Source organism: Engystomops pustulosus, chromosome 2 (assembly GCF_040894005.1).
Source record: "Engystomops pustulosus chromosome 2, aEngPut4.maternal, whole genome shotgun sequence".
NCBI lineage: Eukaryota > Metazoa > Chordata > Amphibia > Anura > Leptodactylidae > Engystomops > Engystomops pustulosus.
This window is the reverse complement of record NC_092412.1, coordinates 4837858-4909946: the sequence shown is the minus strand read 5'-3', so window position 1 is coordinate 4909946 and position 72089 is coordinate 4837858. Positions and strand designations below refer to the sequence as shown.

The window sequence follows — 72089 nt, the reverse complement described above, 5'->3', positions numbered from 1 at the left end:
GTGTCCCTGTCCTGTCCCCCCAAGTGTCAGCGTGTCCCTGTCCTGTCCCCCCAAGTGTCAGCGTGTCCCTGTCCTGTCCCCCCAAGTGTCAGCGTGTCCCTGTCCTGTACCCCCAAGTGTCAGCGTGTCCCTGTCCTGTCCCCCCAAGTGTCAGCGTGTCCTGTACTGTCCCCCAAGTGTCAGCGTGTCCCTGTCCTGTACCCCCAAGTGTCAGCGTGTCCCCGTCCCGTCCCCCCAAGTGTCTGCGTGTCCCTGTCCTATCCCCCAAGTGTCAGCGTGTCCCTGTCCTGTCCCCCCAAGTGTCAGCGTGTCCCTGTCCCGTCCCCCAAGTGTCAGTGTGTCCCTGTCCTGTCCCCCCCAAGTGTCAGCGTGTCCCTGTCCTGTACCCCAAGTGTCAGCGTGTCCCCGTCCTGTCCCCCCAAGTGTCAGCGTGTCCCTGTCCTGTCCACCCAAGTGTCAGCGTGTCCCTGTCCTGTACCCCAAGTGTCAGCGTGTCCCCGTCCTGTCCCCCCAAGTGTCAGCGTGTCCCTGTCCTGTTCCCCCAAGTGTCAGCGTGTCCCTGTCCTGTCCCCCCAAGTGTCAGCGTGTCCCTGTCCTGTCCCCCCAAGTGTCAGCGTGTCCCTGTCCTGTCCCCCCAAGTGTCAGCGTGTCCCTGTCCTGTCCCCCCAAGTGTCAGTGTGTCCCTGTCCTGTCCCCCCAAGTGTCAGCGTGTCCCTGTCCTGTCCCCCCAAGTGTCAGCGTGTCCCTGTCCTGTCCTGTCCCCCAAGTGTCAGCGTGTCCCTGTCCTGTCCCCCAAGTGTCAGCGTGTCCCTGTCCTGTCCTGTCCCCCAAGTGTCAGCGTGTCCCTGTCCTGTCCCCCGAGTGTCAGCGTGTCCCTGTCCTGTCCCCCAAGTGTCAGCGTGTCCCTGTCCTGTCCTACCAATTGTCAGCATGTCCCTGTCCTGTCCCCCAGGTATCAGCGTGTCCCTGTCCTGTCCTGTCCCCCAAGTGTCAGCGTGTCCCTGTCCTGTCCCCCCAAGTGTCAGCGTGTCCCTGTCCTGTCCCCCAAGTGTCAGCGTGTGTCTGTCCTGTCCCCCAAGTGTCAGCGTGTCCCTGTCCTGTCCCCCAAGTGTTAGCGTGCCCCTGTCCTGTCCCCCCCAAGTGTCAGCGTGTCCCTGTCCTGTCCCCCAAGTGTCAGCGTGTGTCTGTCCTGTCCCCCAAGTGTCAGCGTGTCCCTGTCCTGTCCCCCAAGTGTCAGCGTGTCCCTGTCCTGTCCCTCCAAGTGTCAGCGTGTCCCTGTCCTGTCCCCCAAGTGTCACCGTGTCCCTGTCCTGCCCCCCAAGTGTCAGCGTGTCCCTGTCTTGTCCCCCAAGTGTCAGCGTGTCCCTGTCCTGTCCCCCAAGTGTCAGCACGTCCCCGTCCCGTCCCCACAAGTGTCAGCGTGTCCCCGTCCTGTCCCCCAAGTGTCAGCGTGTCCCTGTCCTGTCCCCCCAAGTGTCAGCGTGTCCCTGTCCTGTCCCCCCAAGTGTCAGCGTGTCCCTGTCCTGTCCCCCCAAGTGTCAGCGTGTCCCTGTCCTGTCCCCCCAAGTGTCAGCGTGTCCCTGTCCTGTACCCCCAAGTGTCAGCGTGTCCCTGTCCTGTCCTTCCCAAGTGTCAGTGTGTCCCCGTCCCGTCCCCCCAAGTGTCTGCGTGTCCCTGTCCTATCCCCCAAGTGTCAGCGTGTCCCTGTCCTGTCCCCCCAAGTGTCAGCGTGTCCCTGTCCCGTCCCCCAAGTGTCAGTGTGTCCCTGTCCTGTCCCCCCCAAGTGTCAGCGTGTCCCTGTCCTGTCCACCCAAGTGTCAGCGTGTCCCTGTCCTGTACCCCAAGTGTCAGCGTGTCCCCGTCCTGTCCCCCCAAGTGTCAGCGTGTCCCTGTCCTGTCCCCCCAAGTGTCAGCGTGTCCCTGTCCTGTCCCCCCAAGTGTCAGTGTGTCCCTGTCCTGTCCCCCCAAGTGTCAGCGTGTCCCTGTCCTGTCCCCCCAAGTGTCAGCGTGTCCCTGTCCTGTACCCAAGTGTCAGCGTGTAGGGTGCCCCCGACTGCATAAGGAGGGCGCCCTCTGACTGGGGGTGTCCTAGTGTTGCAATTTATTACATGGGACGTTTGCACTTTAAATAGGGGTGGTATTTGCTTCCTTTCTCCTCCCTGCTGCTGCTGCTGCTCTGCCCCTCCCAGAGCTGAGCCTTTATAGGGCAGGCACTGGGCCTGCACTTCCTCTTGCCCGCGCCATCTTCAAGCTGTCCCTCCCTCCCTCCCTACTGTTACTTGGTTTTTGTTTTTGATGTTTTCGGTTTTCAGTGATCATGTCAAGTCACAGCTGACGGAAAATGAGAATTGATGTGGATTTTGCCCGGAAGTCGAAGTGCTAATTCGGGAGTCCGGTTGAGCAAACCGCTTCGGGCAGCGATGGTTTACAAAGAAACGGACGGAGATTGTGGTTAATTTTGAGCATTAAAGTAATAATGGTTTTCGGTGATCATCTCAAGTCACAGCTGGCGGAAAAGAGAATTGATGTGGATTTTTTCGGAAGTCGAAGTGGTGGTTCGGGAGTCCGGATGAACAAACCACTTCGGCAGCTATGGTTTCCAAAGAAACGAACTGAGATTGCGGTTGATTTTGAGAATATTAAAATAATAATAATTGTGTTTATCAGCAATAAATAGCTGTGACCTTTTCTGCCCAACAGGAGCCTCGTGTCATCATTTCTTAGTTATGTTTAGTTATAAATGGTTTATGGGGTTAATGTTACGGGTAGGATTATGTATCTTTACTAAAGTGCCTTCATGTGGAGTTAAATGGGTAATGTTTACTACCTCCCAGTCTGTCCCTGTCCTGTACCCCAAGTGTCAGCGTGTCCCTGTCCTGTCCCCCCAAGTGTCAGCGTGTCCCTGTCCTGTCCCCCCAAGTGTCAGCGTGTCCCTGTCCCCCCAATTGTCAGCGTGTCCCTGTCCCCAAGTGTCAGCGTGTCCCTGTCCTGTCCCCCCAAGTGTCAGCGTGTCCCTGTCCTGTCCCCCAAGTGTCAGCGTGTCTCTGTCCTGTCCCCCCAAGTGTCAGCGTGTCCCTGTCCTGTCCCCCAAGTGTCAGCGTGTCCCTCTCCTGTCCCCCAAGTGTCAGCGTGTCCCTGTCCTGTCCTGTCCCCCAAGTGTCACCGTGTCCCTGTCCTGTCCCCCAAGTGTCAGCGTGTATCTGTCCTGTCCCCCAAGTGTCAGCGTGTCCCTGTCCTGTCCCCCCAAGTGTCAGCGTGTCCCTGTCCTGTCCTACCAAGTGTCAGCGTGTCCCTGTCCTGTCCCCAAGTGTCAGCGTGTCCCTGTCCTGTCCCCCCAAGTGTCAGCGTGTCCCTGTCCTGTCCCCCCAAGTGTCAGCGTGTCCCTGTCCTGTCCCCCAAGTGTCAGCGTGTCCCTGTCCTGTCCCCCAAGTGTCAGCGTGTCCCTCTCCTGTCCCCCAAGTGTCAGCGTGTCCCTGTCCTGTCCTGTCCCCCAAGTGTCAGCGTGTCCCTGTCCTGTCCCCCAAGTGTCAGCGTGTCCCTGTCCTGTCCTGTCCCCCAAGTGTCAGCGTGTCCCTGTCCTGTCCCCCGAGTGTCAGCATGTCCCTGTCCTGTCCCCCCAAGTGTCAGCGTGTCCCTGTCCTGTCCTACCAATTGTCAGCATGTCCCTGTCCTGTCCCCCAGGTATCAGCGTTTCCCTGTCCTGTCCCCCAAGTGTCAGCGTGTCCCTGTCCTGTCCCCCCAAGTGCCAGCGTGTCCCTGTCCTGTCCCCCAAGTGCCAGCGTGCCCCTGTCCTGTCCCCCCCAAGTGTCAGTGTGTCCCTGTCCTGCCCCCCAAGTGTCAGCGTGTCCCTGTCTTGTCCCCCAAGTGTCAGCGTGTCCATGTCCTGTCCCCCAAGCGTCAGCGTGTCCCTCTCCCCCAAGTGTCAGTGTGTCCCTGTCCTGTCCCCCCAAGTGTCAGCGTGTCCTGTCCCCCAAGTGTCAGCGTGTCCTCTCCCCCAAGTGTCAGCGTGTCCCTGTTCCGTCCCCCCAAGTGTCAGCGTGTCCCTGTCCCCCAAGTGTCAACGTGTCCCTGTCCCATGCCCCGAAGTTTTGCCACGTCCCTGTCCTGTCCCCCCCAAGTGTCAGCGTGTCCCTGTCTCGGCCCCCAAGTGTCAGCGTGTCCCTGTCCCGGGCCCCCAAGTGTCAGCGTGTCCCTGTCCTGTCTCCCCAAGTGTCAGCATGTCCCTGCCCTGTCCCCCAAGTGTCAGTGTGTCCCCGTCCCGGTCCCCCAAGTGTCAGCGTCTCCCTGTCCCGGCCCCCAAGTGTCAGAGTGTCCTTGTTCCGGCCCTCCAAGTGTCAGTGTGTCCCTGTCCCGGCCCCCCAAGTGTCAGCGTGTCCCGGCCCCCCAATGCCCCTGGCTTTCCAGTGCAGTTGGTCTTGGCTCTCCTCTCTGTGGCTTTGCTGCTCCTTTACCTGATAGATTGCAGGACAAGCTGTGGCCATGACATCGAGTTTAGAGGATCCGAAGAGGCAGAAGATGTCATACTGTAGGGAAGACTGGAAGAACACTATAGAGTTATTACCACTGGGGGGCGTGGCCTGATGCCGGACTGAGCGGACGTGCGCCGCGGAGCTCCCGGGACCCGACACCCTATCTCCCTTCCCAGGCAGCCATCCCTCACCTGTGCCACCTCTCTCCTGCTCCGCTGTGCCCCGCGCACCTGCCCCTGTCCACCGGCACCGATCTTGAGGCGGCTGTGGACTCCGCACCGCTCCCCGGCATTCCCCTGCAGCCGGCCACGTGACCAGCGCGGCGGCCCGATCCTAGCCGCCCGGTACCGCGGCAGGTACACAGCGCTGCTGATCACCGGGGAAATCATCCTCCTCCCCTGCAGCCCGGAACACCGCTCCCACCACCGGAGGCACCGTGACAGCTCCAGCCAGCACTGCATCCTGCTGGAGGCGCCATCTTGTGGGACTCCCCTGCGCTGCCTGAGGCCTAGGCGCGCAGGGTTAACCCTGACACTGCCAGACTGAGCCGGGACCAGGTAGGGAAGTAATTCCCCTGTTGCTGCCCACCTCTGCCCTGGGGACCCCTAGTTGTGCAGCCCAGCACTGAGTCCTCCATACTCCCAGTGATCCCCTGCTCCTGGGTTCTGCTTTATATTAACCCTCGCAGTGCCGCTGCAATACTCCACGTGGGTTTGTACTGTATCTCTGCTAATTACAGGACGCTGGGCTCCTCGATTGTTTATCACTGGCCCCCCCCTGCCCAGACGCCATGGGTAACCGGAGGAGAACGGCTAAAATGCTCAAAGCAGCGTCTGCGCCTCCATCGGATGATGAATCCGTCCATGAAGATCCTCCATTCCAGTCCCTGGAACCCCTGGACGCGCAGGATTGCTCCACATCCCAAGCAGTTCTTGCGCAGATACAGTCGAATGCTGCTAAAAAGTTGGGGAGATTCTCCCGCACACAGCCCTGCTCTCCTCAGGGGTCCCCAAACTCCTCTCCCTCCCTCTTTGAAGGCTCCCAGAGCCCGCCGCAGCTTGTAAGTTATGAAGAGGGCGATGATCCGCCTGACGCGGCCACGGAGTTGGATCGAAAATTTGCAGAGGTGCTGGCGGCCATTAACGGATGCCAATCCAAACTGGTTACCAAGGTGGATGAGCTGCGACAGGATTTTGTTCTTTTAAGACATGATGTCCACAAAGCCAAAGAGCGAATCACCGAAACTGAACGCAGAATATCTGAGGTGGAGGATGTCCAGAGGCCTATGCCGACACAGATCAGAGAGCTTCAGCGCCAAATGTCTGCATCCATCGACAGAGCTGACGACCTCGAAAACCGCCTGCGACGGAACAACGTCAGAGTGGTTGGCCTCCCCGAAAAAGTGGAGGGGTCTGACCCGGTATCCTTTTTTGAAAATTGGCTCAAAAATATGCTGCCTGCAGATACCTTTTCCCCGTTCTTCACAGTGGAGAGGGCCCATCGTGTGCCATCCCGCCCTGGCCCTCCAGGGGGCAATCCAAGACCCTTCCTGGCCCGGCTGCTGCACTTTAGGGACAGGGACTCTATCCTCAGGGCTGTCCGTACCAAGGGAGAAATCCTCTATGCCAACAGCAGAGTGTCCTTCTACCCTGATTTCTCTGCATCCGTCAGGAAACAGCGAGCACAATTTACTGAGGTCCGTGCCCGTCTCCGTGACAAGGGGTATAAATACTCCATGATGTATCCTTCCAAGCTCCGAATTGTGGACGGACAGAAGACTCGTTTCTTCACCTGCCCAACCGAAGCACTTCACTGGGCTGATGCAGCTCCACGGGCCCCAGCTGGAAGGCCCGCACCTCCTGAGTGACTGGACTCATATATCCTTTTATCTGATATGCAATGACAATGCTGGACTTAGTCCTGATTAGATATTTAGGGGTCCCAGATCACTATTATAGGTTTTTACTATCTGTTTACATACTACGTGCCTCACAAAATGTACCCTGTGACTGATTGCGTTCTATTTTTTGGTCATATCGACCAGTGCGCCACACATGGCACTTTTCCCTCTCCCTCCTCCTCTCCCTCCGCCCTCCTCCCTCTCCCTCCTCCCCCCCTTTCCTGTTACCACTACCTCCCTACGTCTCCCTCCTTTCTCTCCCCCCTCCCCTATCTCCTCTTTGGTTCTCGCAAAATATGGCTGCCTAATAACCTCCTGATCACATATTCATTAAGGGTTGAAGGTCCCGGGACAAATGGTGTAGGTTTGTCTTAAGTTAGGGACCACTGTTCTGCTATTTGACTGTTAGTGGGTCTAGGTCTACTCTACTGCTGTTAGGGTGTTAGACAGGGGGTTTATATTCTTGGGATTGTTAGTTCAGTTCTGTTATATTTGTTATGCTCACTGTTGTCTGTCTGTCTATGTCTTTGTGGTATGAAAGGATGAATGCTTGGTTGCTCACGTCTCCTTCCCCACACCCCTTTCCCTTCCGCTAAGATGTCTTCACTTAAGGTAATGAGCTGGAATGTGAGGGGACTTAACTCCAAATTCAAGAGGGCTCTGATGTTAGATGTCATTAAGCGTCAGGCCCCCCATATTGTATGTATCCAAGAGACACACCTTACGGGTCAGAAGGTCCTCTCCCTGAAGCGGGCATGGGTGGCTAGAGGTTATCATTCCTCCTACTCTGTCTACGCCAGGGGAGTATCCATACTCATATCCAAAGCGCTTCCCATAGAGGTCATACAGGTAGCACCGGATCACTTTGGCCGTTTTGTGATCGTACATTGTGCCTTGTGGGGCTTTACCTTTACTATAGCGTCTATTTATGTCCCACCTCCCTTTGATCCAGCTGTATTGCACCTAATATCCAGTAAACTTGCTGTTATGCCTCCAAGTCCGATACTCTGCATTGGTGACTTCAATGCTGTCCCTAATCCCTCCTTAGATCGTACAAGTGGTCTGGACACAGGCTCGGTCCGTCTGAATGAGTGGCTCACTTCTCTAGACCTCGCCGATGTTTGGCGTAGTAAACACCCTCAAGAGAGAGAATATTCATTTTATTCCTCTGTTCATAAGAGCTTCTCTCGGATTGATCTGGCCTTTGTTTCCCCAGATATGTTGCCGCACGTTGATCAGGTATCCTATTGCCCGCGCAGTGCATCAGACCACTCCGCCTTGTTCATCAGTCTCCTTATAGGCCCCCCCAGCGACTCCCGCTTATGGCGCCTGCACCCGGCTTGGCTCCTATCCCCAGCGGTCCAGAGTACTGTTAGGGCAGCGCACAGCGAGTTCTGGGACGTACACTCAACTCATCCTGATCCTCTTCTAGTCTGGGACTCGTACAAGTCCTCGGTGCGGGGAGCATTCATGTCGGGGGTAGCTGGCCATAGGAAGTCCTTAAATGCGCAGGAGGAGAGGTTGACCGCTGCACTGGTGACCGCAGAAAAGGAATATCTAGATAAACCTACTCCAGGGAATAAAAAGACTTGGGCTCAGGCGCAGAGGAACCATTTAGCTGTAGTGAAGGAGCGCACCAGCAAGCGCCTCCAAGCCAGGGAAGCGTCCATCTTTGAATTCGGAGATAAAAACGGGAAGCTGCTTGCGTATCTCTCGCGGGCTGAACGTCCTTGTGCTTCCGTTCCCTCTATTATTGATGGTAACGGAGCCTTGATTACAGAACCCCGGGCCATTAACATGGTATTTTATGAATTCTATTCCTCTCTTTACAGCTCCAGATTGTCCGCCTCTTCCGTCGAGATTTCCAGATTCCTTGACAGTCTTCCACTATGGAGGCTCACACCGGCACAGTCTTCGGAGCTTGATGCCCCGCTCTCGGCGGAGGAGGTGGAACTGGCCATCCAATCGTTGCCCCCTGGTAAGACTCCTGGACTTGATGGGCTGGGAGGTGAGTGGTATAGGGATAACTGTGAGACTCTGGTCCCCCTTCTCCTTAGCCTGTACTCCGATGCGTTTGACAGCGGTTCCCTCCCCGACTCCATGCGAGAGGCCCTTATTGTAGTTCTTCCCAAGCCTGGCAAGGACCCGCTGCTTCCCGACTCATACCGTCCAATTTCCCTCCTAAACTCAGATGTTAAGATACTAGCAAAAATTCTGGCGACAAGGCTTAACAAAGTAATATTATCATTGGTTCACCCGGACCAGACAGGCTTTATGCCTGGGAGGGGAACTGACATAAATATACAAAGACTACACCTGAACATTGCAGAAGCAGAGCGGTCTCCAGACCCTGGGTTTATATTATCCTTAGACAATTGTAAGGCGTTTGACTCAGTAGAGTGGACATATTTATGGACCCTCCTGCCTAGAATGGGTTTTGGCCCTCGATTTACAGCATTAGTTAAACTACTGTATAATGATCCCAAGGCTAGGGTACGGACTAATCTTAACATCTCACCTACTCTCCCTATGGCTAGGGGCACTAGACAGGGTTGCCCACTATCTCCCCTCCTCTTCGCACTCGCCATTGAACCCCTTGCTGTGGCGATCCGCCACTCTGAGGGCATTAAGGGCATAACTAGAGGTACTATTATTGAGAAGGTATCTCTCTATGCTGATGATACACTTGTATATCTTGGTGATGTGGGCCCCTCTCTGGAATCCCTTCTGTCCTTGATAGAACGCTATGGGGGGTTCTCAGGCCTTCGGGTTAACTGGGACAAATCAGCCCTCTTTCCCTTATCTGATGTAGGGGTACACTCCCTCCCCGTCCCAGTCCAGGTGGTGTCCACCTTTAAATATCTGGGAGTCCAGGTGTCACGCAAGGTCCAGGCATTTACAGAGTTAAACATTACACCCCTGATAACTGCAACTGAATCGCGTCTAAAAGCCTGGTCCACTCTCCCCTTGTCTCTGTACGGGCGTATTAACATATTTAAAATGATTTTTCTTCCAAAATTCTTATACCTTTTTCACGCTTGTCCTATACTGCTTCCAAAGAGCCTGTTTAAACGCATAGACGGCATTCTCAGGTCCTTTTACTGGCAGTGTAGTGCCCCACGATTCAGTTTAGCGCTGCTTCAGGCTCCCAAGGCTAGGGGTGGACTGGCTGCCCCGGATCTGTATCTTTATTACCTGGCTTCCCAGCTAGTATATGCTCAGTGGTGGATAGATATAGACATGGGTAATGCAGCTACTGCACTGGCTGGTGCCCTGGTAGGTTCCTACGAGGCCCTTACAAACTTGCTGTACAGATACAAGTCCCCATCTGATACCCCACTTCCCCTACGTACGGTAGCGGTGTGCTGGCGTAGGGCGCAATCCCTGGTAGAACCGAGCAGCTCTCCCCCTCTCTCGCCCAGGACTCCATTGTGGCTCAATCCGTGGCTTTCTCACTTCCTCTCCCTCCCGGGCTGGACAATGTGGGGGGCGGCGGGGGTGAAATTTGTAGGCCAGCTATTATCTCCGGAAGCAGAATTACTCAGCTTTAACGAAATAAGGGAGAGACATACTGTACCCACTACGGCCAACTTCCATTACACGCAACTGCGACATGCATTCAAAGCCCAATTCGGCTCCCTCAGCCTGACAGTGAAATTCTCCAAACTAGAGACTCTGATGAGTACCCCGGACCTCCCTAAGCCACTCACTCAGTGCTATGCTCTCCTGCAAGAGCAAAAGTCCAGACCATTTGATAGAGCCCGTGAACGCTGGAGACAGGATATCCCTGACCTGTCAGATGATGACTGGAGGGAGGTCGAACTGTCCTACTTCACATCTGTAGTGAGTGCGAGGGACTTCCTGATCCAATCTAAACTCCTCCATAGAGTATACTTCACCCCTGCTAGATTATTCCGCATGGGAGCAATGCCCAATGATCTTTGCTTTCGCTGTCAGGCTGAAGTCGGATCCTTCCTGCATTGTGTCTGGTCCTGCCCTAGGGTTCATGTCTTCTGGTCCGAAGTGCTGGAGTTCCTAAATGTACACTTTGATTTCCCACGATTACTGTCTCCCTCTGTGTGTCTCCTCGGTATCATAAATGAAGTTATCAATGGCCACTATGATAAAATTTTCTTTAGGTTTGTATTATACTACGCCCGAAAAGTGGTGGTGATGACCTGGAAGGACCAGGAGCCCCCTCCGTTAAAAAGATGGATACTACTTATTAACAGTGTCATTCCCCACTACCGGTCCCTGTATACCAACAGGAAGTGTCCCCAGAAGTTTGATCGCATCTGGTCCAGATGGTGCGCGACTCCCCATACTGCCTTATAATCACGTGTGATATATACTCCTCTCCATGATGAAGGAGACTGAGCGTGCTGGTGTGTGTGTGTGTGTGTGTGTGACTGATTGTCTATGTGTCAATAGTTATTTGTGTTGTATCAGGATGTCTGGCTGTAGTATCCTGCTGTCATTTACTGTAATATCCCTCGGTTAGTTTTGAAACGCAGTAAGAACCTGATTGTTACCATGGTTGTTGCTTAATAATCCTGTAATGGGGGGAAAGAAATATGTGACAGACAATCTTGTTCTTCGATTTTGTTTATTTTAATTGTATAAAATTTCAAAATTGCAAAAATAAATTCTTTTAAAAAAAGAGTTATTACCACTAATTGGTGCTGCAGGCCGCCTGACCTGATAAGTATCCTGCCTCTCCCTCTGACCCCTGCCGAATCTTGGTGCCTCATTGCCTTGGAGGAAGGGTTCATGTTGCTATTCCTGTGTATTATCTGTCCTGACCTTCTGCTATGTCCCCGACCTCCATCCTGTGCCGCCTTTCCTGACCTTCTGCCTCTTGGCAAAACTCCTATTTTTGCCTGCTGATTCTGTACCTTGCCTTGGCCACCACCATGAGCAAAGTCGCGCCTGTGGAGTAACCTGGTGGTATCTCGCAGCAGCAAGTCCAACCCACTTTGCGTCGGGCTCGGGTGAATACCGGGTGCCACTTAGACTCTGCTCCCACCTGTGACCCTGACAGTAAGATCAGGACATGGATCCGCCAAGATACCTCTGCCTGAACTAGCTGACCTCATCACCATTGTGGTTTAGCAGTCTCAACAGATTTCTGTGCCGGGCCAGCAGATTAGCCAGCTAACCGTCATCTTGCAGCAGTTATTGACCACCCTGCAGTAGGGACCTGTTCCTGCAGCATCTCCACTACATCGACTCATGCAGAAACCAGACTGCGCAGTCTACCACAGGTGGCATTTGTGGTCAGCTTACTCTCCAGGAAAGCTCTGGCATGGGCTAACCCCCCTCTGGAACAAAAACAACCCAGTGACTGCCAACATCACCGCGTTCCAGTCCGTCTTCGAGGTCCGTCTTCGAGGAACCAGCCTGGGCATCTTCTGCTGAGACTGCCCTGTTGAATTTGTGTCAAGGGGACTTGTCTGTTGGCGACTACACATTTCAGTTCCGAACTCTGGCTTCTGAGCTTTCTTGGAATGAAGTGGGCTTGGCCGCCATCTTTAAGAAAGGACTGTCAAAGATGCGCTGTCTGGGAGCAGCACTTAGAACAAACACAGATCAAGACCCTTCATCTGTCGTGCTTGGCTCCAGTTTTCCAAAGAACACCACAACTACCCTCCTTGTCTGCTGCAGAGGAGGCCATGCAGGTGGATAAACCTCATCTGACACGCCAAGAGCATTCCAGATGCGTCAGGAGAATTTGTTTCTCTACTGAAGCACTTTCTTGACCGGGAAATGCACACACCTAGGGTTTCTGGGAGGGGTGTCCCTAGGTGAGAACCTTTTATGTGATACCCTGGTCTACGTCTTACGTCCTTCTGGGTCTTCCATGGTTGCAGCACCACGCACCATGCTCAACTGGCAAACAGGGGAAGTTCTTTGTTTGGGACCGGAATGCCAGTAACGCTATCTTCATCCTATGGCACTTCATCCTATGTCCACCATTTCTTCTCCAGTTTCCTCCAAGCCTCTTCCCACTCCTTATATGGACTTTGCTGATGTCTTCTGGAGAAGCAAGTGGAGACTCTGCCACCGCACCGATTGCCCTTTAGAGCTGCTTCCGGGGGCACCTTCTCCATGGGGTCGGGTGTACCCACTGTCTGTGCCTAAGACCACGACTATGACAGCCTATGTGAAGGAGAATTTGCAGAAGGGGTTCATACGCAAGCCCTCTTCTCCTGCTGATGCTGGTTTCTTCTTCATGGCCAAGAAGGATTGTTCACTCCGTCCTTGCATAGACTATTGCAGACTAAACAAACTTACCATGAAGAACCGCTACCCACTGCCTCTGATCACCGACCTCCTCGACCGCCTATGTGGAGCGAAGATCTTTACTAAATTAGACCTACGTGGGACGTATCACCTCATCCACTTCCGTTAAGATGATGTGACGATATCCTAGTGTTCTCTGCGGACCTCATGTCCCAATAGGCTCAGGTATGACTAGTACTCAGGCACGTAAGGGCCAATCGCCTGTATACCAAGCTCAAGAGGTGTCTATTCCCTCAAAAGAGTCTTCCATTCCTCGGATATCTCATCTCTGACAAAGGACTACAGATGGATCTCACAAAATTATCTGCAGTTCTTCAGTGGGAATTTGGTCCATCTAAAGATTCCTGGGCTTTGCTAATTACTAAAGACAGTTCATAACAGTTTTCCTTCATTGTATCTCCATTTGTGGTGCTGACCAAGAAAAATCCATCTCTGCTGACGCAGAGTTACCTCCCCAAAGGACTTTGGTTTACTATTCTTTTTTCGGCAGCAAGGACTGTACCCAGAGAATGGACTCTACCCAGAAGAGCTCTCTGAGAGACTACTGGTTGGTTACCCTTAAGGGAACAGTTACTATTCATTGCACTTAATGCAAAGTGGACATTCTGTTTGCATTTCGTACCTTTTTTTCCACAGGAAAATGGACATTGCTATCTTGCTACCAAGAGTAGCCATGCTGCTTCTAGTAGCCTTATGTAACGTTTTAAGCTGAGTATTCATTGGGCTGTTAAAGCCAATGTGATCAATGTTTTTACACCACTATAGTATTAATACTATATGGAAGTTTGCATTGAACTTCTTTTTTTAGGCTTTGCAGGTATGTCGCCAAGACTGTGTCAACCGTCTTTTGTCTTTGTCAAAATCCTGACCGCAGGCTTACTCCTCAAATCGGAGCTCCATAACTGTGTGGCCTCTGTAAACGACGTGTCTTTAGGGGACCGGGGGTGTTTAAATAGTGACACCTAGACGTCATACACCAGGGTAAGACCATCAGAGGGTCAGGCCTTGGTGCAAGGACTGGATTACAGGACATGACACCACACCTTTCCCTTAGCAGACAGTTGGTTTAAGGGTGTTAGCTACAAACTGTACAGTGCTCATTTTTATGTGCCCAGTCCGACACCAACCCTGTGCCTGTAGCCAGGGCTGTGGGCGGTTTGTCTCCCCTACACTGCACAGAGCCAGCACTTACCCTAAAGTGCCTTTTACCACCTGCACCCCTACATGCTGTAGTGAGCATGGACCATCTGGAGGCCATATGCTACTGGCCAGCTTTGGTTGTCCTTTCCATCCAGTCCATAGCCAACCTGTGGGTGGCTCTTTCAATTACCAAGGGGGTATGCAACGCCCCTGCCAATACATAGGCAGGCTGGTAGTTGCGAATAGCGCCCTCTCTAGGTCAGGAGCTGTTAGGGGGAGTCGTGAACCCTCTATAAAGGTTCTAGAAACTGGTCATTATGTAATGGCAGCTGTAGATTCTGCCTGAACAGGCAATAGTTAAGTGGGTGTAAGATATTGACCAATCAGTTGGCTGTATTGTAAACTGGAGTGTGATTGGAGAGTTGCTGTTGCCTGACCAGGGAGAGTACAAAACCTCTGTGCAGTGGGAGCACATGGTCCAGACCTCATGGTCTTTCCACAAAGCAGCAGTCCGACTGCAGAGACAGAGTGAACAGAAAGAGACATTGTTCAGTAAACCTTCAGAGCTGACACAGAGACCAATCCGAAGACCTGAGTCCGAAGACTCTAACCTGAGCTGCAGCTTCCACTGTTTGGACACAGCTCTATCCAAATTCCCCCAACCTCTAGCTACTACCCGGCTGGAGCACTATTCCTGAGGACCACTCTCCACGAGCACTCCAGTACCAGAATCTGCTGTTGACCTGTTGTTCAATAAAGAACCATGAGTTGATTTGCACAACGTTGCCTCCGTCTGATCCCTGGATATGGCTTTCTACCACCACGGGCTCCCCATCCATTATCCATGGGCTTATTTTACAGACACTCAGTGGTTGCCCCAGGGAGTACCAGTACATTAGCCTCTCCCTCTGGTTAGAGAGACCTCCCATGGTGCAGCTCTGGTCAGGGAGACCTCCCATGGTACAGCTCTGGTCAGAGAGACCTCCCATGGTGCAGCTCTGGTCAGAGGGACCTCCCATTGTGCAGCTCTGGTCAGAGGGACCTCCCATGGTGCAGCTCTGGTCAGAGAGCTCTCCCATGGTGTAGCTCTGGTCAGAGAGGCCTCCCATAGTGCAGCTCTGGTCAGAGGGACCTCCCATGGTGCAGCTCTGGTCAGAGGGACCACCCATGGTGCAGCTCTGGTCATAGAGACCTCCCATGGTACAGCTCTGGTCAGAGAGACCTCCCATGGTGCAGCTCTGGTCAGAGGGACCTCCCATGGTGCAGCTCTGGTCAGAGAGCTCTCCCATGGTGCAGCTCTGGTCAGAGAGGCCTCCCATAGTGCAGCTCTGGTCAGAGGGACCTCCCATGGTGCAGCTCTGGTCAGAGGGACCACCCATGGTGCAGCTCTGGTCATAGAGACCTCCCATGGTACAGCTCTGGTCAGAGAGACCTCCCATGGTGCAGCTCTGGTCAGAGGGACCTCCCATTGTGCAGCTCTGGTCAGAGGGACCTCCCATGGTGCAGCTCTGGTCAGAGAGCCCTCCCATGGTGCAGCTCTGGTCAGAGGGACCTCCCATGGTGCAGCTCTGGTCAGAGAGACCTCCCATGGTGCAGCTCTGGTCAGAGGGACCTCCCATTGTGCAGCTCTGGTCAGAGGGACCTCCCATGGTGCAGCTCTGGTCAGAGAGCCCTCCCATGGTGCAGCTCTGGTCAGAGAGCTCTACCATGGTGCAGCTCTGGTCAGAGAGACCACCCATGGTGCAGCACTGGTCAGAGAGACCTCCCATGGTAGAGCTCTGGTCAGAGAGACCACCAATGGTGCAGCTCCAGTGTATAAAGCCCTGGTCCAGGTGCAGGCTAACAAGCTGCATTAAGGCTGCCCCAGAACCTGGATTAATCATCAATGGCCAACCCTTTACCAAGCATAGGTGAAAAACCTAGATGGGAGATAGATCCCATTGATGACTTTTCCAGCCACTGCCTCGCAATACACATATACGTACACCTATCTATACAAACATATATACACACACCTATCTATATATACACATATATACACCTATCTAGATACACATATATACACACACTTGTCTATATGTACACATACATATACTTACACCTATCTATATAAACATACATACACACACCTATTTATATACATACACATACCTATTTATATACACACATACACACACCTATCTATATACACATACGTACATACATACATGCCTATTTATATACAAATAGCATATATATCTGAGTATAAGCCGACCCGGGTATAAGTCGAAGTAGCTAATATTAACAGCAAAAACTGGGAAAACCTATTGATTTGAGTACAAGCTAAGGGTGGGAAATGCATTGGTCATAGCCCCCTGTAGCATATAGCAATCCAGCCCCTGAAGTATATAGCCCAGTAAATAGCCTGCCAGCCCATGTAGTATATAGCCTGCCTACCACCCCCAGTATATATACTGCCAGCTCCTTCAGTATATAGCATGCAAGCCCCCTGTAGTATATAATCAACACTCCTAGTGTATAGCCTGCCAGCCCCCTGTAGTATATAGCCTGCCAGCCCCCTGTAGTATATAGCCTGCCAACCCCTGTAGTATATAACCTGCCAACCCCCCCCCCCCCCCAGTATATAGCACAGTGTATAGTACAGTGTTATTTTTTTTTTACTACAGGGGAGCAGGCTGGCTATATACTACAGGGACTGGCAGGCTATATACTATAGGAGCTGGCAGGCTATATACTACAGGGGGACAGGCTGGCTATATACTATGGGGCTGGCAGGCTATATACTACAGGGGCTGGCAGGCTATATACTACAGGGGGCTGGCAGGCTATACACTACAGGGGGCCGACAGGCTATACACTAGGAGTGTTGGCTATATACTACAGGGGGCTGGCTGGTGGTATATTACAGGGGGCTGGCAGCCCCTTTAGTATATAACCGGCCAGCCCCCTGTAGTATATAGCCTGCCAGCCAGCTGTAGTATAAATTCTGCAAGCTCCTGTAGTAGAACCTCCTCATGCAGCAGAACCCACCAAGCTCTATAGATCTTCCCAGCAAAGCTGACCACTGCTTTACGCTGATGTTCCTGTAAATGAACAGTGCTCATTATCACCGCATAGCCAACCAATTCTGCTAGCCACAAAGAAAGGGGTTCCTAAAGGAGCCTCCTGTAGTATATAGCCTGCCTACCACCCCCAGTATATATACTGCCAGCCCCTGCAGTATATAGCCTGCCAAGCCCCCCCCCAGTATATAGCACAGTGTATAGTATAGTATAGCCTGGCCAGCCCCCTGTAGTATATAGCCTGCCAGCCCCTGTGGTGTATAGTCTGCCAGCCCCCTGTAGTAGTAGTATATAGCCTGCCAGCCCCCTGTAGTATATAGCCTGCTAGCCCCCTGTAGTATATAGGCAGCCCCTGTGGTATATAGTCTGCCAGCCCCCTGTAGTATATAGCCTGCCAGCCCCCTGTAGTATATAGCCTGCCTGCCCCCCTGTAGTATATAGGCAGCCCCTGTGGTATATAGTCTGCCAGCCCCCTGTAGTATATAGCCTGCCAGCCCCCTGTAGTATATAACCAAACTAAACAAAGAAATTATTGCTATTGAAGTGCTAAGGTCCAAAAGAAGATAGATATATATATACAATTATGTGGAATATGCAAGGAGCACTATAACCAAAAAATTGATTCCACCATAGAGATAATCAAATATTAATTAATTTTTATTGAAAAGATATTTTAAAATACAGAATTCTACTATTGTTAGACACCTGTGCACAGGAAAAATATACCCCGGCACTGAACAGCGCGGGCTAAAACCATATAAATCAGTTTATACAGTAGTGACGTATAAACAGCATGACAAAAATAATATAGTGTCATATCATGCAATCATGGGTAAACAATACATACCAAACCAAAGTATGGCATAGAGGGACACAAGTACATACAGATGCAATATCCAAGAGGTACAAGTGTCCTTACCCATGGTAAAAGAGAGCCACACACTGACCCCACACTTTACTACTGCATCTTCTGTATAGTGGTCACACCAGGGTACTGCATCCTCTGTATAGTGGTCACACCAGGGTACTGCATCCTCTGTATAGTGGTCACACCAGGGTACTGCATCCTCTGTATAGTGGTCACACCAGGGTACTGCATCCTCTGTATAGTGATCACACCAGGGTACTGCATCCTCTGTATAGTGGTCACACCAGGGTACTGCATCCTCTGTATAGTGGATGTAGCCCAAGTGTGGCCACCACACATACTCTCAGACCCATCCACCGTTTAGCTGCCAGGTCCTCAGTTCTCACATGTGACCTCCACTCCTTGTGTGACAGGTAATGGGGTGACTGAACTAGCAGGTAATTGCTCAGGTCCATAGGATTTGTGATATTGATACTTTAATATGAAGTGTATTCCATCATTTATTGTCTCTATAGTTCCTCTATATGGTTGATGATGATGATCATGAGACCAGACAATCTCTAGGAGCTCCTAATCTTCTGGCCCAGAGTGAAGACAGAGAAGGAACTTCTCATCGTGTTCTTGCACAACATGGCTGCTAACCGCTGTCTAATCTCTCTGGTCCTGATGCCGTAGATTATAGGGTTCATCATCGGTGGAATGATGACATAGAGATTGGCCAATAGGATGAGAGCAGAAGGGGGGATTTTAGCTTGACCAGCCCGATGGGCGATGAAAGAGAAGAATGCCGGGAGGTAGAAGAGGAGGATGACGCATACATGAGACATTGTGGTGTTGAAGGCCTTGGATCGAGCTTCAGAGTTCGGAAGTCTCAGGACAGTCTGAATGATGACCCCATAGGACACAACAATGAGGATCATGTCCACTCCAGTGGAGGAGAATGCAGCCACCAAGCCATAGACACTGTTGACCGTGATATCTGCCGATGCCCGGTGGGCCATTGCTATGTGCTCACAGTAAGTATGGGGGATTATGTTGCTTTGGTTGTAGGGAAGGCGATTCAGGAGAATCACAAGAGGTGTGATGATACAGAAGGCCCTAATAATGGCCAAAAGTACCGTCCTCCGGATGAATGAGGCTGTTATGATGGTTGTGTAATTCAGTGGAGAGCAAATAGCAATGTATCGGTCATAAGCCATGGTCAAGAGGATGGACGACTCGATGACAAAGAGGTAGTGGATGAAGAAGATCTGAACTAAGCAACAGTCAAAGAGGATTGCATGAGACTTGAACCAGAATATACTGAGGGTCTTAGGAACGGCAGAGGAGCACAGGAGAACGTCGGTGATGGTCAGCATCCCCAGGAAGATGTACATGGGCTGGTGGAGCTGCTCATTGGTGGAAATGACTAGAATCAATGTGCAATTACCAAAAAGAGCTACAACGTACATGAGAGAGAAGGGGATGGAGAGCAGAAGATGCAAGTCCTCCATCCCAGGGATCCCCAGAAGAATGAAGTGATCAGGGTGGAATACGCTGACGTTCAACATCCTTCAAGTCTTGAAATGTTTCCTGCATCTAAAAAGAAAAACATTAGTTATTCACCACGTGGGTCAATAATCTAGATACACGACCATATGAACCATGTGATGGCACCGTGCTGGATCATGAGAGACATGGGGGACATAGTGTTTCTGATCATTTAGAGGGATTACATCCATGAGACCATTCTAGAAGGTGACAACTCTCAAGACATGTTCTTGTAGACTTTGACCATTTTCACACAATGGATATGATAGTCCAGCCTGGCATTGTGCAGGCTTGTAGGCCAAGGTCTAATGTTCGTTACACCACTCCAGCTGACACTTGGCATTGGGCTTATGTGATCGTAGCATTATTGGATAATTATATAAGTGGTTTGGATTGCAGCCCGGTGGCCAAGCCCTCTAGGGACCCCATGGCCACCCAAACAACCCACCAAATGTTCTACTCAGAAGCACCGTCACATATGAAATCCTTGTACATCTGTACCTGCTCTCAATACACATGTACACAGGAGCCATCTTTGAACCTTTAAAGGTCCTCCAAAGGTCCTGAAGCTGCAGATTGAAAGCAAGTACAAAGGACACATCCTCCATTCCTTGGATCTTGTACTGTATGTAAGAAGTGAATTCCCGGACTTGTAGGGGCTATAATATACACACAGCCCAGGGCCCTCGTGTTCAGATGCTTGTTGATGGCCTTCTTTATGTATTTATATGGATTAGGTCTTTTTGGATGTGCTGATGTTACTCCTAGATGCTTACACGCACCCAGATGTCCAGTAGGCCGTTTTAGCTCAAGGTTCCTTGGGTTCACCAGATAAAATTATTGCATTAATCTCCCCAAAATAACCCCCACATTGTGTCATTGTGTCTTCTCCTGATGATCTTGATTTCTGTTGGCCCAGTTCATACACATCTGGGAAGATCTAGAGAACCTATGACAGTGATGGCGAACCTTTTAGAGGCCGAGTGCCCAAACTGCAACCCAAGACCCCCCTTATTTATCGTGAGGTGCCAACCAAAAATTAAAGCAGCATCGTAATGCTCCCTCTTCAATAACTTTCAATCATATTGGCCTCCTGAGGACAGCAACATGGTAGAAAGATGGAAAATTTTCCATATTTTAGCTTCAGCTTCTTCCCAGTTTCCCTCTGTACCCAGGATCGTGGGGCCAGCAGGAGGTCCTAAAAAAATTCGACTCTGTCTAATTCTCCCTCTTTCTACTGTCCCAAGTAGCGAAGTAAGTGTCAAAATATGACTGAAAGCAGCTTCTTTTAAGTTGCTTGGAACTGCAGGAAGATTCTTTGAGTCCTGTCTGGTGCGCTGGGGTGATGGCCCGGGTGCCCACAGAAAGGGCTCTGAGTGCCGCCTCTGGCACCTGTGCCATAGGTTCGCCACCACTGACCTATGACATTAAAGACCACCGGTGCTGTATGGTGGATATTTTTTATATTTTATGTGAAGGAAACAAATGTATCAAGAACTTGTGAAGTGTAAAGAATAATAGATGTTTTTCCAAATTTTTATTAATTTTGAAAACTGAAGTTTATGTCAAGCATAAGACAAATCATTGAAAACTTATCTACTAATTGACTTTTAAAACGTTCTGATCTGCATTTTGGACACTTGTCCAGGCCCAATGATGGCTCTAATCCTTACACATGAGAGGAATACATTCACCGGCCCAAGGAAAATTCATTGGTAATGATTTTTATTTACACTTCCCATCCACATACAGTAACAAGTCGATAAACTTTTTAGATTTAACCATATTTATTGAAAATAACAAAACTTTAACTAAGTCTTACAGTAAACCAACAGATGGCAACAGTTATTGACCATTGAACAGTTGCCACTTTCCAATATGGTTAAGAAACAGACCAAGGGACCAATTCACACGGGTCATCACAACTGCACCAATACTAATGACTATTGGAGGGAGAAATTTAAAAAAAGGATATAATATAAAGGATATAATATGGAAGAACTAGAAAGAACCAAACATGAAGTCGCTGAAGCCCCTAGAGAAAAAATCTATTGGGAGAAAAAGCTCAAAATGTAGCAAGGAGTCTCCAAAAATGAAAGCTCCCTCCATAGTCAACTATACAGAACACGGGGGCGTTTTTAATAGAATTATATAGATACATTGATATATTTTAAAAGAAGATAAACCAGAGGAGAATTAATCCCAGAAAAATCTTCTTTTATTTTCAAAAAAGCTAAAAACGCAGGAAATTTAGTAGCTCCGACAATTAAGAATACTGGGAAAAGGAGCTGTAATGAGACCGGGAATATATTACGGGAGCTGCGGTTCCGAATGGTTTTTTCCTTGGAGAAAATGTTTTACGTGCAGAACAATGAAATGATAAGACCCCATTCACAATGTGAAAGCGAGTCTGAGGAGACCTCCACAACTAAAAACAAAAAAGATTGACAAACAAAAGGTGCGATCCATGAATTAAATGCAGCTGTGAAAAGATAGGATGGGGGAATTAACATTTCATGGAAATTAAGTTTGAGATCAAGCAAATTTTCCCCGACTGGAGAGGAGACAATTTTGTTAACAAAATTTCCAGAGCCAAAAGTAAAAGGAACTACAAATATATTCCCCCATCCCCAATAGGACCAAATAGGGAGATAGAAACGTTGGCCTTTTTGGGGTCAGCTCTGTAAAAGCTGTAGAAGGGTTCAAAGATGCAGCGGTAAGCTATAAAAGGAAACTACTGAATGATGGACATAATCCCTGACGAAGGAAGCCCAATAGCCTCTGAAACATGTAGGAAATTTGACCCTCATGCCTTTCCGTAGCAAAGTGGTGATATCACTGAAGTGGAAACCAGTGAATACTAAACAGCGTTCACGCATATCCGAATATATATTCGCCATCAGATCTGCAGAAATAGTCCCCACCTTACTACAAATCTCCGATCTGATTAAAAGATTGAACACAAGACTAAAAACCAGTGGGACACCAAGAACAACCTTATAGAATTATATGCATAGACTGATACATGGTTGTCCGACAAGGATTCGGGTCTGCCGTGATTCCCTAAGATCGTGCGCCCGAGTTCCTGCATCCGTCGCTTCTGTGCCGAGGTCCGCCTGAGTTCACCTTCTTCTTCCCAGTGCTTGTAAGTGCGTGCCTTGCGACACAATTCTAAATGTTAAATCCCGCGCGTTGTCTGAATTCATCGGGTTGTTCGACGGCCACGCACCCCGATTTCTGACGCGTGCAAGCCGGTGAGAAGCGCCAAAATCCGATCACGTATGCCAAAATCCAGGAGCAATTCGGCACAAAATGCAAATCGTTGGGAAACCCGTCGAAAATGCGTTCCGCGGCCCTTTAGTAAATGAGCCCCTGAAACTTAGTGATCCTTACACAAGATCAAAATCAGAGCCACAGACTGAGGCATGAGGCTCAACTCGCCTCATGGCTGATGCAGCCCTGCACAAACTTGTAACCACCCTGATTTCTGCAATACATCCCACAATTGTTGGGAAAGCCAGTTGCAGGAACACTGCACAAAATTAATCCTACAAACCATGACCCTGATTAGTCCTTGAATACAACCCTACATGCCACCTCTACCCAACCAGTCACTTCCTCCACCTTCCCTGTATCTTTTCATGGACAGAGCACATAACATCTCCAGAAACCTTACACCCAATCACATCAATGGTCCTCACCTCATGTCTAAATCTACCCCATATAGATTGTGACGTCACCTTGTGTCTCCATCTACACCCCATATAGATTGTGACCTCACCTCATGTCTCCATCTACCCTCCATATAGATTGTGTCCTCACCTCGTGTCTCCATCTCCCCTCCATATAGATTGTGACCTCACCTCGTGTCTCCATCTGCCCTCCATATAGATTGTGACCTCACCTCGTGTCTCCATCTGCCCTCCATATAGATTGTGTCCTCACCTCGTGTCTCAATCTACCCTCCATATAGATTATGTCCTCACCTCGTGTCTCCATCACCCCTCCATGTAGATTGTGTCCTCACCTCGTGTCTCCATTTCCCCTCCATATAGATTTTGTCCTCACCTTGTGTCTCCATCTCCCCTCCATATAGATCGTGTCCTTGCCTCGTGTCTCCATCTACCCTCCATATAGATTGTGTCCTCACCTCGTGTCTCCATTTCCCCTCCATATAGATTGTGTCCTCACCTCGTGTCTCCATTTCCCCTCCATATAGATTTTGTCCTCACCTTGTGTCTCCATCTCCCCTCCATATAGATCGTGTCCTTGCCTCGTGTCTCCATCTACCCTCCATATTGATTGTGACCTAACCTTGTGTCTCCATCTTCCCTCCATATAGATTGTGACCTCACCTCGTGTCTCCATCTACCCTCCTTATAGATTGTGACCTTACCTCGTGTCTCCAACTACCCTCCATATAGATTGTGACCTCACCTCGTGTCTCCAACTACCCTCCATATAGATTGTGTCCGCACCTCATGTCTCCATCTACCCTCCATATAGATTGTGTCCTCACCTCGTGTCTCCACCTCCCCTCCATATAGATTGTGTCCTCACCTCATGTCTCCATCTCCCCTCCATATAGATTGTGTCCTCACCTCGTGTCTCCATCTACCCTCCATATAGATTTTGTCCTCACCTCGTGTCTCCACCTCCCCTCCATATAGATTGTGTCCTCACCTCATGTCTCCATCTCCCCTCCATATAGATTGTGTCCTCACCTCGTGTCTCCATCTACCCTCCATATAGATTTTGTCCTCACCTTGTGTCTCCATCTCCCCTCCATATAGATTGTGTCCTCACCTCGTATCTCCACCTCCCCTCCATATAGATTGTGACCTCACCTCGTGTCTCCATCTACCCTCCATATAGATTGTGTCCTCAGCTCGTGTCTCCATCTACCCTCCTTAAAGATTGTGACCTCATCTCGTCTCTCCATCTACCCTCCATATAGATTGTGTCCTCACCTCGTGTCTCCATCTTCCCTCCATATTGATTGTGTCCTCACCTCGTGTCTCCATCTACACCACATATAGATTGTGTCCTCAGCTCGTGTCTCCATCTACCCTCCATGTAGATTGTGTCCTCACCTTATGTCTCCGTCTACCCTCCATATAGACTGTGTCCTCACCTCGTGTATCCATCTACCCTCCGTGTAGATTGTGTCCTCACCTCGTGTCTCCGTCTACCCCCCATATAGATTGTGTCCTATCCTTATTTCTCCATCTACCCCCCATAAAGATTGTGTCCTCACCTCGTGTCTCCATCTACCCCCCGTGTAGATTGTGTCCTCACCTCGTGTCTCAATCTACCCTCCATATAGATTGTGTCCTCACCTCGTGTCTCCATCTACCCTCCATATAGATTGTGGCCTCACCTCGTGTCTCCATCTACCCTCCAGATAGATTGTGTCCTCACCTCGTGTCTCCATCTATCCTCCATAAAGATTGTGTTCTCACCTCGTGTCTCCGTCTACCCTCCATATAGATTGTGTCCTCACCTCGTGTCTCCATCTACCCTCCATATAGATTGTGGCCTCACCTCGTGTCTCCATCTACCCTCCAGATAGATTGTGTCCTCACCTCGTGTCTCCATCTATCCTCCATATAGATTGTGTCCTCAAATCATGTCTCCATCTACCCTCCATATAGATTGTGTTCTCACCTCGTGTCTCCGTCTACCCTCCATATAGATTGTGACCTCACCTCGTGTCTCCATCTACCCCCCATATAGATTGTGTCCTCACCTTGTGTCTCCATCTACCATCCATATAGATTTTGTCCTCACCTTGTGTCTCCATCTCCCCTCCATATAGATCGTGTCCTTGCCTCGTGTCTCCATCTACCCTCCATGTAGATTGTGTCCTCACCTCGTGTCTCCATCACCCCTCCATATAGATTGTGTCCTCACCTCGTGTCTCCATCTCCCCTCCATATAGATTGTGTCCTCACGTCGTGTCTCCATTTCCCCTCCATATAAACTGTGTCCTCACCTCGTGTCTCCATCTACCCTCTATATAGATTGTGCCCATAACTAGTGTCTCCATCTACCCTCCATATAGATTGTGTCCTCACCTTGTGTCTCCATCTACCCTCCATATAGATTTTGTCCTCACCTTGTATCTCCATCTCCCCTCCATATTGATTGTGACCTAACCTTGTGTCTCCATCTTCCCTCCATATAGATTGTGACCTCACCTCGTGTCTCCATCTACCCTCCTTATAGATTGTGACCTTACCTCGTGTCTCCAACTACCCTCCATATAGATTGTGACCTCACCTTGTGTCTCCAACTACCCTCCATATAGATTGTGTCCTTACCTCATGTCTCCATCTACCCTCCATATAGATTGTGTCCTCACCTCGTGTCTCCATCTCCCCTCCATATAGATTGTGACCTCACCTTGTGTCTCCATCTACCCTCCATATAGATTGTGTCCTCACCTCGTGTCTCCATCTACTCTCCATATAGATTGTGACCTCACCTCGTGTCTCCATCTACACCCCATTTAGATTGTGTCCTTACCTCGTGTCTCCATCTACCCTCCATAAAGATTGTGACCTCATCTCGTGTCTCCATCTACCCTCCATATAGATTGTGTCCTCACCTCGTGTCTCCATCTTCCCTCTATATTGATTGTGTCCTCACCTCGTGTCTCCATCTACACCACATATAGATTGTGTCCTCAGCTCGTGTCTCCATCTACCCTCCATGTAGATTGTGTCCTCACCTTATGTCTCCGTCTACCCTCCATATAGACTGTGTCCTCACCTCGTGTCTCCATCTACCCTCCGTGTAGATTGTGTCCTCACCTCGTGTCTCCGTCTACCCCCCATATAGATTGTGTCCTATCCTTATTTCTCCATCTACCCCCCATATAGATTGTGTCCTCACCTCGTGTCTCCATCTACCCCCCGTGTAGATTGTGTCCTCAACTCGTGCCTCCATCTACCCTCCATATAGATTGTGTCCTCACCTCGTGTCTTCATCTACCCTCCATATAGATTGTGGCCTCACCTCGTGTCTCCATCTACCCTCCAGATAGATTGTGTCCTCACCTCGTGTCTCCATCTATCCTCCATATAGATTGTGTCCTCACCTTGTGTCTCCATCTACCCTCCATATAGATTGTGTTCTCACCTCGTGTCTCCGTCTACCCTCCATATAGATTGTGACCTCACCTCGTGTCTCCATCTACCCCCCATATAGATTGTGTCCTCACCATGTGTCTCCATCTACCATCCATATAGATTTTGTCCTCACCTTGTGTCTCCATCTCCCCTCCATATAGATCGTGTCCTTGCCTCGTGTCTCCATCTACCCTCCATATAGTTTGTTTCCTCACCTCGTGTCTCCATCTCCCCTCCATATAGATTGTGTCCTCACCTCGTGTCTCCATATCCCCTCCATATAGACTGTGTCCTCAACTCGTGTCTCCATCTACCCTCCATATAGATTGTGCCCATAACTAATGTCTCCATCTCCCCTCCATATAGATTGTGTCCTCATCTCATGTCTCCATCTCCCCTCCATATAGATTGTGTCCTCACCTCGTGTCTCCATCTACCCTCCATATAGATTTTGTCCTCACCTTGTGTCTCCATCTCCCCTCCATATTGATTGTGACCTAACCTTGTGTCTCCACCTTCCCTCCATATAGATTGTGACCTCACCTCGTGTCTCCATCTACCCTCCTTATAGATTGTGACCTTACCTCGTGTCTCCAACTACCCTCCATATAGATTGTGACCTCACCTCGTGTCTCCAACTACCCTCCATATAGATTGTGTCCTTACCTCATGTCTCCATCTACCCTACATATAGATTGTGTCCTCACCTCGTGTCTCCATCTCCCCTCCATATAGATTGTGACCTCGCCTTGTGTCTCCATCTACCCTCCATATAGATTGTGTCCTCACCTCGTGTCTCCATCTACTCTCCATATAGATTGTGACCTCACCTCGTGTCTCCATCTACTCTCCATATAGATTGTGACCTCACCTCGTGTCTCCATCTTCCCTCCATATTGATTGTGTCCTCACCTCGTGTCTCCATCTACCCCCCATATAGATTGTGTCCTCAGCTCGTGTCTCCATCTACCCTCCATGTAGATTGTGTCCTCACCTTATGTCTCCGTCTACCCTCCATATAGATTGTGTCCTCACCTCGTGTCTCCATCTACCCTCCGTGTAAATTGTGTCCTCACCTCGTGTCTCCGTCTACCCCCCATATAGATTGTGTCCTCACCTTATTTCTCCATCTACCTCCCATATAGATTGTGTCCTCACCTCGTGTCTCCATCTACCCCCCGTGTAGATTGTGTCCTCACCTCGTATCTCCATCTACCCTCCATATAGATTGTGTCCTCACCTTGTGTCTCCATCTACCCTCCATATAGATTGTGTCCTCACCTCGTGTCTCCATCTATCCTCCATATAGATTGTGTCCTCACCTCGTGTCTCCATCTACCCTCCATATAGATTGTGTCCTCACCTCGTGTCTCCATCTACCCTCCATATAGATTGTGTCCTCACCTCGTGTCTCCATCTAACCTCCATATAGATTGTGACCTTATCTCGTACCTCCATCTACCCTCCATATAGATTGTGTCCTCACCTCTTGTCTCCATTTTCCCTCTTATAGATTGTGTCCTCACCTTGTGTCTCCATCTAGCCTTCATATAGACTGTGTCCTCACCTCGTGTCTCCAAATTCCCTCCATATAGATTGTGTCCTCACCTCGTGTCTCCATCTACCCTCCATTTAGATTGTGTCCTCACCTCGTGTCTCCGTCTACCCCCCATATAGATTGTGTCCTCACCTTATTTCTCCATCTACCTCCCATAAAGATTGTGTCCTCACCGCGTGTCTCCATCTACCCTCCATATAGATTTTGTCCTCACCTTGTGTCTCCATCTCCCCTCCATATTGATTGTGACCTAACCTTGTGTCTCCATCTTCCCTCCATATAGATTGTGACCTCACCTCGTGTCTCCATCTACCCTCCTTATAGATTGTGTCCTCACCTCGTGTCTCCATCTAACCTCCATATAGATTGTGACCTCATCTCGTACCTCCATCTACCCTCCATATAGATTGTGTCCTCACCTCTTGTCTCCATTTTCCCTCTTATAGATTGTGTCCTCACCTTGTGTCTCCATCTAGCCTTCATATAGACTGTGTCCTCACCTCGTGTCTCCAGATTCCCTCCATATAGATTGTGTCCTCACCTCGTGTCTCCATCTACCCTCCATATAGATTGTGTCCTCACCTCGTGTCTCCGTCTACCCCCCATATAGATTGTGTCCTCACCTTATTTCTCCATCTACCTCCCATATAGATTGTGTCCTCACCGCGTGTCTCCATCTACCCTCCATATAGATTTTGTCCTCACCTTGTGTCTCCATCTCCCCTCCATATTGATTGTGACCTAACCTTGTGTCTCCATCTTCCCTCCATATAGATTGTGACCTCACCTCGTGTCTCCATCTACCCTCCTTATAGATTGTGTCCTCACCTCGTGTCTCCATCTACTCTCCATATAGATTGTGACCTCACCTCGTGTCTCCATCTACTCTCCATATAGATTGTGACCTCACCTTGTGTCTCCATCTACCCTCCATAAAGATTGTGACCTCATCTCGTGTCTCCATCTACCCTCCATATAGACTGTGTACTCACCTCGTGTCTCCATCTTCCCTCCATATTGATTGTGTCCTCACCTCGTGTCTCCATCTACCCCCCATATAGATTGTGTCCTCAGCTCGTGTCTCCATCTACCCTCCATGTAGATTGTGTCCTCACCTTATGTCTCCGTCTACCCTCCATATAGATTGTGTCCTCACCTCGTGTCTCCATCTACCCTCCGTGTAAATTGTGTCCTCACCTCGTGTCTCCGTCTACCCCCCATATAGATTGTGTCCTCACCTTATTTCTCCATCTACCTCCCATATAGATTGTGTCCTCAACTCGTGTCTCCATCTACCCCCCGTGTAGATTGTGTCCTCACCTCGTATCTCCATCTACCCTCCATATAGATTGTGTCCTCACCTCGTGTCTCCATCTACCCTCCATATAGATTGTGTCCTCACCTCGTGTCTCCATCTATCCTCCATATAGATTGTGTCCTCACCTCGTGTCTCCATCTACCCTCCATATAGATTGTTTCCTCACCTCGTGTCTCCATCTACCCTCCATATAGATTGTGTCCTCACCTCGTGTCTCCATCTAACCTCCATATAGATTGTGACCTCATCTCGTACCTCCATCTACCCTCCATATAGATTGTGTCCTCACCTCTTGTCTCCATTTTCCCTCTTATAGATTGTGTCCTCACCTTGTGTCTCCATCTAGCCTTCATATAGACTGTGTCCTCACCTCGTGTCTCCAAATTCCCTCCATATAGATTGTGTCCTCACCTCGTGTCTCCATCTACCCTCCATATAGATTGTGTCCTCACCTCGTGTCTCCGTCTACCCCCCAAATAGATTGTGTCCTCACCTTATTTCTCCATCTACCTCCCATATAGATTGTGTCCTCACCGCGTGTCTCCATCTACCCTCCATATAGATTTTGTCCTCACCTTGTGTCTCCATCTCCCCTCCATATTGATTGTGACCTAACCTTGTGTCTCCATCTTCCCTCCATATAGATTGTGACCTCACCTCGTGTCTCCATCTACCCTCCTTATAGATTGTGTCCTCACCTCGTGTCTCCATCTAACCTCCATATAGATTGTGACCTCATCTCGTACCTCCATCTACCCTCCATATAGATTGTGTCCTCACCTCTTGTCTCCATTTTCCCTCTTATAGATTGTGTCCTCACCTTGTGTCTCCATCTAGCCTTCATATAGACTGTGTCCTCACCTCGTGTCTCCAAATTCCCTCCATATAGATTGTGTCCTCACCTCGTGTCTCCATCTACCCTCCATATAGATTGTGTCCTCACCTCGTGTCTCCGTCTACCCCCCATATAGATTGTGTCCTCACCTTATTTCTCCATCTACCTCCCATATAGATTGTGTCCTCACCGCGTGTCTCCATCTACCCTCCATATAGATTTTGTCCTCACCTTGTGTCTCCATCTCCCCTCCATATTGATTGTGACCTAACCTTGTGTCTCCATCTTCCCTCCATATAGATTGTGACCTCACCTCGTGTCTCCATCTACCCTCCTTATAGATTGTGACCTTTTCTCGTGTCTCCAACTACCCTCCATATAGATTGTGACCTCACCTCGTGTCTCCAACTACCCTCCATATAGATTGTGTCCTTACCTCATGTCTCCATCTACCCTCCATATAGATTGTGTCCTCACCTCGTGTCTCCATCTCCCCTCCATATAGATTGTGACCTCGCCTTGTGTCTCCATCTACCCTCCATATAGATTGTGTCCTCACCTCGTGTCTCCATCTACCCTCCATATAGATTGTGACCTCACCTCGTGTCTCCATCTAGCCTCCATTTAGATTGTGTCCTCACCTCGTGTCTCCATCTACCCTCCATAAAGATTGTGACCTCATCTCGTGTCTCCATCTACCCTCCATATAGACTGTGTACTCACCTCGTGTCTCCATCTTCCCTCCATATTGATTGTGTCCTCACCTTGTGTCTGCATCTACCCCCATATAGATTGTGTCCTCAGCTCGTGTCTCCATCTACCCTCCATGTAGATTGTGTCCTCACCTTATGTCTCCGTCTACCCTCCATATAGATTGTGTCCTCACCTCGTGTCTCCATCTACCCTCCGTGTAGATTGTGTCCTCACCTCGTGTCTCCGTCTACCCCCCATATAGATTGTGTCCTCACCTTATTTCTCCATCTACCTCCCATATAGATTGTGTCCTCACCTCGTGTCTCCATCTACCCCCCGTGTAGATTGTGTCCTCACCTCGTTTCTCCATCTACCCTCCATATAGATTGTGTCCTCACCTCGTGTCTCCATCTATCCTCCATATAGATTGTGTCCTCACCTCGTGTCTCCATCTATCCTCCATATAGATTGTGAGTCCTCACCTCGTGTCTCCATCTCCCCTCCATATAGATTGTGTCCTCACCTCGTGTCTCCATCTACCCTCCATATAGATTGTGTCCTCACCTCGTGTCTCCATCTACCCTCCATATAGATTGTGACCTCATCTTGTGTCTCCATCTACCCTCCATATAGATTGTGTCCTCACCTCTTGTCTCCATTTTCCCTCTTATAGATTGTGTCCTCACCTTGTGTCTCCATCTACCCTTCATATAGACTGTGTCCTCACCTCATGTCTCCAAATTCCCTCCATATAGATTGTGTCCTCACCTCGTGTCTCCATCTTCCCTCCATATAGATTGTGTCCTCACCTCATGTCTCCATCTACCCTCCATATAGATTGTGTCCTCACTTCGTGTCTCCATCTACCCTCCGTGTAGATTGTGTCCTCACCTTATTTCTCCATCTACCTCCCATATAGATTGTGTCCTCACCTCGTGTCTCCATCTACCCCCCGTGTAGATTGTGTCCTCACCTCGTATCTCCATCTACCCTCCACATAGATTGTGTCCTCACCTCGTGTCTCCATCTACCCTCCATATAGATTCTATCCTCATCTCGTGTCTCCATCTATCCTCCATATAGATTGTGTCCTCGTGTCTCCATCTACCCTCCATATAGATTGTGTCCTCACCTCGTGTCTCCATCTACCCTCCATATAGATTGTGTCCTCACCTCGTGTCTCTATCTATCCTCCATATAGATTGTGTCCTCACCTCATGTCTCCATCTACCCTCCATATAGATTGTGTCCTCACCACTTGTCTCCATTTTCCCTCTTATAGATTGTGTCCTCACCTTGTGTCTCCATCTACCCTTCATATAGATTGTGTCCTCACCTCGTGTCTCCAACTTCCCTCCATATAGATTGTGTCCTCACCTCGTGTCTCCATCTACCCTCCATATAGATTGTGTCCTCACCTCTTGTCTCCATCTTCCCTCCATAAAGATTGTGTCTTCACCTCGTGTCTCCATCTACCCTCCATAAAGATTGTGACTTCATCTCGTGTCTCCATCTACACCCCATATAGATTGTGACCTCATCTCGTGTCTCCATCTACACCCCATATAGATTGTGACCTTATCTCGTGTCTCCATCTACCCACCATATAGATTGTGACCTCTCCTCGTGTCCCCATCTACCCTCCATAAAGATTGTGACCTCATCTCGTGTCTCCATCTACACCCTATATAGATTGTGTCCTCACCTCGTGTCTCCATCTCCCCTCCATATAGATTGCGTCCTCACCTCATGTCTCCATCTACCCTCCATATAGATTGTGTCCTCACCTCATGTCTCCATCTACACCCCATATAGATTGTGTCCTCACCTCCTTTCTCCATCTACCCTCCATGTAGATTGTGTCCTCACCTCGTGTCTCCGTCTACCCCCCATATAGATTGTGACCTCATCTCGTGTCTCCATCTACCCTCCATATAGATTGTGTCCTCACTTCTTGTCTCCATTTTCCCTCTTATAGATTGTGTCCTCACCTTGTGTCTCCATCTACCCTTCATATAGACTGTGTCCTCACCTCGTGTCTCCATCTACCCTCCATATAGATTGTGTCCTCACCTTCTGTCTCCATCTACCCTCCATATAGATTGTGTCCTCACCTTGTGTCTCCATCTACCCTCCATATAAATTGTGTCCTCACCTCGTGTCTCCATCTCCCCTCCATATAGATTGTGACCTCACCTCGTGTCTCCATCTACCCTCCATATAGATTGTGTCCTCACCTCGTGTCTCCATCTACCCTCCATTTAGATTGTGTCCTCACATCGTGTCTCCATCTACCCTCCATATAGATTGTGTCTTCACCTCATGTCTCCATTTACCCTCCATATAGATTGTGTCCTCACCTTGTGTCTCCATCTACCCTCCATATAGATTGTGACCTCACCTTGTGTCTCCATCTACCCTCCATATAGATTGTGCCCTCACCTTGTGTCTCCATTTACCCTCCATATAGATTGTGTCCTCACCTTGTGTCTCCATCTACCCTCCATATAGATTGTGACCTCACCTTGTGTCTCCATCTACCCTCCATATAGATTGTGCCCTCACCTCGTGTCTCCATCTACCCTCCATATAGATTGTGTCCTCACCTCATGTCTCCATTTACCCTCCATATAGATTGTGTCCTCACCTCGTGTCTCCATCTACCCTCCATATAGATTGTGAGCCTTCACAGGCAAGGTTCTCTCTGCACCTCCAATTAAGTTCTCTTGAACCCCTGAATAAATTTACATGCCCATGGAATTAGTGCTGCCCTAGACATAATAATATAAGTAGTAATAAATCTATGAGACTAAGTAAAAGCCAATAATAATAGACGTGTCTCCTGGATGAGAGGACACGGAGGGGACTCACCGGAGACGGAGCTGTGGCCGCTGCTCGATGACTTCCTGTACTTGTTTTCATATGGGATCTTGTGACTTATATACTTTATGTGTGAGCAGCCACCAGGGACCCCCACGACCCTGATGGAAAAGGTAAGTCATTAGCTGTAATTACCTGATGTTCTAAGGAGAAATCATTAGATAGACAATTATCCCCATCGCGGTGGGTTGTAGGATTCAGTATAACCTTGAATTTTTATTCCTATTAATTTCATATCTAAGATTCCTGTTTGATGTCCAACTTTTAGAATCTCCTGTATTACTGTGCACAGAAGTAATGGCCGGGGAAAACCCTCAGCATGACGTCTTTAAAGAGTGTACACTTGTATGGTCCACTGTAGCGTGTGGTCATTGTATGGTCCACTGTAGCGTGTGGTCATTGTATGGTCCACTGTAGCGTGTGGTCATTGTATGGTCCACTGTAGCGTGTGGTCACTGTATGGTCCACTGTAGCGTGTGGTCATTGTATGGTCCACTGTAGGGTGTGGTCATTGTATGGTCCACTGTAGGGTGTGGTCATTGTATGGTCCACTGTAGCGTGTGGTCATTGTATGGTCCACTGTAGGGTGCGGCCATTGCATGGTCCACTGTAGAGTGTGGTCACTGTATTGATCACTGTAGGGTGTGGCCATTGTATGGTCACTGTAGAGTGTGGTCACTGTAGCGTGTGGTCATTGTATGGTCCACTGTAGCGTGTTTTCATTGTATGGTCCACTGTAGCGTGTGGTCATTGTACGGTCCACTGTAGCGTGTGGTCATTGTATGGTCCACTGTAGCGTGTGGTCATTGTATGGTCCACTGTAGCGTGTGGTCACTGTATGGTCCACTGTAGCGTGTGGTCATTGTATGGTCCACTGTAGGGTGTGGTCATTGTATGGTCCACTGTAGGGTGTGGTCATTGTATGGTCCACTGTAGCGTGTGGTCATTGTATGGTCCACTGTAGGGTGCGGCCATTGCATGGTCCACTGTAGAGTGTGGTCACTGTATTGATCACTGTAGGGTGCGGCCATTGCATGGTCCACTGTAGAGTGTGGTCACTGTATGGTCCACTGTAGGATGTAGTCACTGTATGGTCCACTGTAGGGTGTAGTCACTGTATGGTCCACTGTAGGATGTGGTCACTATATTGATTAATGTAGGGTGTAGTCACTGTATGGTCCACTGTAGGGTGTGGTCACTGTAGGGTGTGGTCACTGTATGGTCCACTGTAGGGTGTGGTCAGTATATTGATTACTGTAGGATGTAGTCACTGTAAGTCCACAAGAAAAGTGAAGAAATCAGGTGATACCTTTTTGAGGATAACTGAGTATATTTGATGGTGAGCTTTGGAGAATACTAAGTTCTCTTCGTCAGACATGATGTTATGCATGAAACAGAAAATTTACAGCATTTTATACACCCGGCAGTGATCATCAAAGGATATAGAAAAAACTTTATCACATCAGATTGATAAATAAAGGTTATTTACCACAGGACAGCAGTAAACAGACTAAAAACCTGTGAGGCATGACAGGGTATGGTCACTCTATGGACCATTGTAGGATGTGGTCACTGTATGGTCCATTGTAGGGTGTGGTCACTGTATGTCCACTGTAGGGTGTGGTCACTGTATGGACCACTATAGGGTGTGGTCACTGTATGTCCACTGTAGGGTGTGGTCACTTTATGTCCACTGTAGGGTGTGGTCACTATATGTCGACTCTAGGGTGGGGTCACTGTATGTCCACCGTAAGGTATGGTCACTGTATGGTCCACTGCAGGGTATGGTCACTGTATGTCAACTTTAGGGTGTGGTCACTGTATGTTGACTGTAGGGTGTGGTCAGTGTATGTCGACTGTAGGGTGTGCTCACTGTATGGACCACTATAGGGTGTGGTCACTGTATGGTCCACTGCCAGGTGTGGTCACTGTATGTTCCACTGTAGGGTGTGGTCACTGTATGTACACTGCCAGGTGTGGTCACTGTATGGTCCACTGTAGTGTGTGGTCACTGTATGGTTCACTGTGGGGTGTGGTCACTGTATGTACACTGCAGGGTGTGGTCACTGTATGGTCCACTGCCAGGTGTGGTCACTGTATGGTCCACTGTAGGGTGTGGTCACTGTATGGTTCACTGTGGGGTGTGGTCACTGTATGTACACTGTAGGGTGTGGTCACTGTATGTACACTGTAGGTTGTGCACACTGTATGGTCCACTGTGGGGTGTGGTCACTGTATGTACACTGTAGGGTGTGGTCACTGTATGGTCCACTGTAGGGTGTGCTCACTGTATGGTTCACTGTGGGGTGTGGTCACTGTATGTACACTGTGGGGTGTGGTCACTGTTTGTACACTGTATGGTGTGGTCATTGTATGGTCCACTGCTGGGTGTGGTCATTGAATGATCCACTGTAGGGTGTGGTCACTGTATTGATCAGTGTAGGGTGCGGCCATTGTATGGTCCACTGAATAGTGTGGTCACTGTATGTACACTGTCGGGTGTGGTCACTGTACGGTCCACTGTTGGCTGTGGTCACTGTATGTTCCACTGTAGGGTGTGGTCACTGTATGGTCCACTGTAGGGTGTGGTCACTATATGGTCCACTGTAGGGTGTGGTCACTGTATGTACACTGTAGGGTGTGGTTACTATATGGACCACTGTAGGGTGTGGTCACTGTACGGTCCACTGTTGGGTGTGGTCACTGTATGGTCCACTGTAGGGTGTGGTCACTGTATGGTCCTCTGTAGGGTGTGGCACCTATATGTTCCACTGTAGGGTATGGTCACTGCTAGATAGATAAGGTACTGGAACCAAGATTACTACCAAGATACATTACCAGAACAAAGTTGACTGCATAGATACAGTTACAGAACTGAGCTGTCAGTGCTAGTGTCTGCTCACATGATGCAGTTTGCCAATTTTCTTGGCTGAGAAACTGTAGTGATTCACCAGGGATTGGATTCTTGAAGTTCAAATCTGATGGAGCCCATGCCCAGAAGATGGAGGATCCAGTGATAAAAGGCGGATTCACAAAATACTAACAAAATAATAAAAACGTAGATATTTAGGAGCAAACAATTAACAGTGCAGTTACATGACAAGATGGGGCAGAGGATGGTGGAGCCTGAAAGTCACAAGTTCAAAACATTTTCCCCCTTTTGCTTATTACTGATGACAGACTTGAACCTAGAGGTTCAGAAATTTGATGTTTGGCTCCCCACCTTTCTCTTACGGACTTTGCCAGCACCAATCCCAGGTGTTACTGGTGGACCAGTGCCAGCACCAATCCCAGGTGTTACTGGTGGACCAGTGCCAGCACCAATCCCAGGTGTTACTGGTGGACCAGTGCCAGCGCCAATCCCAGGTATTACTGGTGGACCAGTGCCAGCCCCAATCCCAGGTGTTACTGGTGGACCAGTGCCAGCACCAATCCCAGGTGTTACTGGTGGACCAGTGCCAGCACCAATCCCAGGTGTTACTGGTGGACCAGTGCCAGCGCCAATCCCAGGTATTACTGGTGGACCAGTGCCAGCCCCAATCCCAGGTGTTACTGGTGAACCAGTGCCAGCACCAATCCCAGGTGTTACTGGTGGACCAGTGCCAGCACCAATCCCAGGTGTTACTGGTGGACCAGTGCCAGCGCCAATCCCAGGTATTACTGGTGGACCAGTGCCAGCCCCAATCCCAGGTGTTACTGGTGGACCAGTGCCAGCACCAATCCCAGGTGTTACTGGTGGACCAGTGCCAGCACCAATCCCAGGTGTTACTGGTGGACCAGTGCCAGCGCCAATCCCAGGTATTACTGGTGGACCAGTGCCAGCCCCAATCCCAGGTGTTACTGGTGAACCAGTGCCAGCACCAATCCCAGGTGTTACTGGTGGACCAGTGCCAGCACCAATCCCAGGTGTTACTGGTGGACCATTGCCAGCACCAATCCCAAGTGTTACTGGTGGACCAGTGCCAGCATAGATCCCAGGTGTTACTGGTGTACCAGTGCCAGCACCAATCCCAGGTGTTACTGGTGGACCAGTGCCAGCATAGATCCCAGGTGTTACTGGTGGACCATTGCCAGCACCAATCCCAAGTGTTACTGGTGGACCAGTGCCAGCATAGATCCCAGGTGTTACTGGTGTACCAGTGCCAGCACCAATCCCAGGTGTTACTGGTGGACCAGTGCCAGCATAGATCCCAGGTGTTACTGGTGGGCCAGTGCCAGCACCAATCCCAGGTGTTACTGGTGTACCAGTGCCAGCACCAATCCCAGGTGTTACTGGTGGACCAGTGCCAGCATAGATCCCAGGTGTTTCTGGTGGACCAGTGCCAGCACCAATCCCAGGTATTACTGGTGGACCAGTGCCAGCACCAATCCCAGGTGTTACTGGTGGACCAGTGCCAGCACCAATCCCAGGTGTTACTGGTGGACCAGTGCCAGCACCAATCCCAGGTGTTACTGGTGGACCAGTGCCAGCATAGATCCCAGGTGTTACTGGTGGACCAGTGCCAGCACCAATCCCAGGTGTTACTGGTGGACCATTGCCAGCATAGATCCCAGGTGTTACTGGTGGACCAGTGCCAGCACCAATCCCAGGTGTTACTGGTGGACAATTGCCAGCACCAATGGTCTATGTATACCCCCCAAATTGACCGCTCTCACAGTAAAGAAGCTCTGTCCCCTCTGGTGATTAAACCTGAAACAACTTTCCCCCATATATTTTTTATGGACCATTCATATATTTATGTAAATTTATCATGTCCCCTCTTAGTCGTCTCTAGAATCTAGTTGATTTAATCTTTCCTCATAACTGAGACCCTCCATACCCCTTATCATTTCTGTGGCTCTTCGTTGTCCCCTCTCCAGCTCCAGGGCCTCCTGTTTATGGACCGGTGGCCAGAACTGGACGGTATATTCCAGGTGAGGCCGGACCAATGTCTTGTATAGTGGTAATATTACATCACTATCCTGCGGTGTACACCCGACGGGTTACAGAGGGTGCACCTGGACTGGTGGAGGATGTTGGAGGCGGAAGGGGTTAATGCCACTTAAGGGGAGGAGGACACCTCTATATCATGAATAAATATATTAAATAGTAGTGGGTGAAGCACAGACCCCTGGGGACCACCACTTATACCTGGTGACCATTCTCAGTAGGAATCATTGACCACATCTCTGGATACAATCCTTCAGCCAATCCAATTGCAAATGATTCCTTCCAAACCAATAGATGTATTTGAAGAACTTCCATTACGTGACTGAAGTGTTAGACTACTGTGATATGGATCTTATGTGAGGGGGTGCAGCCTGTAGTCTAGAGCTGGTAGGTGGTCATCTCATTAGTAATAGTAGGACTTGTCTGAGAGGTGGCCCATAGAGCAAGCCATGGGGTCACAGCCGCATGGGGTCATTCCCACAGATTATTTGTCTACTAGACTGTGACCAGTGATGAGGGGGTGTAGGGTGGTGTAGCCTCAAAGGCAAGTAACGGACTTGTATGTAGTCTCCTGGCCCACAGATGGTTAGTCGGCTCCTCTCGATGTTGTGCAGAAATAAGGAGCATGTGGCCGGAGCGGTGACCCAGCAGACAAGCTCAGGGCTCCGGTCACCCACAGCTTTGTGGTTACAATGGTCTATAACATGGAGGCGCATCCACCAAAGCCACCACAATGCTCACAGTCCTAGACATGGAACCAGATTGTGCAGCCCTGGGCATAAGCCTTAATAACGTACAATATTTTATTTTGGTACAAATTGGATATTTGGCCACTATTAGGCCTATCCAGAGGGTCGGAGGAATGTGAATCTGAATGTATTTTTATTTATTTTAAAACTGTTAAAAGATAAATATTATGATGATGTAATAATTGATATAATGGGGGTCATTTACTAAGGGCCGGATTCGCGTTTTCCCAAGTTCTTACCCGAATATTTCCGATTTGTGCCGATTCTCCCTGAATTGCCCCGGGATTTTGGCGCACGCGATCGGATTGTGGCGCATCGGTGCCGGCATGCACGCGACGGAAATAGGGGGGCGTGGCTGAACGAAAACCCGACGGATTCGGAAAAACCGCCGCATTTAAAACAAAAAATCTGTTGCGGAGCTTGCACTTACCTTCACTCTGCCCGCCTCGTTGAACTCCAGTGCGTTCCGATGCTTTTCAGCGCAGCAGCGCCACCTGGTGGAGGGCGGAAGAACTACCTTAGTGAATCCCGGCCGGACCCGAATCCAGCGCAGAGAACGCGCCGCTGCATTGCGAATGGACCGGGTAAGTAAATCTGCCCTAATATGTAAGTTCTATCCCTCGATCTGGAACCTTTAAGTGGCATCACCCAATTTGATAGCAAACGCACAAAATCACAGAAGAACAGTGTAGACCTGTACAACCACCATTGGTGCAGATGTAAAACACCACAGAAAATGGTATGAACCCTGTAGATTGTGTGGAGAGACCCAAACGAGAGGGCATCACAACTGCAGTTTTCTGATACAGGTTCCAGCTTTAGATGTGGTCGCTGAGTGGCTTCCTCTCACCGATTTGGTACCTGGGATGTAGGTGTTCAGCCTCTGTTCACACTAAGTAGTGCTGTATACTGTATATATGCATGGTATATACACATGATCCTTATGGTCCTATAGAGGACCTCCATGGTCTGACCTATTGTACTTGAGAAGAGGATGCGATGATTCTTAGGGGATGACCTCTACTTAGTGGTCCCATCGCAGCTCATAGGTACCTTCAGTCCCATCACAGATTTTCTTATCACTTCATCCTAAATAGCAGAAAGATTCTTTGTCGAATCTCCTTGGTCCTTACCCCATAAATGATGGGGTTCATCATTGGTGGCACCAGTACGTAGAGGTTGGCAATCAGTATGTGGACGTATGGGGGGATCACTGTGTGAGGGATCCTGTGAATGATGAAGGAGAAGAAAGCTGGGACATAGAGGAGGATGATGACACAGATGTGGGACACACATGTACTGAAGGTCTTATGGCGAGCCGTAGAGGTGGACAAGGCCATCACAGCTCGGATGATGGACACATAGGACAAACCGATCAGAAATAAGTCTATGACTGATGTACATATAATGATAACCATACCATAGATGATATTGGCCATGATGCTGGCGGTGGCCAGTCGGGCCATGGCCATGTGCTCACAGTAGGTGTGCTCTATCACATTACTGCCCTGGTAAGGAAGGCGTCTGAGTAGGAGAATCACCGGAATCATAATGACCACACTGCGGGCCAACGAGATCACCATCACCAACCTGATAAATGATGGTGTCAGTTTGGTCACATAAGTCATTGGATGGCATATAGCGATATAGCGGTCGTAGGCCATGGCAAGAAGAACCGCTGACTCCGTCATACAGATAAAATGAATAAAGAAGATCTGGATGAGGCAGCCATTGAAGGAGATCGCATGGGATCCAAGCCAGAAAATGCTCAGGGCTTTTGGGACAGTGGAAGAGCTCAAAAGGATGTCCCCAACCGAGAGCATCATGAGGAAGAGGTACATGGGCTGGTGAAGACTCTCCGAGATGCTGATCACCAGCAACAGGGTGGAATTACCCATCAGAGCCAGGACATAGATGATGAAGAAGATTATAGAGAGCAGGAGATGGGACTCCTCCAGGCCGGGGATCCCCATCAGGAGGAAATAGTCCGGATGGAACTTACTAATGTTGGATGGTCTCCAAATGGTCTCTGATAAACTGTAACCAAAAAAAAAGGATCAACAATGGAGCCTAAAATCATTCATATCTGTCCTTATCACCACCTGATCTTGTGTCACCTCATCCTTCACATCCGGGTCTGTACCACTTATAGTCCAGTCACATCCAGGTCTGTACCACTTATAGTGCAGTCACATCCAGGTCTGTACTACTTATAGCCCAGTCACACCCAGGTCTGTACCACTTATAGTCCAGTCACATGCAGGTCTGTACCTCTTATAGTCCAGTCACATCCAGGTCTGTACCTCTTATAGTCCAGTCACATCCAGGTCTGTACTACTTATGGCCCAGTCACATCCAAGTCTGTACAACTTATAGCCCAGTCACATCTGGGTCTGTACCACTTATAGTCCAGTCACATCCAGGTCTGAACCACTTATAGTCCAGTCACATCCAGGTCTGTACTACTTATAGTCCAGTCACATCCGGGTCTGTACCACTTATAGTCCCATCACATCCAGGTCTGTACCACTTATAGTCCAGTCACATCCAGGTCTTTATTACTTATAGTCCAGTCACATCCAGGTCTGTACCACTTATAGTCCAGTCACATCCGGGTCTGTACCACTTATAGCCCAGTCACATCTGGGTCTGTACCACTTATAGTCCAGTCACATCCAGGTCTGTACCACTTATAGTCCAGTCACATCCAGGTCTGTACTACTTATAGTCCAGTCACATCCGGGTCTGTACCACTTATAGTCCAGTCACATCCAGGTCTGTACCACTTATAGTCCCGTCACATCCAGGTCTGTACTTCTTATAGTCCAGTCACATCCAGGACTTTACTACTTATAGTCCAGTCACATCCAGGTCTGTACCACTTATAGTCCAGTCACATCTAGGTCTGTACCACTTATAGTCCAGTCACACCCAGGTCTGTACCTCTTATAGTCCAGTCACATCCAGGACTTTACTACTTATAGTCCAGTCACATCCGGGTCTGTACCACTTATAGTCCAGTCACATCCAGGTCTGTACCACTTATAGTCCAGTCACATACGGGTCTGTACCACTTATAGTCCAGTCACATACAGGTCTGTACCACTTATAGTCCAGTCACATCCAGGTCTGTACTACTGATAGTCCAGTCACATCCAGGTCTGTACATCTTATAGTCCAGTCACATCCAGGTCTATACTACTTATAGCCCAGTCACATCCAGGTCTGTACTACTTATAGCCCAGTCACATCCAGGTCTGTACCTCTTATAGTCCAGTCACATCCGGGTCTGTACCACTTATATCCCAGTCACATTCAGGTCTGTACCTCTTATAGTCCAGTCACATCCGGGTCTGTACCACTTATAGTCCAGTCACATCTAGGTCTGTACCTCTTATAGTCCAGTCACATCCGGGTCTGTACCACTTATAGTCCAGTCACACCCAGGTCTGTATGTCTTATAGTCCAGTCACATCCAGGACTTTACTACTTATAGTCCAGTCACATCCAGGTCTGTACCACTTATAGTCCAGTCACATCTAGGTCTGTACCACTTATAGTCCAGTCACACCCAGGTCTGTACCTCTTATAGTCCAGTCACATCCAGGACTTTACTACTTATAGTCCAGTCACATCCAGGTCTGTACCACTTATAGTCCAGTCACATCTAGGTCTGTACCTCTTATAGTCCAGTCACATCCAGGACTTTACTACTTATAGTCCAGTCACATCCAGGTCTGTATCACTTATAGCCCAGTCACATCCAGGTCTATACCTCTTATAGTCCAGTCACATCCGGGTCTGTACCACTTATAGTCCAGTCACATCCAGGTCTGTACCACTTATAGTCCAGTAACATCCAGGTCTGTACCACTTATAGTCCAGTCACATCCGGGTCTGTACCACTTATAGCCCAGTCACACCCAGGTCTGTACCTCTTATAGTCCAGTCACATCCAGGTCTGTACCACTTATATTCCAGTCACATCCAGGTCTGTACCTCTTATAGTCCAGTCACATCCAGGTCTGTAACTCTTATAGTCCAGTCACATCCGGGTCTGAACCACTTATAGTCCAGTCACATCCGGGTCTGTACCACTTATAGTCCAGTCACATCCGGTCTGTACCACTTATAGTCCAGTCACATCCAAGTCTGTAGCTCTTATAGTCCAGTCACATCCAGGTCTGTACCACTTATAGTCCAGTCACATCCAGGTCTGTACCTCTTATAGTCCAGTCACATCCAGGTCTGTACCTTTTATAGTCCAGTCACATCCAGGTCTGTACCTCTTATAGTCCAGTCACATCCAGGTCTGTACAACTTATAGTCCAGTCACATCCAGGTCTGCACCACTTATAGTCCAGTCACATCCAGGTCTGTACCTCTTATAGTCCAGTCACATCCAGGTCTGTACCTCTTATAGTCCAGTCACATCCGGGTCTGTACTACTTATAGCCCAGTCACATCCAGGTCTGCACCACTTATAGTCCAGTCACATCCAGGTCTGTAGCTCTTATAGTCCAGTCACATCCAGGTCTGTACCACTTATAGTCCAGTCACATCCAGGTCTGTACCTCTTATAGTCCAGTCACATCAAGGTCTGTACCTCTTATAGTCCAGTCACATCCGGGTCTGTACCACTTATAGTCCAGTCACATCCGGGTCTGTACCACTTATAGCCCAGTCGCACCCAGGTCTGTACCTCTTATAGTCCAGTCACATCCAGGTCTGTACCACTTATATTCCAGTCACATCCAGGTCTGTACCTCTTATAGTCCAGTCACATCCAGGTCTGTAACTCTTATAGTCCAGTCACATCCGGGTCTGAACCACTTATAGTCCAGTCACATCCGGGTCTGTACCACTTATAGTCTAGTCGCATCCGGTCTGTACCACTTATAGTCCAGTCACATCCAGGTCTGTAGCTCTTATAGTCCAGTCACATCCAGGTCTGTACCACTTATAGTCCAGTCACATCCAGGTCTGTACCTCTTATAGTCCAGTCACATCCAGGTCTGTACCTCTTATAGTCCAGTCCCATCCGGGTCTGTACCACTTATAGTCCAGTCACATCCAGGTCTGTACAACTTATAGTCCAGTCACATCCAGGTCTGCACCACTTATAGTCCAGTCACATCCGGGTCTGTACCTCTTATAGTCCAGTCACATCCAGGTCTGTACCTCTTATAGTCCAGTCACATCCAGGTCTGTACCTCTTATAGTCCAGTCACATCCGGGTCTGCACCACTTATAGTCCAGTCACATCCAGGTCTGTACCTCTTATAGTCCAAAATTGGATTATGGCTGCACACTCAAATCAATGTTCGGTGCAGGTGCTCTGGAGAGGGTCCCAATCCCGTATAATATAGGAAATCTTGGACTCCAGTCACTGTATGAGTTGCAAGGAATTTTATTGAAACAAACTTTCAAATGTGACTTTTCGGTCACCAATAGACCTTCATCAAACTTGGTTTGTATCAGTAATATCGATTACTTACTTATAGCAATAATGGCGCTGCCATGAGGGAATAGCGGTCTGAGCCGCTCAGTGGAGTGTGCAATGAGGCAGCACTCAGGTAAGTGTAAAGGTGATCTTTATTCATCCATGGCAATATAAGGTGCAACGTTTCAGCTCATCCATAGAGCCATATGCTTGATAATGGCTTTATGGATGAGCTGAAACGTTGGACCTTATATTGCCATGGATGAATAAAGATCACCTGTAGGCTACACTCACATGAACGTATGGGGGATGTATATATGGCTGACGTACACTCACCGGCCACTTTATTAGGTACACCATGCTAGTAACCGGTTGGACCCCCTTTTGCCTTCAGAACTGCCTCAATTCTTCGTGGCATAGATTCAACAAGGTGCTGGAAGCTCCTCAGAGATTTTGCTCCATAGTGACATGATGGCATCACACAGTTGCCGCAGATTTGTCGGCTGCACATCCATGATGCGAATCTCTCGTTCCACCACATCCCAAAGATGCTCTATTGGATTGAGATCTGGTGACTGTGGGGGCCATTTGAGTACAGTGACCTCATTGTCATCAACAAGGCATTTCCGCCCACAGAACTGCCGCTCACTGGATGTTTTTTCTTTTTCGGACCATTCTCTGTAAACCCTAGAGATGGTTGTGCGTGAAAATCCCAGTAGATCAGCAGTTTCTGAAATTCTCAGACCAGCCCTTCTGCCACCAACAACCATGCCACGTTCAAAGGCCACAAATCACCTTTCTTCCCCATACTGATGCTCGGGAGAACTGCAGGAGATTGTCTTGACCATGTCTACATGCCTAAATGCACTGCCGCCATGTGATTGGCTGATTAGAAATTAAGTGTTAACGAGCAGTTGGACAGGTGTACCTAATAAAGTGGCCGGTGAGTGTATATAAGGTGTATATATACGTTCCCCATACACTTCTATGGGCTCACGGCCCTGTACGGGAGCGGTATGGTGAAGCACACCTGCGGCACCGTACCGCTCTATAGCCTGTAGATAGATAGGACGTGTCTTATCTTTACACAATAAGCACGAGAGGAATAACATGCACAAAAATGTAGAAAATCAATAGACAAACTTTATTAATCATAAATCATGATAAAACAAATATATTAAAAAGTATGGCTACAGGAGAGACCAAAATTTACATAAGCAGCAGCCATGGTACATGATATGAGGCATAATATAGTAACCAACCATTATTAAGTATGCCCATCCGGACCACAAGTAATGTTAACCATATCAATTGCAATATAGTAACGCTGGAATAAAGACATGAATGAATTAGTCTAAAATAATGGCCCGGGTCCCTGTGACCATGGTTACCTGGCTTGCGAAGTCCCCCAACGCGCGTTTCAACCCGCCGGTCTTTCTCTTTTTAATCTATTTGTTTTATCATGATTTATGATTAATAAAGTTTGTCTATTGATTTTCTCCATTTATTCCTCTCTTTGTTGTGTGATGGTTTTCCCTATGTAGTTGAGCGGAGCACTCTGTGTCCCTCGCTATAACTGCCTTGTATATTGGTATAGGTTTGATAAACCTCTTTATATATTACTATTAAGAATTATATGCATCTAACATGTCTTATCTTTGTACGTGATATGGCGCCGTGCGCTGTATATGCCTATGGAGAGGGGCGGGGGTGAGCAGCGCCGATGTATGCGCAGCCTTACACTTACCGGAGTGCTGCCTTATTGCATTTTTTTAGATATCTGTGTGCGTCCAGTACTGTATCCTGTGTGTGTATCCTGCACCTAGAGGTTGTCTGTACCTAGAGGTCGTCTGTACCTATTGGCCATCTGTATCTAGAGGTCACCTGTACCCATGGGTCACCTGTACCTATGGGTCACCTGTACCTAGAGGTCGTCTGTACCCAGAGGTCGTCTGTACCCAGAGGTCACCTGTACCTAGAGGTCACCTGTAACTATGGGTCACCTGTACCTAGAGGTCACCTGTACCAAGAGGTCATCTGTACCTATGGGTCGTCTGTAAGTCAGGGACCGCCTGTAATTGTTATTCTGACTTTTCGTCCTAATAAAATAGTTATTTTAGTTTTCTCCTCCAAAAAGCTAAAAGTTTTTTCTTTTTTTTTATTTATGTGTTTTATTTGTGTTTTGTGGGACACGTTGTATCCGTGAATGGGGGGGATTGGGGGGCTCTGTACATATTTCCTGTAAATCTATTTTGGTGCAATAAACATTGAATTATGTAAATTTGTGTCTCTGTTTCTATTTGTCAGTTTAAATAAAACTTTTGCTTCACTTTTTCTAATGTTTTTTTTTTTCTAAAGCTCTTCCTACACATCCGCAGAGTCTGTAAGTGATTGTACAGCGCTACTGATTATGGAGGTGCCATATAAGTGCCCGGCACTGCTACATCCTGCATGGCCTCTCCAGTAGATGCACAGAGAGGGATAGACTCTGGTGCTTGGAGCTTGCACTCTAGTAGAAGTGACAGTCCTCACACCGTGTATAGCACAGGGGAGATGTTCTCTGTGGTTGTTGGGGTCTCAGCGGCCACCTACCTGATCCGCTCTACATGTGCAGCCATCAGCAGCCTCCTCGCCCCGTTCTCCACATCCAGCATGGTGCAGGGGGCTCTGGGGCGCTCTCCTCAGCGATGTCTCCATGCATGGGATTTATAGAGAGCAGAAGATCAGCCACCACCAGAGACTCATCTACTGATCTACTTCAGGGTCCCCAGTCACTGAGTCCATGTAGACAAGAAGGACATCTCCAGTGTATTGTCTAGAGAATCCACACACTCATCTTTCCTCAGCTCACTATTACTATTCATGTCTGGGCCGATCTCAAAATGTAAAAGGCAAATGTGGAGGCCATGATGTCTGGGAGATAGATACATGTGGGTGTAGAGGACTGGTATAATGTCCATGATGGTCGGGGTGATATATGGGTGTAGAGCACAAGCATGGGGATGGCTGAGATGGCAGGCGAATGTAGAAGACAGGTGTGGAGTTCATGATGGTTGGATGATGTGTGGGTGTAGAGGGCAGGTGTGGGGTCCATGATGGCTGGATGATGTGTGGGTGTATAGGGCAGGTTTGGGGTCCATGATGGTTGGATGATGTGTGGGTGTAGAGGGCAGGTGTGGGGTCCATGATGGTTGGATGATGTGTGGGTGTATAGGGCAGGTGTGGGGTCCATGATGGCTGGATGATGTGTGGGTGTAGAGGGCAGGTGTGGGGTCCTTGATGGTTGGATGATGTGTGAATGTAGAAGACAGGTGTGGGGTCCATGATGGCTGGATGATGTGTGGGTGTAGAGGGCAGGTGTGGGGTCCATGATGGCTGGATCATGTGTGGGTGTATAGGGCAGGTGTGGGGTCCATGATGGCTGGATGATGTGTGGGTGTAGAGGGCAGGTGTGGGGTCCATGATGGCTGGATCATGTGTGGGTGTATAGGGCAGGTGTGGGGTCCATGATGGTTGGATGATGTGTGGGTGTATAGGGCAGGTGTGGGGTCCATGATGGTTGGATGATGTGTGGGTGTATAGGGCAGGTGTGGGGTCCATGATGGTTGGATGATGTGTGGGTGTAGAGGGCAGGTGTGGGGTCCATGATGGCTGGATGATGTGCGTTGTAGAGGGCAGGTGTGGGGTCCATGATGGCTGGATGATGTGCGGTGTAGAGGGCAGGTGTGGGGTCCATGATGGTTGGATGATGTGTGGGTGTATAGGGCAGGTGTGGGGTCCATGATGGTTGGATGATGTGTGGGTGTATAGGGCAGGTGTGGGGTCCATGATGGTTGGATGATGTGTGGATGTAGAGGGCAGGTGTGGGGTCCATGATGGCTGGATGATGTGTGGGTGTAGAGGGCAGGTGTGGGGTCCATGATGGCTGGATGATGTGTGGGTGTAGAGGGCAGGTGTGGGGTCCATGATGGCTGGATGATGTGTGGATGTAGAGGGGAGGTGTGGGGTCCATGATGGCTGGATGAAGTGTGGGTGTAGAGGGCAGGTGTGGGGTCCATGATGGCTGGATGATGTGTGGATGTAGAGGGCAGGTGTGGGGTCCATGATGGCTGGATGATGTGCGGTGTAGAGGGCAGGTGTGGGGTCCATGATGGTTGGATGATGTGTGGGTGTATAGGGCAGGTGTGGGGTCCATGATGGTTGGATGATGTGTGGGTGTATAGGGCAGGTGTGGGGTCCATGATGGTTGGATGATGTGTGGATGTAGAGGGCAGGTGTGGGGTCCATGATGGCTGGATGATGTGTGGGTGTAGAGGGCAGGTGTGGGGTCCATGATGGCTGGATGATGTGTGGGTGTAGAGGGCAGGTGTGGGGTCCTTGATGGTTGGATGATGTGTGAATGTAGAAGACAGGTGTGGGGTCCATGATGGCTGGATGATGTGTGGGTGTAGAGGGCAGGTGTGGGGTCCATGATGGCTGGATCATGTGTGGGTGTATAGGGCAGGTGTGGGGTCCATGATGGTTGGATGATGTGTAGGTGTATAGGGCAGGTGTGGGGTCCATGATGGTTGGATGATGTGTGGGTGTATAGGGCAGGTGTGGGGTCCATGATGGCTGGATGATGTGCGGTGTAGAGGGCAGGTGTGGGGTCCATGATGGCTGGATGATGTGCGGTGTAGAGGGCAGGTGTGGGGTCCATGATGGTTGGATGATGTGTGGGTGTATAGGGCAGGTGTGGGGTCCATGATGGTTGGATGATGTGTGGGTGTATAGGGCAGGTGTGGGGTCCATGATGGTTGGATGATGTGTGGGTGTATAGGGCAGGTGTGGGGTCCATGATGGTTGGATGATGTGTGGGTGTAGAGGGCAGGTGTGGGGTCCATGATGGCTGGATGATGTGCGGTGTAGAGGGCAGGTGTGGGGTCCATGATGGCTGGATGATGTGCGGTGTAGAGGGCAGGTGTGGGGTCCATGATGGTTGGATGATGTGTGGGTGTATAGGGCAGGTGTGGGGTCCATGATGGTTGGATGATGTGTGGGTGTATAGGGCAGGTGTGGGGTCCATGATGGTTGGATGATGTGTGGATGTAGAGGGCAGGTGTGGGGTCCATGATGGCTGGATGATGTGTGGGTGTAGAGGGCAGGTGTGGGGTCCATGATGGCTGGATGATGTGTGGGTGTAGAGGGCAGGTGTGGGGTCCATGATGGCTGGATGATGTGTGGATGTAGAGGGGAGGTGTGGGGTCCATGATGGTTGGATGATGTGTGGGTGTATAGGGCAGGTGTGGGGTCCATGATTCATGGATGATGTGTGGATGTAGAGGGCAGGTGTGGAGTTCATGATGGTTGGATGATGTGTGGGTGTAGAGGGCAGGTGTGGGGTCCATGATGGTTGGATGATGTGTGGGTGTATAGGGCAGGTGTGGGGTCCATGATGGCTGGATGATGTGTGGGTGCAGAGGGCAGGTGTGGGGTCCATGATGGTTGGATGATGTGTGGGTGCAGAGGGCAGGTGTGGGGTCCATGATGGTTGGATGATGTGTGGGTGCAGAGGGCAGGTGTGGGGTCCATGATGGTTGGATGATGTGTGGGTGTAGAGGGCAGGTGTGGGGTCCATTATGGTTGGATGATGTGTGGGTGCAGAGGGCAGGTGTGGGGTCCATGATGGTTGGATGATGTGTGGGTGCAGAGGGCAGGTGTGGGGTCCATGATGGCTGGATGATGTGTGGGTGTAGAGGGCAGGTGTGGGGTCCATGATGGCTGGATGATGTGTGGGTGTATAGGGCAGGTGTGGGGTCCATGATGGTTGGATGATGTGTGGGTGTATAGGGCAGGTGTGGGGTCCATGATGGTTGGATGATGTGTGGGTGTATAGGGCAGGTGTGGGGTCCATGATGGTTGGATGATGTGTGGGTGTATAGGGCAGGTGTGGGGTCCATGATGGTTGGATGATGTGTGGGTGTAGAGGGCAGGTGTGGGGTCCATGATGGCTGGATGATGTGCGGTGTAGAGGGCAGGTGTGGGGTCCATGATGGCTGGATGATGTGCGGTGTAGAGGGCAGGTGTGGGGTCCGTGATGGTTGGATGATGTGTGGGTGTAAAGGGCAGGTGTGGGGTCCATGATGGTTGGATGATGTGTGGATGTAGAGGGCAGGTGTGGGGTCCATGATGGCTGGATGATGTGTGGGTGTAGAGGGCAGGTGTGTGGTCCATGATGGCTGGATGATGTGCGGTGTAGAGGGCAGGTGTGGGGTCCATGATGGCTGGATGATGTGCGGTGTAGAGGGCAGGTGTGGGGTCCATGATGGTTGGATGATGTGTGGGTGTATAGGGCAGGTGTGGGGTCCATGATGGTTGGATGATGTGTGGATGTAGAGGGCAGGTGTGGGGTCCATGATGGTTGGATGATGTGTGGGTGTAGAGGGCAGGTGTGGGGTCCATGGTGGCTGGATGATGTGTGGGTGTAGAGGGCAGGTGTGTGGTCCATGATGACTGGATGATGTGTGGGTGTAGAGGGCAGGTGTGGGGTCCATGATGGCTGGATGATGTGTGGATGTAGAGGGGAGGTGTGGGGTCCATGATGGCTGGATGATGTGTGGGTGTATAGGGCAGGTGTGGGGTCCATGATTCATGGATGATGTGTGGATGTAGAGGGCAGGTGTGGAGTTCATGATGGTTGGATGATGTGTGGGTGTAGAGGGCAGGTGTGGGGTCCATGATGGTTGGATGATGTGTGGGTGTAGAGTGCAGGTGTGGGGTCCATGATGGTTGGATGATGTGTGGGTGTATAGGGCAGGTGTGGGGTCCATGATGGCTGGATGATGTGTGGGTGCAGAGGGCAGGTGTGGGGTCCATGATGGTTGGATGATGTGTGGGTGCAGAGGGCAGGTGTGGGGTCCATGATGGTTGGATGATGTGTGGGTGCAGAGGGCAGGTGTGGGGTCCATGATGGTTGGATGATGTGTGGGTGTATAGGGCAGGTGTGGGGTCCATTATGGTTGGATGATGTGTGGGTGCAGAGGGCAGGTGTGGGGTCCATGATGGTTGGATGATGTGTGGGTGCAGAGGGCAGGTGTGGGGTCCATGATGGTTGGATGATGTGTGGGTGTATAGGGCAGGTGTGGGGTCCATGATGGTTGGATGATGTGTGGGTGTATAGAGCAGATGTGGGGTCCATGATGGCTGGATGATGTGTGGGTGTATAGGGCAGGTGTGGGGTCCATGATGGTTGGATGATGTGTGGGTGTATAGAGCAGATGTGGGGTCCATGATGGCTGGATGATGTGTGGATTTTGAGGGCAGATGCAGAGTTTTTGTTGGCTGGATGATGTGTGGATGTATAGAGCAGGTGTGGGGTTTATGATGGTTGGATGTGGGGTGCAGAGGGCAGATTAACCCTTTCATTACAATGTGCAATTTGCACATTTTAATAAATTCGGTGGAAAATCCCCATATTCTGCCATACTACAGTATGATGGTAGGATCAATCAGACAACCTAGGTTTAAAGTACCCTAGGTGGTCAGAAAAATAGTAAAAATTAAAATAAAATAAAAAAATTCTTATAAAAAAACATAAAAATTAAAGTCACTACCCTTGTCCTAGAACTGATATAAATATAAATAAACAGTGAAAATCATCAACACATTAGGTATTGGCGTGTCAAAAAATGCCTATTCTGTTAAAATTGAATTACGGTTTTTCACTGCGTTTTACCCCCATTTTGAAAAGTTTAATAAATTCAATAAATAGTGATCAGGAGGCCATACAGTCCTAAAAAGGGGAGCATTGAAAATGTCCTCAAAAGTCGCACAAAATGACACCACCCACAGCTCCGTATACAAAATTCTGAAAAAGTTATTGGCGCCAGAAGATGGCAAAATCAAAAAAAAAAATTTTGTACACTAGGTTTTAATTTTTGTAAATGTATGAAAACATTATAAATCCTTTACAAACTTGGTATCCCTCTGATCGTAATGACCCAAAAAATAAAGTAGACCTGTCGTTTGTGGTGCACAGTGAAAGCCGTAAAATCCAAACCCACAAGAAAGCATCGCAAATGCGTTTTTCACCATTTCCACTGCATTTGCAATGTTTTTCCCGCTTCCCAGTACATGGCAGGAATATTAAATACCGTCACTATGAAGTGCAAGTTGTTACTCAGAAAACAAGCCGTCACACAGCTGTGAAAATAAAAAAGTTATAGATTTTTGAAGGTGGTGAGTGAAAAATGGAAATGAAAAAACTAAAATAGGTCAGGTCGTTAAGGGGTTAATCTCCATTGTGATTTCACCACCCATAAAAGTTTAAATAAATAGTGATCCAAATGTCACCGGGTCCCCAGAATGTCAGAAGAGTGATCCCAGAATGTCAGCTCCTCCTGCAATAAAGTGACCCGGATACAGGTTCGTACACAGAAGTCTAACACTTATTGGCCACACAACGCGACAAAACAGCAAAAAAGAAATCTCTGTAAAGTTTTCATTGTTTTATAAAACATAACAAAATGTATATACACTCACCGGCCTTTTTATTAGGTACACCTGTCCAACTGCTTATTAACACTTAATTTCTAATCAACTAATCACATGGCGGCAACTCAGTGCATTTAGGCATGTAGACATGGTCAAGACAATATCCTGCAGTTCAAACCGAGCATCAGTATGGGGAAGAAAGGCGATTCGTGGCCTGTGAACGTGGCATGGTTGTTGGTGCCAGAAGGGCTGGTCTGAGTATTTCAGAAACTGCTGATCTACTGGGATTTTCACGCACAACCATCTCTAGGGTTTACAGAGAATGGTCCGAAAAAGAAAAAACATCCAGTGAGCGGCAGTTCTGTGGGCGGAAATGCCTTGTTGATGCCAGAGGTCAGAGGAGAATGGGCAGACTGGTTCGAGCTGATAGAAAGGCAACAGTGACTAAAATCGCCACCCGTTACAACCAAGGTAGGCAGAAGAGCATCTCTGAACGCACAGTACGTCGATCTTTGAGGCAGATGGGCTACAGCAGCAGAAGACCACACCGGGTGCCACTCCTTTCAGCTAAGAACAGGAAACTGAGGCTACAATTTGCACAAGCTCATCGAAATTGGACAGTAGAAGATTGCAAAAATGTTGCCTGGTCTGATGAGTCTCGATTTCTGCTGCGACATTCGGATGGTAGGGTCAGAATTTGGCGTCAACAACATGAAAGCATGGATCCATCCTGCCTTGTATCAGCGGCTCAGGCTGGTGCTGGTGGTGTCATGGTGTCTTTGGGCCCCTTGGTACAATGCCACAGCCTACCTGAGTATTGTTGCTGACCATGTCCATCCCTTTATGAGCACAATGTACCCTGTAACATCTGATGGCTACTTTCAGCAGGATAATGCGCCATGTCATAAAGCTGGAATCATCTCAGACTGGTTTCTTGAACATGACAATGAGGTCACTGGACACAAATGGCCTCCACAGTCACCAGATCTCAGTCCAATAGAGCATCTTTGGGATGTGGTGGAATGGGAGATTCGCATCATGGATGTGCAGCCGACAAATCTGCGGCAACTGTGTGATGCCATCATGTCAATATGGAGCAAAATCTCTGAGGAGCTTCCAGCACCTTGTTGTATCTATGCCACGAAGAATTGAGGCAGTTCTGAAGATAAAAGGGGGTCCAACCCGTTACTAGCATGGTGTACCTAATAAAGTGGCCGGTGAGTGTAAATGTATAATGTCTGTGATTGTAGTTAGCCCTAAAATAAAGGGGAGGTGTCATCAACAGAGCACATGAAAGCCACAAACAGGAAGCCCCTTAGACAATGGCACAAATGTGTATTTTTGGTGTTTTTATTGCACACTGAAGCTTGGAAGTAAAATTTGTAAATAAACAAAGAAAAACATAAAATTTAGCAGCGGTAGGGTAGAAGAGCAAAGATGTCTCCTTCCGCTTTACAATCCCTGAGCCCTCGTTGCTGCTGGCAGGATCTGGATGGAGCTGTCCAAGGTGCTGAAGGCATCTCAGAGAGGTTAGCATAAAACAAAAACATCTGGAAACAGAAAGTTCTAGAGGAAGAGAAGAGACAATAAAAGCTCATGGAAAAGACAACAGGCCGGTCCTTAAAGGGGTTGAAGACTTTGTTACAACCATGGGCTTTCACCCAGAACCATTGTCCCACCTGTCCTCCACAGCTTAGACGTTACACTGGACTTAAACCTCTCTTCTATGTGATAGTAAAAAGCATGTTGGCCTCCTCTGACCTCCTCCTGAGCTCCTCCAAGACTCTCTGCATCTTCTGGTTCAACTCTCACACAATCTCCTTCAATGGTTGTCTTATCCAATTGTACTTTATATCATGCTTGTGTTGGCCTCCTTGAAGAGAATGACCTATGATTGATACCAAGCCATTAGCCACCCATGCACAACCACCCTGACCAGATCCTTCATTAGGAAGTTGGTTGTGTTTAATTAGACACTTATTTATTAGAGCTGCCTCATGTTCCAGTACCCAGTGCTACCCCCAGGTAGTCACAGAGCTGCCCCATGTCCCAGTACCCAGTGCTGCCCCCAGGTAGTCACAGAGTTGCCCCGTGTCCCAGTACCCAGTGCTGCCCCCAGGTAGTCACTGAGCTGCCCCATGTCCCAGTACCCAGTGCTGCCCCCAGGTAGTCTCAGAGCTGCCCTATGTCCCAGTACCCACTGCTGCCACAGGTAGTCACAGAGCTGCCCCATGTCTCAGTAGCCAGTGATGCCCCCCAGGTAGTCACAGAGCTGCCCCATGTCCCAGTACCCAGTGATGCCCCCAGGTAGTCACAGAGCTGCCCCCATGTCCCAGTAACCAGTGCTACCCCCAGGTAGTCTCAGAGCTGCCCCATGTCTCAGTAGCCAGTGATGCCCCCCAGGTAGTCACAGCGCTGCCCCATGTCCCAGTACCCAGTGATGCCCCAGATATTCACGGAGCTGCCCCATGTTCCAGTACCCAGTGCTGCCCCCAGGTAGTCTCAGAGCTGCCCCATGTCCCAGTACCCACTGCTGCCCCCAGGTAGTCACAGAGCTGCCCCATGTCCCAGTACCCAGTGATGCCCCCAGGTAGTCACAGAGCTGCCCCATGTCCCAGTACCCAGTGATGCCCCCAGGTAGTCACAGAGCTGCCCCCATGTCCCAGTACCCAGTGCTACCCCCAGGTAGTCTCAGAGCTGCCCCATGTCCCAGTACCCAGTGATGCCCCCAGGTAGTCAAAAAGCTGCCCCCATATCACAGTAGCCACTGCTACCCCCAGGTAGTCACAGAGCTTCCCCCATGTCCCAGTACCCACTGCTGCCCCCAGGTAGTCACAGAGCTGCCCCATATCCCAGTACCCAGTGATGCTCCCAGGTAGTCACAAAGCCGCCCCCATATCACAGTAACCAGTGCTGCCCCCAGCTAGTCCCTTCATGTCCCAGTAGTCAGTTCTGCCTCCCATGTTATCATAGAGCTGCCCCATGTCCCAGTAGCCAGTGCTGCCCCCCCCCTATAGTCACAAGTCACCTGCATTGCAACTAAAATCGCACAGGGCACGGGCTCCGGGTTAGTGTGATTGATAGCGAGGAGTGGAACATGGGAGCTGAGAGCTCCTGTGCCTCGCTGCCTCAGGTACCAGATATGGTATGGGTAGTGTATGGATCAGCAGCTGGCAGATGTGCCTCAGTGGAAAAGATGAGTATTTAGGGTAGTACATGTATTCCCAGTATTTTAAAGCCTCTCAGTAGATATATTCCCAATATTTTCTAGCTTTCCAGTACATGTGGTCCTCATATTTTTTAGCTTTCCAGTACATGTGTTCCTCATATTTTTTAGCTTTCCAGTACATGTATTCCCAGTATTTAGGGTAGATTAACTTTTTCACCACATATATAATTTTACATTAAAATTGGTACAATAAAGAATAAATGATTAGTCACAGGGCATTAGATAGTAGTTCTCAGAGGGTTGGCATTCAGGATCTCTTATTATTTCGCTTAGCCCCTTCCCTGGTGACTCTTTTCTTCCTTGGAGGTAATGGTCACCTCCCCCATGTCCCTGTGCTGCTCATAGACTGGATATAAGGAGGTGATTCTGCTGTTGGTCATACCTCATCTTGGTCCCATCGCCCTCATCCTTGTTCCAAATCTTGCATTTGGGTCACATTATCCTTAACCTGGTCACAGAACCCTGTGGTGCTCATAGGGGCTCATTTACTAAGGGCCACGCGCACTTTTGTCGGACTTTGCACCATTTATGCGATTACACGGTTTGAACAGGTCCCTAATAAGTGTGTGCGCTGGGAATGTGGCACTCCCGACCATTTTTTAGAGCAGCCGCGCTGCTTCCATGTGATACAAATCAGGGGGTATGTCGTCCGATGATCCAACTGCTTCGGACTGAGCGCGAGATTTTACTTTCAAACTGTGTTGCAAGCCCCAGCACTTACATGCCCCAGGGAGAAGATGGTGAACTGTGTCGGACCTGAGCGGGGAAGTGGCACATGCTGGATATCGGGCGCATGATCTTCACTTTCTGTGAACTCCAGCAGCCGGGTAAGTAAATGGGCCCCATAGACTGGATATAAGGAGATGAATCTGCTGTAGGTCCCACCTCATCCTGGTCCCATCGCCCTCATCCTGGTCCCATCTCCCTCATCCTGGTCACATCGCCCTCCTCGTGGTCACATCACCTCATCCTGGTCACATCTCCCTCATCCTGGTCACATAGCCTTCATCCTGGTCACATCTCCCTCATCCTGGTCACATCTCATCCTGGTCACATAGCCCTCATCCTGGTCACATAGTCCTCATCCTGGTCACATCTCCCTCATCCTGGTCACATCTCCCTCATCCTGGTCACATCTCCCTCATCCTGGTCACATCGCCCTCATCCTGGTCACATCTCCCTCATCCTGGTCACATCTCCCTCATCCTGGTCACATCAGCCTCATCCTGGTTACATCTCCCTCATCCTGGTCACATCGCCCTCATCCTGGTCACATCTCCCTCACCCTGCTCACATCTCCCTCATCCTGGTCACATCTCCCTCATCCTGGTCACATCTCCCTCATCCTGGTCACATCTCCCTCATCCTGGTCACATCTCCCTCATCCTGGTCACATCGCCCTCATCCTGGTCACATCTCCCTCATCCTGGTCACATCTCCCTCATCCTGGTCACATCAGCCTCATCCTGGTTACATCTCCCTCATCCTGGTCACATCGCCCTCATCCTGGTCACATCTCCCTCATCCTGGTCACATCTCCCTCATCCTGGTCACATCTCCCTCATCCTGGTCACATCTCTCTCATCCTGGTCACATCTCCCTCATCCTGGTCACATCTCCCTCATCCTGGTCACATCTCCCTCATCTTGGTCACATCTCCCTCATCTTGGTCACCAACCCTCATCCTGGTCACATCTCCCTCATCCTGGTCACATCTCCCTCATCCTGGTCACATCTCCCTCATCCTGGTCACATAGCCCTGATCCTGGTCACATCTCCCTCATCCTGGTCACATCTCCCTCATCCTGGTCACATAGCCCTGATCCTGGTCACATCTCCCTCATCCTGGTCACATCTCCCTCATCCTGGTCACATCTCCCTCATCTTGGTCACCAACCCTCATCCTGGTCCCATCGCCCTCATCCTGGTCACATAGCCCTCATCCTGGTCACATAGCCCTCATCCTGGTCACATCAGCCTCATCCTGGTCACATCAGCCTCATCCTGGTCACATCTCCCTGATTCTGGTCACATCTCCCTGATCCTGGTCACATCTCCCTCATCCTGGTCACATCTCCCTCATCCTGGTCACATCTCCCTCATCCTGGTCACATCTCCCTCATCCTGGTCACATCTCCCTCATCCTGGTCACATCACCCTCATCCTGGTCACATCTCTCTCATCCTGGTCCCATCACCCTCATCCTGGTCACATCTCCCTCATCCTGGTCACATCTTCCTCATCCTGGTCACATCTCCCTCATCCTGGTCACATCTCCCTCATCCTGGTCACATCTCCCTCATCCTGGTCACATCTCTCTCATCCTGGTCACATCTCCCTCATCCTGGTCACATCTCCCTCATCTTGGTCACATCTCCCTCATCTTGGTCACCAACCCTCATCCTGGTCACATCTTCCTCATCCTGGTCACATCTCCCTCATCCTGGTCACATCACCCTCATCCTGGTCACATCTCCCTCATCCTGGTCACATCTCCCTCATCCTGGTCACATAGCCCTGATCCTGGTCACATCTCCCTCATCCTGGTCACATCTCCCTCATCCTGGTCACATCTCCCTCATCTTGGTCACCAACCCTCATCCTGGTCCCATCGCCCTCATCCTGGTCACATAGCCCTCATCCTGGTCACATAGCCCTCATCCTGGTCACATCAGCCTCATCCTGGTTACATCTCCCTCATCCTGGTCACATCTCCCTCATCCTGGTCACATCTCCCTCATCCTGGTCACATCTCCCTCATCCTGGTCACATCACCCTCATCCTGGTCACATCTGTCTCATCCTGGTCACATCTTCCTCATCCTGGTCACATCTCCCTCATCCTGGTCACATCTCCCTCATCCTGGTCACATCTCCCTCATCCTGGTCACATCTCTCTCATCCTGGTCACATCTCCCTCATCCTGGTCACATCTCCCTCATCCTGGTCACATCTCCATCATCCTGGTCACATCTCCCTCATCCTGGTCACATCTCCCTCATCCTGGTCACATCTCTCTCATCCTGGTCACATCTCCCTCATCCTGGTCACATCTCCCTCATCCTGGTCACATCTCTCTCATCCTGGTCACATCTCCCTCATCCTGGTCACATCTCCCTCATCCTGGTCACATCTCCCTCATCCTGGTCACCAACCCTCATCCTGGTCACATCGCCCTCATCCTGGTCACATCTCCCTCATCCTGGTCACATCTCCCTCATCCTGGTCACATCTCCCTCATCCTGGTCACATCTCCCTCATCCTGGTCACATCGCCCTCATCCTGGTCACATCGCCCTCATCCTGGTCACATCGCCCTCATCCTGGTCACATCTCCCTCATCCTGGTCACATAGCCCTCATCCTGGTCACATCTCCCTCATCCTGGTCACATCTCCCTCATCCTGGTCACATCTCCCTCATCCTGGTCACATCTCCCTCATCCTGGTCCCATCACCCTCATCCTGGTCACATCTCCATCATCCTGGTCACATCTCCCTCATCCTGGTCACATCTTCCTCATCCTGGTCACACAGCCCTCATCCTGGTCACATCTCCCTCATCCTGGTCACATCTCCCTCATCCTGGTCACATCTCCCTCATCCTGGTCACATCTCCCTCATCCTGGTCACATCTCCCTCATCCTGGTCACCTCTTCTTCATCCTGGTCACATCTTCCTCATCCTGGTCACATAGTCCTCATCCTGGTCACATCTCCCTCATCCTGGTCACATCTCCCTCATCCTGGTCACATCTCCCTCATCCTGGTCACATCTCCCTCATCCTGGTCACCTCTCCTTCATCCTGGTCACATCTTCCTCATCCTGGTCACATAGTCCTCATCCTGGTCACATCTCCCTCATCCTGGTCACATCTCCCTCATCCTGGTCACATCACCCTCATCCTGGTCACATCTCCCTCATCCTGGTCACATCACCCTCATCCTGGTCACATCTCCCTCATCCTGGTCACATCTCCCTCATCCTGGTCACATCTCCCTCATCCTGGTCACATCTCCCTCATCCTGGTCACATCTCCCTCATCCTGGTCACATAGCCCTCATCCTGGTCACATCGCCCTCATCCTGGTCACATCTCCCTCATCCTGGTCACATCTCCCTCATCCTGGTCACATAGCCCTCATCCTGGTCACATCGCCCTCATCCTGGTCACATCTCCCTCATCCTGGTCACATCTCCCTCATCCTGGTCACATCTCCCTCATCCTGGTCACATCTCCCTCATCCTGGTCACATAGCCCTCATCCTGGTCCCATCGCCCTCATCCTGGTCACATCTCCCTCATCCTGGTCACATAGTCCTCATCCTGGTCACATCTCCCTCATCCTGGTCACATCTCCCTCATCCTGGTCACATCTTCCTCATCCTGGTCACATCTCCCTCATCCTGGTCCCATCACCCTCATCCTGGTCCCATCGCCCTCATCCTGGTCCCATCGCCCTCATCCTGGTCACATAGGCCTCATCCTGGTCCCATCGCCCTCATCCTGGTCACATCTCCCTCATCCTGGTCACATCTCCCTCATCCTGGTCTCAAAGTCCTCATCCTGGTCACATCTCCCTCATCCTGGTCTCAAAGTCCTCATCCTGGTCACATCTCCCTCATCCTGGTCACATCTCCCTCATCCTGGTCACATCTCCCTCATCCTGGTCACATCTCCCTCATCCTGGTCACATCGCCCTCATCCTGGTCACATCTCCCTCATCCTGGTCACATCTCCCTCATCCTGGTCACATCTCCCTCATCCTGGTCACATAGCCCTCATCCTGGTCACATCACCTCATCCTGGTCACATCTCCCTCATCCTGATCACATCTCCCTCATCCTGGTCACATCTCCCTCATCCTGGTCACATCTCCCTCATCCTGGTCACATCTCCCTCATCCTGGTCACATAGTCCTCATCCTGGTCACATCTCCCTCATCCTGGTCACATCTTCCTCATCCTGGTCACATCTCCCTCATCCTGGTCACCAACCCTCATCCTGGTCACATCTCCCTCATCCTGGTCACATCTCCCTCATCCTGGTCACATCTCCCTCATCCTGGTCACATCGCCCTCATCCTGGTCACATCACCTCATCCTGGTCACATCTCCCTCATCCTGGTCACATCTCCCTCATCCTGGTCACATCACCCTCATCCTGGTCACATCTCCCTCATCCTGGTCACATCACCCTCATCCTGGTCACATCTCCCTCATACTGGTCACATCGCCCTCATCCTGGTCCCATCGCCCCCATCCTGGTCACATCTCCCTCATCCTGGTCACATCTCCCTCATCCTGGTCACATCGCCCTCATCCTGGTCACATCGCCCTCATCCTGGTCCCATCGCCCTCATCCTGGTCACATCTCCCTCATCCTGGTCACATCTCCCTCATCCTGGTCACATCTCACTCATTCTGGTCACATAGCCCTCATCCTGGTCACATCTCCCTCATCCTGGTCACATCTCCCTCATCCTGGTCACATCTCCCTCATCCTGGTCACATAGCCCTCATCCTGGTCACATAGCCCTCATCCTGGTCACATCTCCCTCATCCTGGTCACATCTCCCTCATCCTGGTCACATCTCCCTCATCCTGGTCACATCTCCCTCATCCTGGTCACATCTCCCTCATCCTGGTCACATAGCCCTCATCCTGGTCACATCGCCCTCATCCTGGTCACATCGCCCTCATCCTGGTCACATCTCCCTCATCCTGGTCACATCTCCCTCATCCTGGTCACATCTCCCTCATCCTGGTCACATCTCCCTCATCCTGGTCACATCTCCCTCATCCTGGTCACATCTCCCTCATCCTGGTCACATCTTCCTCATCCTGGTCACATCACCTCATCCTGGTCACATCTCCCTCATCCTGGTCACATCTCCCTCATCCTGGTCACATCACCCTCATCCTGGTCACATCTCCCTCATCCTGGTCACATCACCCTCATCCTGGTCACATCTCCCTCATCCTGGTCACATCTCCCTCATCCTGGTCACATCTCCCTCATCCTGGTCACATCTCCCTCATCCTGGTCACATCACCCTCATCCTGGTCACATCACCCTCATCCTGGTCACATCTCCCTCATCCTGGTCACATCTCCCTCATCCTGGTCACATCTCCCTCATCCTGGTCACATCACCCTCATCCTGGTCACATCTCCCTCATCCTGGTCACATCACCCTCATCCTGGTCACATCACCCTCATCCTGGTCACATCTCCCTCATCCTGGTCACATCTCCCTCATCCTGGTCACATCTCCCTCATCCTGGTCACATCACCCTCATCCTGGTCACCTCTCCTTCATCCTGGTCACATCACCCTCATCCTGGTCACATCGCCCTCATCCTGGTCACATCTCCCTCATCCTGGTCACATCTCCCTCATCCTGGTCACATCTCCCTCATCCTGGTCACATCTCCCTCATCCTGGTCACATCACCCTCATCCTGGTCACATCACCCTCATCCTGGTCACATCTCCCTCATCCTGGTCACATCGCCCTCATCCTGGTCACATCTCCCTCATCCTGGTCACATCGCCCTCATCCTGGTCACATCGCCCTCATCCTGGTCACATCGCCCTCATCCTGGTCACATCTCCCTCATCCTGGTCACATCACCCTCATCCTGGTCACATCTCCCTCATCCTGGTCACATCTCCCTCATCCTGGTCACATCTCCCTCATCCTGGTCACATCTCCCTCATCCTGGTCACATCTCCCTAATCCTGGTCACATCTCCCTCATCCTGGTCACATCTCCCTCATCCTGGTCACATCTCCCTCATCCTGGTCACATCTCCCTCATCCTGGTCACATCGCCCTCATCCTGGTCACATCGCCCTCATCCTGGTCACATCGCCCTCATCCTGGTCACATCTCCCTCATCCTGGTCACATCTCCCTCATCCTGGTCACATCGCCCTCATCCTGGTCACATCTCCCTCATCCTGGTCACATCTCCCTCATCCTGGTCACATCTCCCTCATCCTGGTCACATCACCCTCATCCTGGTCACATCTCCCTCATCCTGGTCACATCTCCCTCATCCTGGTCACATCTCCCACATCCTGGTCACATCTCCCTCATCCTGGTCACATCTCCCTCATCCTGGTCACATCGCCCTCATCCTGGTCACATCTCCCTCATCCTGGTCACATCTCCCTCATCCTGGTCACACAGCCCTCATCCTGGTCACATCTCCCTAATCCTGGTCACATCTCCCTCATCCTGGTCACATCTCCCTCATCCTGGTCACATCTCCCTCATCCTGGTCACATCTCCCTCATCCTGGTCACATCTCCCTCATCCTGGTCACATCGCCCTCATCCTGGTCACATCGCCCTCATCCTGGTCACATCTCCCTCATCCTGGTCACATCTCCCTCATCCTGGTCACATCGCCCTCATCCTGGTCACATCTCCCTCATCCTGGTCACATCTCCCTCATCCTGGTCACATCTCCCACATCCTGGTCACATCTCCCTCATCCTGGTCACATCTCCCTCATCCTGGTCACATCGCCCTCATCCTGGTCACATCTCCCTCATCCTGGTCACATCTCCCTCATCCTGGTCACATCTTCCTCATCCTGGTCACATCTCCCTCATCCTGGTCACATCTCCCTCATCCTGGTCACATCACCCTCATCCTGGTCACATCTCCCTCATCCTGGTCACATCTCCCTCATCCTGGTCACATCTCCCTCATCCTGGTCACATAGCCCTCATCCTGGTCACATCTCCCTCATCCTGGTCACATCTCCCTCATCCTGGTCACATCTCCCTCATCCTGGTCACATCTCCCTCATCCTGGTCACATCTCCCTCATCCTGGTCACATCTTCCTCATCCTGGTCACATCTCCCTCATTCTGGTCACATCTCCCTCATTCTGGTCACATCGCCCTCATCCTGGTCCCATCGCCCTCATCCTGGTCACATCTTCCTCATCCTGGTCACATCTCCCTCATCCTGGTCACATCTTCCTCATCCTGGTCACATAGCCCTCATCCTGGTCACATAGCCCTCATCCTGGTCACATCTTCCTCATCCTGGTCACATCTCCCTCATCCTGGTCACATCTCCCTCATCCTGGTCACATCGCCCTCATCCTGGTCACATCTCCCTCATCCTGGTCACATCTCCCTCATCCTGGTCACATAGTCCTCATCCTGGTCACATCTCCCTCATCCTGGTCACATCTCCCTCATCCTGGTCACATCTCCCTCATCCTGGTCACATAGCCCTCATCCTGGTCACATCTCCCTCATCCTGGTCACATCTCCCTCATCCTGGTCACATCTCCCTCATCCTGGTCACATCTCCCTCATCCTGGTCACATCTCCCTCATCCTGGTCACATCTCCCTCATCCTGGTCACATAGTCCTCATCCTGGTCACATCTCCCTCATCCTGGTCACATCTCCCTCATCCTGGTCACATCTCCCTCATCCTGGTCACATAGCCCTCATCCTGGTCACATCTCCCTCATCCTGGTCACATCTCCCTCATCCTGGTCACATCTCCCTCATCCTGGTCACATAGCCCTCATCCTGGTCACATCTCTCTCATCCTGGTCACATCTCCCTCATCCTGGTCACATCTCTCTCATCCTGGTCACATCTCCCTCATTCTGGTCACATAGTCCTCATCCTGGTCACATCTCCCTCATCCTGGTCACATAGTCCTCATCCTGGTCACATCGCTCTCATCCTGGTCACATCTCCCTCATCCTGGTCACATCTCCCTCATCCTGGTCACATCTCCCACATCCTGGTCACATCTCCCTGATCCTGGTCACATCTCCCTCATCCTGGTCACATCTCCCTCATTCTGGTCACATCTCCCTCATTCTGGTCACATCGCCCTCATCCTGGTCCCATCGCCCTCATCCTGGTCCCATCGCCCTCATCCTGGTCACATCTCCCTCATCCTGGTCACATCTCCCTCATCCTGGTCACATCACCCTCATCCTGGTCACATCTCCCTCATTCTGGTCACATCTCCCTCATCCTGGTCACATCTCCCTCATTCTGGTCACATCTCCCTCATTCTGGTCACATCGCCCTCATCCTGGTCACATCACCCTCATCCTGGTCACATCTCCCTCATTCTGGTCACATCTCCCTCATCCTGGTCACATCACCCTCATCCTGGTCACATCTCCCTCATCCTGGTCACATCTCCCTCATCCTGGTCACATCTCCCTCATTCTGGTCACATCTCCCTCATCCTGGTCACATCTCCCTCATCCTGGTCACATCTCCCTCATCCTGGTCACATAGTCCTCATCCTGGTCACATCTTCCTCATCCTGGTCACATCTTCCTCATCCTGGTCACATCGCCCTCATCCTGGTCACATCACCTCATCCTGGTCACATCTCCCTCATCTTGGTCACATCTCCCTCATCCTGGTCACATCGCCCTCATCCTGGTCACATCGCCCTCATCCTGGTCCCATCGCCCTCATCCTGGTCACATCTCCCTCATCCTGGTCACATCTCCCTCATCCTGGTCACATCTCCCTCATTCTGGTCACATAGCCCTCATCCTGGTCACATCTCCCTCATCCTGGTCACATCTCCCTCATCCTGGTCACATCTCCCTCATCCTGGTCACATAGCCCTCATCCTGGTCACATAGCCCTCATCCTGGTCACATCTCCCTCATCCTGGTCACATCTCCCTCATCCTGGTCACATCTCCCTCATCCTGGTCACATCTCCCTCATCCTGGTCACATCTCCCTCATCCTGGTCACATAGCCCTCATCCTGGTCACATCGCCCTCATCCTGGTCACATCGCCCTCATCCTGGTCACATCGCCCTCATCCTGGTCACATCTCCCTCATCCTGGTCACATCTCCCTCATCCTGGTCACATCTCCCTCATCCTGGTCACATCTCCCTCATCCTGGTCACATCTCCCTCATCCTGGTCACATCTTCCTCATCCTGGTCACATCACCTCATCCTGGTCACATCTCCCTCATCCTGGTCACATCTCCCTCATCCTGGTCACATCACCCTCATCCTGGTCACATCTCCCTCATCCTGGTCACATCACCCTCATCCTGGTCACATCTCCCTCATCCTGGTCACATCTCCCTCATCCTGGTCACATCTCCCTCATCCTGGTCACATCTCCCTCATCCTGGTCACATCTCCCTCATCCTGGTCACATCACCCTCATCCTGGTCACATCACCCTCATCCTGGTCACATCTCCCTCATCCTGGTCACATCTCCCTCATCCTGGTCACATCACCCTCATCCTGGTCACATCTCCCTCATCCTGGTCACATCTCCCTCATCCTGGTCACATCTCCCTCATCCTGGTCACATCTCCCTCATCCTGGTCACATAGCCCTCATCCTGGTCACATCTCCCTCATCCTGGTCACATCTCCCTCATCCTGGTCACATCTCCCTCATCCTGCTCACATAGTCCTCATCCTGGTCACATCTCCCTCATCCTGGTCACATCACCCTCATCCTGGTCACATCACCCTCATCCTGGTCACATCTCCCTCATCCTGGTCACATCGCCCTCATCCTGGTCACATCTCCCTCATCCTGGTCACATCGCCCTCATCCTGGTCACATCGCCCTCATCCTGGTCACATCGCCCTCATCCTGGTCACATCTCCCTCATCCTGGTCACATCACCCTCATCCTGGTCACATCTCCCTCATCCTGGTCACATCTCCCTCATCCTGGTCACATCTCCCTCATCCTGGTCACATCTCCCTCATCCTGGTCACACAGCCCTCATCCTGGTCACATCTCCCTCATCCTGGTCACATCTCCCTCATCCTGGTCACATCTCCCTCATCCTGGTCACATCTCCCTCATCCTGGTCACATCTCCCTCATCCTGGTCACATCGCCCTCATCCTGGTCACATCGCCCTCATCCTGGTCACATCGCCCTCATCCTGGTCACATCTCCCTCATCCTGGTCACATCTCCCTCATCCTGGTCACATCGCCCTCATCCTGGTCACATCTCCCTCATCCTGGTCACATCTCCCTCATCCTGGTCACATCACCCTCATCCTGGTCACATCTCCCTCATCCTGGTCACATCTCCCTCATCCTGGTCACATCTCCCACATCCTGGTCACATCTCCCTCATCCTGGTCACATCTCCCTCATCCTGGTCACATCGCCCTCATCCTGGTCACATCTCCCTCATCCTGGTCACATCTCCCTCATCCTGGTCACACAGCCCTCATCCTGGTCACATCTCCCTCATCCTGGTCACATCTCCCTCATCCTGGTCACATCTCCCTCATCCTGGTCACATCGCCCTCATCCTGGTCACATCGCCCTCATCCTGGTCACATCGCCCTCATCCTGGTCACATCGCCCTCATCCTGGTCACATCTCCCTCATCCTGGTCACATCGCCCTCATCCTGGTCACATCTCCCTCATCCTGGTCACATCTCCCTCATCCTGGTCACATCTCCCTCATCCTGGTCACATCGCCCTCATCCTGGTCACATCTCCCTCATCCTGGTCACATCTCCCTCATCCTGGTCACATCTCCCACATCCTGGTCACATCTCCCTCATCCTGGTCACATCTCCCTCATCCTGGTCACATCGCCCTCATCCTGGTCACATCTCCCTCATCCTGGTCACATCTCCCTCATCCTGGTCACATCTTCCTCATCCTGGTCACATCTCCCTCATCCTGGTCACATCTCCCTCATCCTGGTCACATCACCCTCATCCTGGTCACATCTCCCTCATCCTGGTCACATCTCCCTCATCCTGGTCACATCTCCCTCATCCTGGTCACATAGCCCTCATCCTGGTCACATAGCCCTCATCCTGGTCACATCTTCCTCATCCTGGTCACATCTCCCTCATCCTGGTCACATCTCCCTCATCCTGGTCACATCTCCCTCATCCTGGTCACATCTCCCTCATCCTGGTCACATCTCCCTCATCCTGGTCACATAGCCCTCATCCTGGTCACATCTTCCTCATCCTGGTCACATCTCCCTCATCCTGGTCACATCTCCCTCATCCTGGTCACATCGCCCTCATCCTGGTCACATCTCCCTCATCCTGGTCACATCTCCCTCATCCTGGTCACATAGTCCTCATCCTGGTCACATCTCCCTCATCCTGGTCACATCTCCCTCATCCTGGTCACATCTCCCTCATCCTGGTCACATAGCCCTCATCCTGGTCACATCTCCCTCATCCTGGTCACATCTCCCTCATCCTGGTCACATCTCCCTCATCCTGGTCACATCTCCCTCATCCTGGTCACATCTCCCTCATCCTGGTCACATCTCCCTCATCCTGGTCACATAGTCCTCATCCTGGTCACATCTCCCTCATCCTGGTCACATCTCCCTCATCCTGGTCACATCTCCCTCATCCTGGTCACATAGCCCTCATCCTGGTCACATCTCCCTCATCCTGGTCACATCTCCCTCATCCTGGTCACATCTCCCTCATCCTGGTCACATAGCCCTCATCCTGGTCACATCTCTCTCATCCTGGTCACATCTCCCTCATCCTGGTCACATCTCTCTCATCCTGGTCACATTTCCCTCATTCTGGTCACATAGTCCTCATCCTGGTCACATCTCCCTCATCCTGGTCACATAGTCCTCATCCTGGTCACATCGCTCTCATCCTGGTCACATCTCCCTCATCCTGGTCACATCTCCCTCATCCTGGTCACATCTCCCACATCCTGGTCACATCTCCCTGATCCTGGTCACATCTCCCTCATCCTGGTCACATCTCCCTCATTCTGGTCACATCTCCCTCATTCTGGTCACAACGCCCTCATCCTGGTCACATCGCCCTCATCCTGGTCCCATCGCCCTCATCCTGGTCACATCGCCCTCATCCTGGTCACATCTCCCTCATCCTGGTCACATCTCCCTCATCCTGGTCACATCACCCTCATCCTGGTCACATCTCCCTCATCCTGGTCACATCTCCCTCATCCTGGTCACATCTCCCTCATTCTGGTCACATCTCCCTCATTCTGGTCACATCGCCCTCATCCTGGTCCCATCACCCTCATCCTGGTCACATCTCCCTCATCCTGGTCACATCGCCCTCATCCTGGTCACATCTCCCTCATCCTGGTCACATCTCCCTCATCCTGGTCACATCTCCCTCATCCTGGTCACATAGTCCTCATCCTGGTCACATCTCCCACATCCTGGTCACATCTCCCTGATCCTGGTCACATCTCCCTCATCCTGGTCACATCTCCCTCATTCTGGTCACATCTCCCTCATTCTGGTCACATCGCCCTCATCCTGGTCCCATCGCCCTCATCCTGGTCCCATCGCCCTCATCCTGGTCACATCGCCCTCATCCTGGTCACATCTCCCTCATCCTGGTCACATCTCCCTCATCCTGGTCACATCACCCTCATCCTGGTCACATCTCCCTCATCCTGGTCACATCTCCCTCATCCTGGTCACATCTCCCTCATTCTGGTCACATCTCCCTCATTCTGGTCACATCGCCCTCATCCTGGTCCCATCACCCTCATCCTGGTCACATCTCCCTCATCCTGGTCACATCGCCCTCATCCTGGTCACATCTCCCTCATCCTGGTCACATCTCCCTCATCCTGGTCACATCTCCCTCATCCTGGTCACATCTCCCTCATCCTGGTCCCATCACCCTCATCCTGGTCCCATCGCCCTCATCCTGGTCACATCGCCCTCATCCTGGTCACATCTCCCTCATCCTGGTCACATCACCCTCATCCTGGTCACATCTCCCTCATCCTGGTCACATCTCCCTCATCCTGGTCACATCTCCTTCATCCTGGTCACATCTCCCTCATCCTGGTCACATCTTCCTCATCCTGGTCACATCTCCCTCATCCTGGTCACATCTCCCTCATCCTGGTCACATCGCCCTCATCCTGGTCACATCTCCCTCATCCTGGTCACATGTCCCTCATCCTGGTCACATCTCCCTCATCCTGGTCACATCTCCCTCATCCTGGTCACATCTCCCTCATCCTGGTCACATCTCCCTCATCCTGGTCACATCTCCCTCATCCTGGTCACATCTCCCACATCCTGGTCACATCTCCCTCATCCTGGTCACATCTCCCTCATCCTGGTCACATCGCCCTCATCCTGGTCACATCTTCCTCATCCTGGTCACATAGCCCTCATCCTGGTCACATCTCCCTCATCCTGGTCACATCTCCCTCATCCTGGTCACATCGCCCTCATCCTGGTCACATCTCCCTCATCCTGGTCACATAGCCCTCATCCTGGTCACATCGCCCTCATCCTGGTCACATAGCCCTCATCCTGGTCACATCACCCTCATCCTGGTCACATCTCCCTCATCCTGGTCCCATCTCCCTCATCCTGGTCACATCTCCCTCATCCTGGTCACATCTCCCTCATCCTGGTCACATCTCCCTCATCCTGGTCACATCTCCCTCATCCTGGTCACATCTCCCTCATCCTGGTCACATCTCCCTCATCCTGGTCACATCTCCCTCATCCTGGTCACATCTCCCTCATCCTGGTCACATCTCCCTCATCCTGGTCACATCTCCCTCATCCTGGTCACATCGCCCTCATCCTGGTCACATCTCCCTCATCCTGGTCACATCACCCTCATCCTGGTCACATCACCCTCATCCTGGTGACATCTCCCTCATCCTGGTCACATCTCCCTCATCCTGGTCACATCAGCCTCATCCTGGTCACATCTCCATCATCCTGGTCACATCTCCCTCATCCTGGTCACATCTCCCTCATCCTGGTCACATCGCCCTCATCCTGGTCACATCTTCCTCATCCTGGTCACATCTCCCTCATCCTGGTCACATCTCCCTCATCCTGGTCACATCTCCCTCATCCTGGTCACATAGTCCTCATCCTGGTCACATCTCCCTCATCCTGGTCACATAGCCCTCATCCTGGTCACATCACCCTCATCCTGGTCACATCTCCCTCATCCTGGTCACATCTCCCTCATCCTGGTCACATCACCCTCATCCTGGTCACATCACCCTCATCCTGGTGACATCTCCCTCATCCTGGTCACATCTCCCTCATCCTGGTCACATCAGCCTCATCCTGGTCACATCTCCATCATCCTGGTCACATCTCCCTCATCCTGGTCACATCTCCCTCATCCTGGTCACATCGCCCTCATCCTGGTCACATCTTCCTCATCCTGGTCACATCTCCCTCATCCTGGTCACATCTCCCTCATCCTGGTCACATCTCCCTCATCCTGGTCACATAGTCCTCATCCTGGTCACATCTCCCTCATCCTGGTCACATAGCCCTCATCCTGGTCACATCGCCCTCATCCTGGTCACATCGCCCTCATCCTGGTCACATCTTCCTCATCCTGGTCACATAGCCCTCATCCTGGTCACATCTCCCTCATCCTGGTCACATCTCCCTCATCCTGGTCACATCTCCCTCATCCTGGTCACATCTCCCTCATCCTGGTCACATAGCCCTCATCCTGGTCACATCTCCCTCATCCTGGTCACATCTGTCTCATCCTGGTCACATCTCCCTCATCCTGGTCACATCTCCCTCATCCT

The 72089-nt window shown here is 50.5% G+C and overlaps 2 protein-coding genes across 2 annotated transcripts; both read right to left on the bottom strand.

The window, feature by feature from the left end:
* Positions 1-18302: 18302 nt before the first annotated feature.
* Positions 18303-19292, bottom strand: LOC140116363 (olfactory receptor 52Z1P-like). The gene has a single exon (XM_072132891.1). The coding sequence runs from the start codon at positions 19290-19292 to the stop codon at positions 18303-18305; it is 990 nt and encodes a 329-aa protein (XP_071988992.1).
* Positions 19293-40447: 21155 nt separating this feature from the next.
* On the bottom strand, positions 40448-47465 carry LOC140116362 (olfactory receptor 52D1-like). The gene is made up of 2 exons (XM_072132890.1): positions 47404-47465; positions 40448-41405 (listed from the first exon to the last, which is right to left on the bottom strand). The coding sequence occupies exons 1-2, from the start codon at positions 47463-47465 to the stop codon at positions 40448-40450; spliced, it is 1020 nt and encodes a 339-aa protein (XP_071988991.1).
* Between the last annotated feature and the right edge of the window lie 24624 nt (positions 47466-72089).

Bases quoted from the DNA above. Each gene is read 5' to 3' on its own strand.
- LOC140116363 (XM_072132891.1), bottom strand. From the start codon at position 19,292: ATGTTGAACGTCAGCGTATTCCACCCTGATCACTTCATTCTTCTGGGG.
- LOC140116362 (XM_072132890.1), bottom strand. From the start codon at position 47,465: ATGCTGGATGTGGAGAACGGGGCGAGGAGGCTGCTGATGGCTGCACAT. The intron at 41,406-47,403 runs GTAGGTGGCCGC...TTTTGGTTACAG, and splicing joins GCACATGTAGAGCGGATCAG to TTTATCAGAGACCATTTGGA.